The 71716-nt window shown below is 39.2% G+C and overlaps 4 protein-coding genes and 1 long non-coding RNA gene across 13 annotated transcripts; 4 read left to right on the plus strand and 1 right to left on the minus strand.

The window, feature by feature from the left end:
• Positions 1-556: 556 nt before the first annotated feature.
• On the minus strand, positions 557-4939 carry LOC148862121 (potassium channel KAT3-like). Its single transcript, XM_088941176.1, has 11 exons — positions 4764-4939; positions 4446-4661; positions 4148-4303; positions 3993-4050; positions 3579-3896; positions 2795-3034; positions 2408-2506; positions 2249-2281; positions 1977-2162; positions 1050-1800; positions 557-804 (listed from the first exon to the last, which is right to left on the minus strand). Exons 1-11 carry the CDS (start codon positions 4937-4939, stop codon positions 668-670), a joined length of 2370 nt encoding a protein of 789 aa, XP_088797302.1. The 3' UTR covers positions 557-667.
• Positions 4171-6738, plus strand: LOC148862122 (uncharacterized). Its single transcript, XR_016094879.1, has 3 exons — positions 4171-4309; positions 4421-5791; positions 5905-6738. It is a non-coding gene; the product is annotated as an uncharacterized LOC148862122 (long non-coding RNA).
• A 10312-nt stretch (positions 6739-17050) lies between these two features.
• On the plus strand, positions 17051-30373 carry LOC148862123 (pentatricopeptide repeat-containing protein At2g40720-like). Of its 7 annotated transcripts, none has more exons than XM_088984396.1 (5): positions 17051-21336; positions 21498-21564; positions 21713-21766; positions 28964-29667; positions 29889-30373. In XM_088984396.1, the coding sequence occupies exon 1, from the start codon at positions 17665-17667 to the stop codon at positions 20431-20433; it is 2769 nt and encodes a 922-aa protein (XP_088840522.1). In that variant the 5' UTR covers positions 17051-17664; the 3' UTR covers positions 20434-21336; positions 21498-21564; positions 21713-21766; positions 28964-29667; positions 29889-30373. The 7 variants fall into 7 exon arrangements, with proteins under 7 accessions (XP_088840522.1, XP_088840524.1, XP_088840525.1 ...); XM_088984398.1 differs by having other exon boundaries at positions 17077-21336; positions 29377-29667; XM_088984399.1 differs by having other exon boundaries at positions 17077-20535.
• Positions 30374-43786: 13413 nt separating this feature from the next.
• Positions 43787-48359, plus strand: LOC148862124 (BIIDXI-like protein At5g11420). The gene is made up of 3 exons (XM_088983550.1): positions 43787-44278; positions 47049-47540; positions 47638-48359. Exons 1-3 carry the CDS (start codon positions 44194-44196, stop codon positions 48222-48224), a joined length of 1164 nt encoding a protein of 387 aa, XP_088839676.1. The 5' UTR covers positions 43787-44193; the 3' UTR covers positions 48225-48359.
• A 13232-nt stretch (positions 48360-61591) lies between these two features.
• Positions 61592-70971, plus strand: LOC148862125 (putative protein phosphatase 2C 62). 3 transcript variants are annotated; one of them, XM_088985794.1, is made up of 6 exons: positions 61592-61755; positions 61876-62006; positions 63091-63393; positions 63503-63776; positions 69121-69275; positions 70715-70971. In XM_088985794.1, exons 2-6 carry the CDS (start codon positions 61995-61997, stop codon positions 70850-70852), a joined length of 882 nt encoding a protein of 293 aa, XP_088841920.1. In that variant the 5' UTR covers positions 61592-61755; positions 61876-61994; the 3' UTR covers positions 70853-70971. The 3 variants fall into 3 exon arrangements, with proteins under 3 accessions (XP_088841920.1, XP_088841918.1, XP_088841919.1); XM_088985792.1 differs by having other exon boundaries at positions 61615-61755; positions 63473-63776; XM_088985793.1 differs by lacking the exon at positions 61592-61755 and having other exon boundaries at positions 61857-62006; positions 63473-63776.
• The last annotated feature ends 745 nt before the right edge of the window (positions 70972-71716 follow it).

Here is a 71716-nt window from a genome sequence, read left to right on the forward strand (position 1 = left end):
GGGTCTCTGGGGGTTGTATTTTTCTTGATGATGTTACCCTTGAATCCCTCAAAGAAGGGACAAGATGGGAGCTTTCTTCTTGGAAGAGACACTGAAGTATTATACCTGCTAATCGGGGACAGGACAGAATGGTTATTTCTTTTGGTAAACTTGTTTTCAATCCTGGGTGCAAGCAAACTTGGTTCGGTTAATTTAGTCTGATTAAAGTATCTTAACATGTCTTTGCTGTTACACGTGCCAATGAACTAGGGCTGTCAGGGATACTGAGGAATATTTAAAGTGGCTGAGCAGTCACAGCAATCATGCCAAGCATCACAATTTTTCTTTTGTTATTTTCCCCTTTGCAGTGCACCAGGGATTTGATCATCCTTTGTATCACATTCAGAACCCATAGAATGAAAGAGCTCCTTGGATTTTGCTGTGTGCATATAGCTCACCAATTCCTGGGAACTATGATAGATGGATGGGACTTGCATCGGCTATCATGGGTTAACTGTGGGGAAATTTAATTGCAGGATTAAATTTTCCAGTATGATTGTTGGTTTTGAAGGCCAAGTTTGATTGACATCTGTTATCTGTTTCTTTTATTCTCATCATAAATTGCCGATATGTTACAAAATATCTGTATCTCTACATTGTAGGCCTATTCTTCCAATAATGCTTAATGTCACTCCGCAATTTGTGCTTCATGCTCAGGTTGAAGGAGAAACAGATGATCTCCATCTCGTATAACACTGATATCTTCTATTTCTGCATTCTCTGTACTGACAACTTTTGTGGGATGGTAACCTGGGAACTTTTGACCTGCAGTTTGACAAGGTACTTGTATGACACATGGATATAGCATAATTGAGAAAGAAGAATCTTGTTTTACATGGATTAGTTTATCTAACTTCAATGCTTGAAGTTTCTGTTCAGATGGTTTGGGTTATATCCTCACCACTTCTATATTTATCTGAAACAGATTTAAGTGATATAATACTTACTGTTTTTGCTCCAGATTTTCACATTTGTAACCCAATACTCTTTTGAGATTAAACAAAACTTACCAGCGACATTGAGTAGTTCTTCTAGTGAATCAGGTAGGACTATTAACTTCCCAAACTGTTCTTGCATTGTATTTTCCTTTCGAAAGGGCATGTGAATTGTGACTCTTCTGTTGGTCAACTTTGTAGCTTGGCTATCACTGGGACAACAATAGCTGCTTGAACTAGAGTTTGGTGCTATCTTTCCGAAGTGTGAGTTTGTGAAATTGGGATTTTCATTTCTCTTGTCTTTTCTCCAATTGTTCCCAATGTGGTTGACTGTCTCTGTCTTTGTCTCAGTGAAATCTATTCTATGATCTTCTGAATCTCTGTTCCTATTTTTGTAATAAAGTAAGAGGTTATAAATGCTTTTTTGTCCTTGTTGCTCAGCAATATCCTGTGGTGTCCACCCTTTAGCATCTGGTTTATTCCCATTTGCTCCTCCTTCTAATAAAATCTTAACCATTTCAACATGCCCCTTGCAGACGGCAATATGAAGGGCTGTTTGGCCATCTGCATCTGTTGCATTAACATCAGTTCCCCATTTGATGAGATCATAGACTGTGTTCTCTTCACCCCTTCCTGTAGCCCTTGATTCCAGAATCTTCATGTCACTTGTTTCCTGATTTGAATCTACACGTGGACAATCTTCTTCACTTCCAACATGAAAATAAAAGTGTCCTTTTTGTGATTCTTGATGAAGCCACTCATTGAGGTTTAAACCTGGCTCCATATGTCTTTCTCCAAAGCCTAAACTTTCAAGTTCCTTTAGTTTCTGCACAAAGGGGAACATAAAAGAATTAACCTTATCACCTGCCCCAGTCCCGAACAAACACACACCAATTGGGGAAGGTGGGAATATACACACATTTTTCCCCAAAAAGAAAAGTAATAGCTATTAGAAAGATTTCATTTTTAATCATATAAGGGGCTATCCAATTTATCATGTACCTGGAAAAGGTTGTTCATTATAATGTTTCCATCTTCCCTATTTGCTTGAATAATGTTTATCAGTGAATTCTTGTTCAACCGTAGGATTTGAGAAAGTTCTGTGGTCCTAACTGTGAATGGTTGCCGCCTATGACATAAAACTCCTATCTCCCCAAACATTTCCCCTGCATTTTCCTTTTGAAGGACCTGTATATGATACACCAGAAGAACTGAAGTTAGATTTGCTCCATGTGCTTTGCTCCATGGACAATGAACATAGAAAGGATGCCTACTTGGTCATGCCCATCAATATGTGCTATAAAATCCTGCAACCAAATACCAATCGTGCACCAGATTAAATTACTCAGCAGGCATTGTGGAGGGTCAACTACTATTATCTCAGAATCAAAGATTCAGCTTCCAATAAAAGAATGAATATTCAGATCACTGACCACTGCTCCTGAAATCAATATATAAAGATCTGTTGGAGTTTCATTCTGCAGAATTACTTCTTCCTTGGGTGGAAAATATTCGGCCTCCATTTCTGAAACCTTATTATGGAAGGAAAGACATCATTAATGTCGTGAAACTTTGAGGAAGATTTCATATGTGTAAATATTACAAAATGAACTCTGCAATTCATGGCTGGGAAGCTGCCACACAACCCATGCTTTTTGTAACACAACTTAAAATATGTCAGCAATTGGCTGTGCTGGGTGTATTGGTTCTTACTTCCCCTTACCTGAGGATGTGTGTGTGTGTGTGTTTTAACTTATTATGAATAAAAACAATAAACAATAGCCAATTGTGAAAGCTTGATGACATATAGTAACTAATACCAGTTGAAAAAGGAAATCACTTGAAACCCCTTGAAAGAGATAGACTTTATGAATGACATGGAAGAAAAGATAGTGTGCTATGCTTGAACGAATGGCCTTTGGTAGACCATTCAAGGTCTCATTCTGTTTCAACCCTTCAGTTTTGAACTTCAGACATATGTGAGACAACATTTGATCCCGTATATGTGGGGGCAATTGATTTCTTACTGCAAATTCAGAAGCGGCACGGACAGTATCCCTCTACAGCATTGAAAGCAAGTCTGATTAGTATTTATTGATGATGAGAGTAGTAGAGACTTTTTTATGCAATGCAATTTGTAAATAAATCCTCCTATATTTTGGAATTGGTTTCTCATATGTAGTCTTAATAAATTTTGTGAAGGCTAGGAGGGGAGGGGCCATTGCTTAGTATAATGGTAAAACCTTGGGCTGACAAGTATAATAATGTGGGTTTGATTCTCAGAACAGCCACTTTGTGCGCGCACACACACACACACACAAAAGTTAGGTATGTATGTAGTCCACCCCTCCCAAGACACCTGATAGCTGGGATAAACATAGGGTGATGGCCTTTAATTAAGGAGGGATAGAGAAACTGGAGCTCTTATGGAGGTTCACATTTTATTTTACACCCTGAGCAATGGTCCATGTACTAGTAGCTGGTAATCAAATTTATTTTGGTCTTCTTACTAGGACCTCTACAACTATTTCCGCTGGCAAGGGGAAGTTCTTGAAAGTGAAGAACATAGAGATTATTCATAAAAGAAAAAGAAGAAAAACATACAAAATTTCTGGTGCGGCTGGTCCAGTGGACAACAAGGTTTGTCATGTTGCCAATGAGGTAAGCTGTCAATCCCAAGTTGAATAGCATGTAAAAAATGTCAAACAACATTTCTCTTGGATTCTCAGCATGTAGGTCACCATAACCAGTTGTAGTTAGTGTTGTAATAGACCAGTACATTGCAGTCACATATCTGTTCCACAGACTCTCTTCTTTAAAATTTGGCATTGCAGCACCTATCCAGGTTCTCTTTGGATCAGGATATCTATCAGCAATCAGATAGTTAAAGCATGCGGCACAGTGTACTGCAAACAAAGTTACCTGCATTTAAACAGAGAGGAAGTGTAACTTTGATAGAGCTAAAGATGTTAGGTTGGAGCAACCAAAAGGAAAAGGCAAAAATCTTAAGAGGCTTACTGAGACAAGCTTTGTGCACCGAGTCCAAAAATAGTCAAAGCGTATGTCCTTTTCAAGTCTGGATGAAAGCAAACCAGCTTAATCCATATTATTGTTCTTCCATTGAATGTATTTCAAATGTGGATAGTGAAAGAGATCTGAATTTGATGATGCACCTTGCAAACAAGGAGCTGACCCGTCGGAGACGCCACAGACGAAGCATACTGAGTACTTTAAAACTAAGGCTGCTGCTGCTATCTGTGAAAAGGAGACTAAGAGGTTGAATTGGTGCTGTTGAACAGACATCAAAGATGAACCAGGTTGATATGTACCTACATGTAAGTGCAGTTTATTTTAGAAAGACTAGTTTCATTGTCAAAGACAGAATTATAGTAGGGAAGACAGGATTGACTTGAAGAGAATAAATAATATACTTGGATCATTTGCAGGACTGTGAACCTGCTCAAAACTAACCTGACAGCAATTTTCTTGGGGTTATCAACCAGAAGATAGGATCGGCGTTCAAGATAAGCAACGAAGAAGGTTAGAATGATGTCAATGGCAAAGAATCCATTGACAATATTATCAATGATGAACAGTGTGTCTTGCTTGTATGTTAAAAATGCAAACTGAAATGGGCAGATCCAGGCTGAGTATATGACCAGAACAATCAGAAACATCTCCCAAGCCCTGGAGTAATGGAAAAAAAAAAGTGATGCTTTCGTTGTCTTACTATATTTGCCTTGGAAGAGAAAATAGCAATATGAAACTAACACTTGTGTGGTTTGTCACCTATAATGTGGATTGAAAGGAGAAATGATGTATCTTCTAAGCTTGGTTTCTTGGTTAATCCTGGCTCCAAGAGATGGTAAGAGATCACTGGAGAAGAAGCCGTGGTTACTAGTATCCATTTGAAGGTCGTTGCTACAAAACCGTTGCAAGAAAGATTTTGCATAGGAAAATGGCATCTTTGTTGTTCAAGTTTCCTTTGAGGGTACTATTATTATTGAGAAAACTAGTGGAAAACCTTCATGAGGTAAGGCTTGAGGAGTGGTTATAAATAGCTAAACTGGTGAAACGGGCTAAGGTCTGTTTCTTTTACTTTGAGCATGACCAAACTTATTAGGCTGGAAAAGGGTAGATCAGTGGGTCATAAATAAAAAAGACAAAGGAAAGGAAGAGAATGTTCTTCTCTGTACAGAAAAAGTAATCAAAAAGTAAAAAGAAGAAAGGAAGTAGAAGAAAGATCAAGACAATAGAGTTGATTTGGAGGGGGAACACCGAAAGTGGAGGATAAGAGGTTCTCTCTGATGCAATTGTAGAGATATTCTGGTCGAGAGGCCGTGCAGAAGATGATGGTGGTAGTGAGTGCTTCATCAACAAAGGCATGAATCATATATATGAAAGACTTGGATGGGCAAGATAAGAGAAAAATAGTGTGGCTTTTTCATTTCAAATCCAAAACTAAAAGCAAGCAGGAGTCTTGGAATTCAGTATGTTTGGAGCATGGAGAAATGGAGGATGAATTTGAATTATTGATGTCATGTGGGTCAATTGGATATTTCCTGCGGAGTTTCATACCATATAATCCAAATAAGTTTCAACTTAATCCCTTCTTTCTTTGGTAAACCTGAGATGAGAATGGTTTATGAAATGCAATCAGGACCATAAGTGTGGGAACGTTTCACACCATAAAATCCAACCGCGTCTTCTGTTGGACATATCATGCATATGAGATTGGTTTATGCCTCCATCCATCTCTATCTGAAATTGACATATGGGCCCCTCTAATCTGCACTCTTGTCCATGCTTTGCTTCAGGTATGTCTCCTCTAAACCAGAGTTGTAGAGTAGTTTGGATTGTTATGCTGTATTACTGTATATTGATTTCTCTGGGTCAACATGATTGTTAATAGTTATTCAGTTTTATGCAGTGATGTGTATGGCTTGTGAAGCAGAAAGGGTTATGTCAATCAAAAATCAATCCCAGTGACATTAATGTACATCAGAACTGAAGTCACCGCGAAGTTTCTCTTTTGGTAAAAGGAGTGACTGAGAAGTTTGAACAAGAAGATTGAGCCAAATCTAATCATCCCAACACCCCCAACCCTCCCAAGAAGGGAAGAGGATAGAGGAAAAAAGCTAGTAAATCTATACATTGAGTCCAAAAGGGGAAGAAAATTTCTGTGATTTTTAATTTAATTCTTTTGAAAACCAGGGGGACTCGGTATATGTTCTTCATTTGTTCACATGAAATATAAGGTGTTGAAGAGCCCTAACCCCATCACTTTTAAGATTTTCTAGTCACAGGTCGGAAAAGTTTAACAAGAAAAGAAAAGAAAAGGGCCACACGGCAAGCACCACTCATGTTCGTTTAGGTACAGGAAGTAAAAAGTGAAGCCAGCCTAACCTGCAGGAAAGGGCTCCACACGACCTTAAAATGGTGAGCAGTATGCTGTTCAATCTGTGGTACAGGTTTCATTATTTCCAAGAAATGTGGTGAAGGTGAGGCAGGTTAGCGTGATAAGGGCAAGAGAATCACGTGAGTAGTAGTAGCTTATCCCAAGGAACTTAGCTTTAAATTTCGTCTTTTTTATTTGTTTGGTACAAAGTCGAGTCCTCTCTTTTGTTTCACAAGCTTCGGGGCCCTTGAAAGGGACACCACCTTTGTCTACAACTCTGTATTTTGTAGAGTTGTTTTTAGTAGTTTTTTGTTGAAATCAAATGAGTGATTGAGAGACCACCCATTTGTTGGTTTGGTGGGTCAACCCATGAGCCTCGTGACTGATTCCATGTTTTGATACTTGGCCTCTCTCTCTCTCTCTCTCTGAATCAATCAAATAAATTAAACTTTAGGAGGGAGAAAACAATCATTCACATGTGACCATTAATGGTAAAGATCCTCAATCACATCTTTGTACAATTTGACAAGAAAAGATAATAGTATGAATGTTAGGATAATTAAAAAATGAAATAACTCATAGAGGCTTCAGTCAAAATGAAAAATACTTAGATGGTCTCACTAACTTAACCATTTCATGGGGTGTCAATTCATGAAAACTGGGGCCAGTCTTATTCCAAAATATGGGTGTTTGAAATTAATATCACATTAAAGAAACAGAGTAGCTGAACTTGATGGTTGCGTTAGGAGTTGATAACTTGGCACAGTCCGGAAACAAATAACAAATAACGTTAAGAGAAGTTAGCCTTTATATATACTTACACCCTTATGGTTCTTACAAGAAAGTTTCCTAATGTATGAAAATATTTCATAATAGAATTCTATTAAAAATCTTAAAAAAAAGTCTTAATTGAAAAAAAAAATCAAAAATCACAATCTAATTCTAATTTGGTAATTTTGAACTAGAAAAGAAGCCCTGCATTGATACTAACTTGGTAAATTCGACTAAGATAGAAGTTTTGTGCTGGTGCTAATTTTGTAATTTCGAACTAAGATAGGAATTCTACACTAGCACTAACTTGGTAATTTTGAATTAAGATAGAAGTTTTGTACTGGCGTTAACTCAATAATTGATTATTCGGTTGGATACGTGATGCCATCCAAGCTTCTTATACTTTCCAACCCTCTACCAACTTGATCTAACACCATACATATCACCATGAGATTGTGACCCACTATAAAAATGGAAGTCGCCATGTATGTGATGTGCTGTGTAAGATCATGTTAGTAGAGGGTTGGAGCATGGTTTATTGGTAGGTGATCTGGACTCTTGTGTTAGGGGCTGTGTAACAAATAATAATGCTCCACATCAGCCACTCGAGCTAAGTGAGAGGTTGAGTGATTATGGGGCATATAGACTGTGGATGACGTGGGGCGTTTTTATTGGTTACACAGTCATCAAGTGTGTGGACTCCAATTTGCCCGGTCATTCTTTTTTTTTTTTTTTCCTCTAAACAAGATCCCACATGTTACATGTGCAAAACATCAGCAAAGTTGAACATCATTAGGAATTATAGGACGCACTTACAAATTTACCATTTGAACTGAAGGTATATTTGGATGATTTCATGACAATTTCAAAACTAAAGAATGCAAGGTTTGACAATTTAGCTTTGTTAATTGTAACAATTTCGACTTGGGCAGACATGCCTAAATTATTTGAATTTTGTAAATAAGCTTTATCATTGGTGGGCAGTGGTTGAAGATACAGAGAACCCCTTAGGTGGTGGTCCTCTAAGATCATCTGAACTCCTCTAACCTATGATCCTTAACTGCTACATGCCTAACTGTATCAATGCAGAAATATAATGAGCATTACTTGTTTGGTACAATTGCTGCCTTGGGTTGATCAATATAGGAATGCATTGTCGCATCACATGTGAGATCACTTCAATTGATCATTGACATTTATAATTGAAGTGTCAAAATTGATATTTCAAATAGAAACAATAATTTGAATTGATCAATTCAAAAAGTTTCAAGAAAAAAATCTATCTCACATTTAATAGATTAACCTAAAACATGCAAGGTAGAAATAGGAATGGTACCGAATACTGGTTTGTCGCTTTAGGGATAAAAATCCCAATGGTGTATTGATACTTTGAACTTTTATCTTTTATTTTTAAAATTTTCTTTTTCAAAATTTTGTAGATTGGTATTATTTTATATATTTTATTTGTTAAAAGTGTTTTATAAAAAATCCCTTCCAATAGGTTTATCGAGAGTAAAAAATGATTTCTCAAAACTCCCTTATTTCATATCTATAAGGCATATTGTATCGAAATTTCGAACCTTGGGCTAGGGCTGTCAATGGGTCGGGTCTGATCTGACGGATCTGGACCGATTAAATTGGTTCTAGTTCCAATATTTGTACCAATGGGTTGTTTCGGATTCCTAATTTCTTATCTCGATTATTATCAAGTTGGTACCGGGTCCACCCTGTCAAGGCCTGACCCGAGAAAACATTACCGAACTGTCCATTGCATTCTCGATTCCACTTACTCAATTTAGAAAGAATACAAATGCAAATATATATAATATAAATACATATAAAATAATACAAAATATAAGACTTTACATATTTGCATTTGTACTCCTTCTAAACTGAGCCAAATGATGCAAATGGCGGTAAGAAGACAAACTGAGCCCATATTTGCATTGGGGCACATCCATTTTGTAAATTGGCACATACACGGTAAGAAGACAAAGAAACCATTACTTGTACCAAACGGGTGCAAATGGCGGACAGAAAAAAAGAGGTCGGCTTTATGTACTTCTACCTGTGTCCATGCCTCCCACGGAAATGAGATGTCAACATTTTATAAAATAACTAATATAAAGGTATTTCACTATTTGTTTGTGTAGTCAAATCAGCCCCACACAAAACTGTCCCTACAACGTCTTACATTACATCTCTGCCGTGTATTCGAAATATCTCTTGTTGATAAAATCAGGAATGATGATAATGTCATCATCGGAAATGCTTTCAATATTGTAAGGGGCTATAATCTCCTTGTTTGTCTCGTATGTGTCAAATATGGGATGTCCACAAATCAGTTTTTCGTGTAGAAAAGCAATTTTTCTGCACGCCTGTATGTTCAGTGTTGGAAGGGCACCCCCATTCATCACACATGATAAAAGAAATGTTTTTTTTTTTTTTTTTTTTTATGTTGGGTTGTTATTTGTTTTGATTAAGGCCTATTTACAGTGCAATTTTGTTTGCATTGATGCAAAAGTAGAAGAGTGAATGATTTGAGTGTAATTTCTGATTTATTTTAGTTTCAACTTTTACCTTATTTTGCTTACCTATAGCATGGATGAAGTACAATAGGACCTAAGACTGTTTGTTTTGGTGTAAAGTTTTTACGATGTAAAAGTGCATTGATCCAAAAGTGAATGGATTGGTTCAAATATAATGAATCATTAAAGTGAAAAAGGTATAGTCAGGTTGTGTAAAAAAATATATGGACAAAATGGATATAGTCTTTACATCCTCCACTGAGTAAAATTTACACTGAAAACAAACACCAAAAATTCAACTAGAATGTAAAATTTATCTGGATTCTCATTTACACTGAAAAGAAACGAAAAAATAAAAATCAACAAAAAGGTGGACGAGAATTTGTGTGCTTCTAATTTGGTGCCGACTTCACTCCCAGCTGTCGAAATCTCTCTCTCTCTCTCTGAGGTGAAATGAGCAATTAGAAATGACTCCCTACCAACTGCTAGAAAATAATTGTTAGAAAACGTTCAATTCATCCAATTTATTATATATGCTTTATTTGTGTCTACCAAGCAAGGCATTTGGGCGATCCAAGTGATATGAGATCACTTGTACAAATGATATGTGGTTGAGAGTCGAGAATTATGTTCTAATGGATTTGGGTTAGACGTACTAATTTTTTTGCAGCAAAGAAAAAAATTTAAGAAACAACTGAGAATCTAATAATGTCACATTTGATCATCAATAATAATCTCACATTATGTATATGCTTGTTTTAGTTTCAGCGTAAGTCATAAAAATTATATTCAAATATCATATATTATATTTGGCTAATATTTACTTATACCTCTTGATTTTTATATCTAAACCCTAAACTTTTAAATCCTAAAATTTATGTGTAAAATGCACTTGGTTGGACACATTAGAGGATCCAACCCGATTTTTGGTTTTTGTCCACTCCCAAGAGAATTTCTTAACAATAACATGCTTTAAAGTTCAAAGAATGCATTATTCATTGGACTCAGGGGTGTAGATGGAAAAAACTTTGGCTGTTGGGAACGTTCTGGCACATTACGACAGGTTACCGTGGGTGTGAGGGTAAAAGAGTAATTTCCTAGAGTTGGCAGTGAAATTATTTTCCTTACTTCACTATCTATTTTACATACTTAAAAAAAATGCAGTTGTCCATGTCAAATTATTCTCTCTCCTTTGTACTGCTTAGAATTTTTTTTTGAATTAAAAGAAATTAAACATGAGACGATTTAAATTCACCTACAACCAAATGACCAATTCAGTTTCCTCTTTATTACAAATTGACACTGCCCTTAAAACTTAAAACATGGGCCTCTTTTAGTATTAGAAAGATGATGAAGAAATGTATTTTGTTAATAGATATCTTTTTTTTTTTTTTTTAATAGATATGAAAATATACCTGATTTTTTTTTTTATTTCTTTTAAAGGACTACACAACGGGATAGCCAATCCCCCAATCCAGGTGCAAGCGGGATTAAATCCCAAATCTTCGCTAGGATCAACGGGAGACCTTACCAACGGCCGACCCACTGGTTGGCACCTTGCACCTGATGCTTTTCTTTCCCAACTCGGTTTTGGTAGCTACAGCTATGGCTATTTTGCTCAGTTGGTGGCCCCAACATATCCGACTTTACTGCAGTCAAGATCGAGTTGCTGAAAGAGATGCACCCAACTGCTAGTGCCTAGTAGTTTGCCAGATCAGACCCATATAAATGGGAAAGGATTTTGGAACCTGATTCGTCTCCAAGGGATCACGCAACAGTGACACATGGCGACTGTGGTTCCATGTACCAAGGAGGTAGAGCAAAGGTCAGTTTTCTAATGTGAGAAAAAGGTTTTCATGGTCCACAATCTTTAGTGGTTGGGAATTGCACTCGTCCTCTCACTTTGGAGATCAAGATAAGCAAAATGGGGAATGAGAAGAGAGATGGGTTCTCTATTTTTTTTTTTTTCTTTTCGAACTAAAGCACAAGTGCATTTTGTTCACGACGGGGGGCAGTGCAACCCCAAAATTCAGCAAGGCAAAGGCAAAGAAAAAAAGGAAGAAGGAAGAGATAGAGAATTTAAAGCTAAATGAGTCGAAGAGCTTCATGGGCAAGCCAGTCCGCTGTCTGGTTTGCCTCCCGGAAAATATAAAATATGATGGTACGTCAGGCCTCTCTCTAACAAATCTCTCGTCCGAATGCAGCTTGAAGTCACATTCATCAGTTTTCATGGAATCTTCATTTTTTGATTGAGGCATGAGATGGGCCGCTTTGAATCGCCCTCGATAATAATTGGAGGGCCATACTTCTACTTGGTTGATAATATATATGCCAAGCTTATAAGCTTTAGAGTCTAAAACTCAACCAAAATGATGACGAACTATACTTGCAACCGAACACTTCCCGTCACTATTACAAGAAGCATGAAGTTGATTTTAACCTTGCCCACGAATCAAGTAGAAGCTGATGGTTTTCATTTGGGCCCTCTAAACATCTGGTCGACTATCAATGCCACTCTTAAACATCCTCTCTATTGAATGATTTTGTTGTTAACTTTGACAAATAAGAAAAATATCAAGAATATCCTTCAATGTGGATGGTTTTGATCTGCCATAAATCCATTGGTCTCCAAATATGCCACTTGTAAAAGTTGGGCCCAATCAGAGGTTGGCATGGAATCCAAACTTTGATGTCTACGAGGTGATATGCAACTAATAGAGGATTGAATTATGGCCGGATATTTGCTGACTGATCTTCCAATCTAAAAAAATCGGTGATGTTTGTGAAAGATACTCTCACTTTCTTTTAACCTAAGAAAAAATAGACATTTTAGTAAATCTACGTTGGAAACTTGATTTAAATCAAGTTAAATAGGGGCATTATTGGGATTTTAGTAGAGCTTTAACGTCGTGTGTAATTAAATGCTGACAGCAACTCATAGTGGAATAAATGAAGGGTAATTTTTGTTTTGCCATACCAGTCAACCAGTCAATAAGAAAAGTTAGTGCTCTTTTAGAAGGGTGAGATGTTTTAGTATTTACAAGAAACATCAAAGGAGCTTTACCTGCGCCGCTTAGAAAGGATGTAAATGAGTGTGAATGCAAATATAGAGTGTAAGATGATTCATATAAATTGAAAAGTTGAATTAATTTTGCACTGACAAATTTATCTTCTTACTAGACTTTTAACTCTAATGGATGCAAACATGAATTTCAATAAAGCATATACTTTTTTTTTATTTTTTATTTTTTATCAAAAGCCCGTTTGAATGCAAATTTATTTATTTTTATTAATGTACTTTTATATCTTATCCTCAAGGTAAATATACATCAATCTGTCATTTTTCAATACATAAATGTAATATTGTCAAACACATGCAAAAGTGAACCAGAGTACAAACTTACCCTTAACCAGAATTTACACTCCATTTGCATCGTTCCCAAATGCAGCCTTAAGGATTTTGCTCCCTTATATTATAGTTATGGATGGTGATGAACCTATTGCAAGTTAATATAGGCGTTGTAACTAAATTATTATTCTATCCATCTAAGATTTTGGGAGGGGCCTTTCTCAAAATTGAACATGTATTCTCACACTTGCCAGCATGGGGCACCAAACTATTGTCCCTAACCTATAGGAAGTTAAGGTCATTACCCAATGTTGGTCTTGGCTCTTGGGTTCATAAAAGGAATAGATTGGATATAGTCCTAACCTTTAGCATTTTTTTATATGACGTGGCTGTTCTCGTATTAGAACCCACATTCTCACCCTTAAAGTTTAATATGCTTAAATGTTAAAATATGTGTTTAGGAAATTATAATTTATGCTTAGGAGTTGGAAAACCCACAAATGGGGTCAACTTAATATGTAAGGTATTTATTTATTAAAGGTAATAATATATTAATTTTGTACTATGTTTTAATTAATTTTAGCATTTAGTGGGTAAACCAAGCCCCCCGACCTAAGAACTGGTACATATTGGCTTGATGCATTGATAGTTTAAAGTTTAAACCTTGGGTGCCAAGGGTGGGTGAACTGTATTTTTATCCATAAATGAACTAAAATATAATTGGAATCTATACTATTATAAGAGGATATTTGCCTTAGTTTTAGTGTAGGTCATTAAATTTAAATTTAAGTATATATTTCAATTTATATCTTACACTTGTACACGCGCATAACACATGCTTTTATATTTAGTATTTCAAAATGAGAATTTTCTACCTTCCCATTGAAAATAAAATGGATTAGAAATTAGTTATGGTTAACTAGAATAGTTCATGGTTGTTTTAAGACATCAATTGTGGTTAGGGATGCAACTTGGATGATGAACTCAGGTTGATAAATTGTCAAAATTTGAATGGCTTCGACTGAAAGCCCAAGCCCAACCCAGTATAAAATTTTCAAATCGAGTACGCAACTTGGACCCTTAATTATGGTTACAGCACAATGGTTGATATGGGAATTTCCGGGTTCAAAAATCCTTTGCCAGACCATTTACCATAAATTATTAAGGTTGTGTTTAGTATCATTGTTATTTATACATGTAACGTTTTGGGTTGATCAATATAAATGGGTGAAAAATGTGTTGTTATATCACATATGAGAGTTACTTCAACTAAAAAAATGTATGTGTAAGATTGATTATTGACATTAATTTATGAGTTGAATTAGAAATATCAACTTACTTTGATCAACCTAAATTGAGAAATATCTCATTGATTTATTTTGATAAATCCAAAATATTTCAGGTAGAAACAAAAATAGTACCACATACAACCTAAACAAGTTGGACAATTGATGTAATTCCACAACAAGATAAATCAATCAACCAAAATTGTGATTTGTGAATTATCAATGAAAGGGACTTCTTGGAACATTGTAAAAAAAATTTCATATAAAACATTAATTAATAAAAAAATCAATATTATAATACTTTGGCTGAGTTTGGAAAGAGTACAAATGCAAATATAAATTGTGCAAATACATACAAAATAATGCAAAATATAAGGTTTTGCACTCTACATATTTGTATTTGTATTTGTATTTGATGAGGACGGATTTGGCCCTCCAATGATATTGTGACACATGGCACCTCGGAACAATTAGGTGACACCCGAAACTACTTAGGCAACAACTTGCCTTAGCCAAGTTGATGGTGTCCCACCTAGCGGTCTGGCCAAGGTGTGACCTGGCGGCCTGGCACGGGCGCTGACTTGGCGGGTTAGCCACCCCGGGTCCTTTGACATTGATTCCTTGCAGGTTAAAGAACTACGAAGCTCAACAATCAATCCAACTCACCACCAGGCAGCTCGACAATTAATAGGCAACTCGACCCTCTGGTCAGCTTGGCAATTAATAGGCAGTTCGACCCTCTGATCAGCTTGACACTCTGGTCAGCTCGTCACCTAACCTACCTAGCTTGGCCCAATCATCTTCTCACCTAACCTGCCCAGTTCGACCCAGTTAACTTGGCACCTAATCTGCCCCCAGCTCGGCCTGATCAGCTTGACATCAGGTCCTCATCCAGCAAAATTTCACTTCGGCCTCTTGAGTCACCGATTACTTGAAAGCAGACTAAATGACGAGGTACTTAGCACAAAAAATTAATACTTCACCAAAAATTGACTCATCAATACTCCTTCCAAATTGAGCCTTAATAAAAATGTATTAAATACATCCAAATAAAACACGTTTAGAAACTTGCTAGATAAAAATCATTATAATCAAATACAATAACAACATGATGGTTTATCGTTGGTCGCCGGGGATGCGCTTCATCGCTGCCGGTGGGAGAGGGAGAGAACAAAAGGGGGTTGGTGTGACCGTGTGAGGGCTAAACTGCGTTTACTCTCCTCCCTCACGGATTTAGATGTCGCACGCACAGAGGGACGTGTGGCGCATCCTCGGGTGTGCGAACAGTGTGCAAATGGGGCTAAGGGCTTAAAATAACTGATTTGATATCAAAACTAATTTCAGCAAAAAATTGATTTTTCAGCTGAATTAAATTGTATTTGAATTTTCTAGGCTTTCAATCAAACATAGATTCCCATATTTTAAAATCAGAAGCTAATTGTGAGTAGATCTATTCATGGGGTAGGTAGCCCGATCTAAGTTGGGCTTAGACAAGATTTTAGGTTTGTGGGCTTGGGCTAGGGCCTAAAATATTGGAACCAACTTTTTTTTGGGCCGGGTTCGGGCTTTCTCAAAAAAGCCCAGCCTAAGTCCGAATCCGACTTGATAATATATTATATTAATAAAAATATATTTTATATAATAAAAAAGCATATATATGTAATATATTTCTCTTTTTTTCAAATAATAATGAGAATTTTCATTATTTTTTAAGGTTTTGAGGTCTTTTAGTATAAATAAAACAACTTTTAATTGAATTAAAAATGACATTTTTTTTTTCTAAATTTTTAGTCGGGCTCAGGTTTTTAGCTTTATAATCGGGTTAGGCTCGGGCTCGGGCTTTAGGCTTTATAGTCGGGTTGGGCTTGAGCTCAAGGCCTAGGCCCGACGGCTGGGCCAGGCCGGGCTTAGGCTCGGGCCTTAACATTTTCTGTTAATGTAGAGACAAAGCCCTACCCGCCCAGTAAACATGTCTAATTGTGAGAAAGCCATTCCCAATACACACTTAACATACAATTATGGGAGATGTGTTAAATAGCAATGCATGAAGGCCGACCATGATTTCACGGTTTTAGCCCAGAGCTAGAGTAGCTGATTTCTCCAACTCGGGATCTGTTACCCACAAGTTATCTCTAAGTCCAAGTAAAGTAGCTGATTTCTCCAACTCGAGATCTGCTACCCACTGGTTATTCCCACATCCTTACCCAGAAAGGATAGAACACCACCACCGTCCACCGTGTATTGCAAACATCTCCTCAAAGGGCTCGCATCTACTATCCACAAGCTGTTCCCAAATTTTTATCCGCCAGCATCATTGCAAATATATCTCCAAAGGATTGGTATTTGCTACCCACGAGCTGTTCCCACCAAGGTTCAAAATATTAATACAGCTTTTGGTATTTTTTTTTTTTAATTTTTTCGCAATTGATTCAGGAGAGCTGGTTTAGGACTTCTCCACAATCTGAACCGGTCAGACCCTTCATACACCAACTGTAGGGGTGTATTGGAGGGGTTCCAGAACGAACTGGACAATGAATAAACAGTTCGTTTAAGGCGGCCTGGACGCCATCCGATCGAATAAGGGATGATGTCATGTGAATTCGATCCGATAAACAATCGGATCCTTTTTATCCGTTATGAGCCGAAATCCGCTAATTGATTATCCGAATCGGATTGGGAGCGGGTCGGATAAGAATCCGCTCCATTTTTCAATTGAGAACTTAGGTAGTGATCCTTTAAAAACCATTCTGCTAATCTCTATGATGCCGGAACCCCAATCAAAAAGATCAGTTCCTCCAATCCAGAAGGAGAATTCTAAGCTTTTAACAAGATCAAGATAAAAATTACACAACTGCAATTTGATCAAATACAAGCTAAGCAAACCATCTATAATTTAATGATCAGGTCGATGAATAGCAACAGAAAAAAAGTTTCGCCGAAAACGCATACCTTGACCGTTAATTACACGTTAACACCGACTGGTCAATCGATGGGACGGCCGGAGACGATCGGGCGAACAATCGTTACAATGATTGTTGTATATGCTAAGGGTTTCTAGTCGAAGCAGGAACAGATCCTCAGGTCATCTTCTCGAACAGCCCTGGATAACACGCTCGCAGGTCGTCTTCTCCGGTAGAAGCGATTCTCGCTGAACTGGACAAATGCGGTTTCAGAAGGGGATTGGAAACCTTCTCACAATTGATTGTGCACCGTTTGAACCATATACGGCATGGACGATTCCTCAGAAGTTGCACCCTTCGTTTATTTCCCTGAAAATTCAAATACCAGTTTTTTATCGAATGCTAGAAACTGGACCAGGACGTGTTACTCAGAAACCTACGGATGAATCTTTTCGAACATGATCTTTGTGAATCGTTTCTGGCTTTCCTTCCCATTTCAGAGAGAAATCCTCTCTGTAAAACTGAATTGTAGAAATCTTTTCATTCATTTTAACAATTGCATTTCTGGGATTCTGAGAACGGTTCGCACCATCAACAGCTTCTCCGACATTGAGAACCATAGACCTCAGTTTTCCTTACAAGAGTGTGCTTCACTTTTGCAGCGTTTCAGTGATCTGAGAGATGTTAACAATGGAAAGTCACTTCATTCAATCCTCATCAAAAGCGGGCTACATCGAGATGTCTTTGTACAGAACAACATTCTCTGTTTTTATGCTGCTTGTGAGGAGCTGATGAATGCTCGTCTACTGTTTGACGAGATGCCAGAACCAAATTTGATTTCTTGGACAAGCATGATCTCAGCCTATGTACAATATGGTTACAACGACCTTGGTTTGCAGTTGTTTTCTCTTATGTGTCGTTCAGGGTTGTGCCCCAACGAGTTTGGGTACTCAGTGGCACTCAAGGCATGTGGAGTTACAGGCAATTTGCTGATGGGAAAAGTTCTTCATGGTCAAACACTGAAATCTGGCTTTGAACTGTGCTTCTTTTGTAATAGCTCTATTTTCAATATGTATGTAAAATCTTGGGAAGTGGATGATGCCCGTAAGCTCTTCAATGAAATCCCGCTGAACGAAAGATCCGAGGCCTTGTGGAATACATTGCTTGATTGTTGTGTTCAGGTATCAAAGGCTAAGGAAGCCATTAATTTTTTTCATCAGATGCTGCATTCTAATGTATCACCGACATGTTTTACTTATGCTATTCTTATTAAATCATGCACAGACTTGTGGAATTTCCACCTGGTTAAGTCTTTTCATGGCCGTACTGTTAAGGTAGGCTTAGATAACCATAATTTTGTTGGTGGAGCCCTTGTCGACACCTATTCCAAGTTGGGATTCCTGGAGGATGCCTACAAAGTGTTCCAGGAATTAGAAGAGAAGGACAATGTGGTCTGGAGTTCTTTGCTGGCCGGTTTCCATCAGAGTGGGGTTGCTGAACAAGGCCTGCAATTGTTTGGCCAATTTGTCTCGGAAGGTCATAAGTTGGACCCTTTTATCTTTGCTAATGCATTTAGTCTGTGTTCAAGTATAGAGGTTATGGCAGTTGGTTCGCAAGTGCATTGCAGTTTTATCAAGTCTGGCTTTGCAATGGATTCTTTTATTGGGAGTTCCCTCATCAATATGTATGTTGGTACAGGGATGGTTTGTCATGCTTACAAATGTTTTCTTGAGTTCAGGCATAAGAATGAGATATGCTTCAATGCCATGATTGCAGGTCTAACCTTTCATTCAGAAGATGGAAAAGCTCTAGAACTGTTCTGTAAGATGAGAGAGCTAGGACTGATACCAGGTCATTCCACAATTAGTTATGTTCTCAGAGCCTGTGCTAATCTGCATAAGTTGGAAGAAGGCAGAGCTGTCCATTCTCATATTGTTAAAACACTTGTTGATTCCTACTCTAACTTTGGCACTGGGAATGCTCTTATTGAGTTGTATGCTAAATGTGGAGTTGTTGAAGAAGCAATCATGGTGTTTAAAGAGATGGATGTGCCAAATGAGTTCTGCTGGACAACTATTATATCCAGTTACACTGAATCAGAGAGGTGGGAGGAAGCATTATTCTTATTTCTTGATATGATCTGCTCTTCTAAGTCTATAAAACCAAGTCAATTCACCTTGGTAGTTGTTCTTCAGGCTTGCACAAGACTCCCAGCACTGAACCAAGGGAAGCAGATCCATGGTTACATCATAAAAGCAGGATTCGAGTTGCATTCCTTTGTTGGAAGTGCTTTGATCAGCATGTATGGGATGAGTCCAATCAAGAGCGATATCTATGATGCTTCTCGAGTATTCTCTTCCATGACAGAACGAGATATTGTTTCCTGGAGTGCCATTATCACAGCATGGGAGCAACATGGATATGGTGAGGAAGCATTAAAGCTTTTCATAGAATTCCAACACACATCTATCCCTGTTGATGAATCTGTCCTCTCAAGCTGCCTTGCAGCTTGTGCTAGCTTAGTAGCATTGGAGAGCGGCAAGTGGATCCATTCTTGTATAATCAAAACCGGATTTGAATCCAATTTACATGTTGGATCTTCTATCATTGATATGTACTGCAAGTGTGGAAGCATTCTGGATGCAGTCAAGTTCTTTGATGGGATGGAAAGACACAATACTGTTTCTTGGACAGCAATGATAACTGGATATGCCCACCATGGATTTGGGAAGGAGGCTATTGAGCTGTTCAATGGAATGAAAGAAGCTGGGTTGGAACCTGATGGGGTCACTTTCATTGGGGTTCTTACTGCGTGCAGCTATGTTGGCCTTGTCAAAGAAGGTTGGCAATACTTTGAGTCCATGAGAAATAACTATGGGTTGGACATAACCATAAACCATTATGCCTGCATGGTTGACCTCCTTGGCCGAGCTGGTCAGGTGGATGAGGCAGAGGCTTTAATAAAAACAACGCCTTTTCAGTCAAAGACCCCACTGTGGAAGACACTGTTAGGTGCCTGCAATAAGCATGGAAATGTACAAGTAGGAAACAGAATAGCCAAAATTCTGGTAGAGTTGGAACTGGATGAACCTTCAACTTATGTTCTACTCTCAAACATGTATGCATCAGCCTCCATGTGGGATCATTCAATTGAGCTAAGAGACAGAATGAAGGGAGAACACATTAACAAGGATCCTGGATGTAGTTGGGTCCAAGTGGCAACTTAAAGTTTTGGAGGTTTATTTATTAATTTTGTACATTAAATACATCAAAGATCTCTTATTGATGGCTTGGTGCTCTCCTTTTCCCGTGTAAGAGGTACCACTTAGGTAAGCGGTGGTCAAACCTCTGAAGGTCCGAAAGATGGTTGTGGAGGTATGTTGGTTGCAGAGAGAGAGAGAGAGAGAGAATCTGAGACTCTGAGTCTCCTCTAGTCCTCTTGGTTAAGTGGTGTATATGGGTTTTGGGTCCCCATTTGGGCATAGGGCCCTTATTTATAATATTTCCCTTTATTATTTCTTTAACCATTATTTTAGAATGTTCTAGCAAGTTGGTGAAATGGGCTCTAATCAAATGGACCTTAAGTTGCACCAGTCCGGTTTGGTTTGAGATTATACTGGTCCAACTGGGTTTATGTTCTTTTATAAGTTCATGGTCTTACACCTTATTGGCTCAGCTTCAAAAACCATCCCAGCCCTTCTACTACTGAGCCTAATGGACACTTAAGAGACCATTCAGGAGGTACCTTCCAGCTTTGCAAGGTGAAGCCCCACCAATGTTTGTTGAAAATCCAACAATAACAAATGCACTGTTGTCCAGCCAATAAAGAAAAAGACGTTTAAGTGAAGTTTCTTCTTCAAAATAGCTTAATCATAGCTTCAGCCCTCCCAAATGGATCCATTACTGTAGTGGAATAAGAACAGAGGAGAGGTTCATGATATCTAAGGTAACATCCATACCGAACCAACTGGAAATAGGCCATGTTTGGTTCGCTGCCAGTGGCCTCATTCTTTTAATTCTTGCCGATTCTGAAAAAGAATGGGCAAGAATGAATGAGATGTAGGTGTTTGGTTACTCATTTCTTGCCGCAGGACTCATTCTTCCCAGAATGAAATTTGGATCTCAGCAAGGTAAACCCTCATCTCTCTCTCTCTCTCTCTGTAGGTAAACCCTCGTCCCTCTCTCTGTCTCTCGTAAACCCTCGTCCCTCTCTCTCTGCTGAGGTATCTCGATCTGTTGAAGTCTGTACAAGGTAAAACTAATTGACTCTCTCTCTCTCTGTACAAGGTAGCGGTGGGATCGATCTTGATCTGTTAAAGTCCTAAAGCTAAGATCGATCCAAAGAGCTCAAAACCAAGGTAAACTCTCTCTCTCTTCGTCTTCTTTTTCTTTCTCATCTTCTTCTTCTTCTTCTTCATCTCCTTCTCAAGTTGCGCACAGAAGATGGATACCTCCTCCTCCTCCTCCTTTTTCTTCTTCTTCTTACTTTGTTTTTTCCCCTTTTAGGTTGACCACCAATATCATCCCTATAAGCATTAAAAGAAAGCAGCATCCATTAAGGTATTTGATCAATTTTTGTCTCTTCATTATTTTCCTTATTGGTATTTGTGTGTTCAAATTAATATGGAATTTATATATTTTGTAAGTATAAATTGTTGTTATTTTCCTTATTGCTTTGCTGTTATTTTTCTGCCATTGTTTATCTTGATCTTATACTCTGCCCTCAGCATTAGATAGATAGAGTTACAAATTTGATGGGATCCTACATTACTTGGTCTGATAAAATTAAATAGTGAAATCCCTGTTAAGGATATTCTAGATTGGTAATTAATGGAAGCATGTTCGCCACATGAATCCTGTTTCACCATTCAGTTCTGTTCAGTGCCTTATCCTCCTTTTTCTGGGCTTGGGACCAGCTAAGCCATGTCCCATCTAAGTTACCGTTACTCTGTGGACGGGTATTTCTATCCATTCCCATGATATATACAACTATATAAAGGGGGCTGCACACACCCCAAGAAGTTCTCCCATAACTATTTTCTTCTCTTTTCTTTCCCTATTATTTTCTGCACTTTCTTCTACTCAAATTACTGTTTTTTATTGATTATTTGAACTACATACAAGACATCTTGGTACCAGAGCAGGTTTCACCTCCTTTTGCATATAAGACCCATATACTAAGATTAACAGTACTGTGTATGGGGATTTAAGAGACTGATGATTACTAGATCAAATCACCTGGTTTGTGAAGGATTTTGGAGAGTTTCTTATTGAAGATCTGTCTCCCAGAAGGACTTGAACTACAATTTAATTGGAGGTCAAGAACTTGTATTAGGATTGGTGATCAAGGACTTTTAAGTTTATTTTGATGCCCTTTATATTTGCAATAGATTTTGGGCATTTGGGGGCTGCTGGTAGGAGTGGCCCATGTTTCTTCTCTTCCTTTTGTGTAAGGGTTGGTGGAACCCTAGGAGATTACTGTAGCCTTGACTATAAGTCAAGAGAACTGATAATAGGAGACCCCTATTTGTGTAAAGGCATATATGGACTTGAATTTGAATCAATGATCCCCTTGGAACTGATTTGAAGCAGAATTTTGAAATCTGGGGTTGCTCCTTTTGGAATTGTAGAGAACCCTATCACCCACAGTGATTACAAGTAGACTCAATGAAACAAATTATTTAGAGAGGGCATAGAAAATCCATTCAAATGTACATAAGAGGACATGAAATATTGGGATACATTACTGGCAGTGTTGTTCAAATGTTTCACATGCTAAGTGGATAGAAGAGAATTACATGGTTATGTCATGGAGGCTAAACTCCATGTAACCACATATCAACAGGAAATGCTGGACGCTTGTGGATATTTGAATACTTGACAACCTGTGTTACTGAACAAGGTAGAACTACAGAATAGGGAACTCAAAATTCTAATATTTGAAGTTCTAATTTGGTCAACGATAATAGGAAAATTGATGTAATCAGGTTTACTTGGTGAGCTTCTGATAACAAACTAACATGAAACGCATCCCACTGGCAGTCAAAGTCATCTAAAAAGACACCTTAGCCTCTAAAAAGGGACAATATATAAAAAAGGCCATTACCTAATGTTTGTAAGAAATATCTAGGTTCTTGGGAAGGTGGAGTAGATGTGGACCTAACCTTTGTTTTTTTTCTTTTTTCTTTCTGCACAAAGTGGCTACTCTGAGGCTCAAACCTGTGTTCTCATACTTTTCACCCCGTGATTTACCATCACACCAAGAAATTGAGCCTAAAACCAAGACAAGATGTAGTTTACCAGAAAAAAGAAAAATTAGAAAAAAAATTGAAAGATTTTGAAACTTAACATATAGGTTGCATCTTTCATTCATTTTGACAAGTTGGACAACTAAAACACAATATGGAAGCCAGCCTTGGTCAATGCATGCAATTTGAGGAAACTGCACCTCATGAGTTACTGGTTTTATTTGTGTTCTCAGAAAGACCAGTTATGCAATTCCAAAATTTAAATCTCTTGAAAAATGAAAAATGTTCTCTTTCATTTGCATAAGATCATCCTCCATTCCACTCCCCTGAAGGGTCTTATTCACATGCCTTTCAAAACTGAACAATGAAGCAATTAAAATACATACATTCCATGATACAGAATGATACAATGTAACATGTGAAAAAAATATATGATACAATGCAATAGAATCAAAACAAAACTCAGTCTATGATACAAGGAATGGAATGATCATTGCCATGAATGTATCATAGGTAAGTGTTGCTGCTCCAGTATAGTGTGGATCTTTCTCCTTGAACTTTTCAGTCAAACCCTGAAGTTGAAAGAACAAGCGAGAAGTGTAAAGTTATGTCATTGAAAGAAAATTAAGGTATTTTTTTTTTCAGCAACCTCATAGAGAATAAAGAATTACAAAAGGAAGGAAGATCAAGACACACGCCTATCTAAGCAAACAGGATTCTACTGGACAAAAGAGATAATATATGATCAAATCTGCCATACAAGGAATCCCTCAAATACAATTTCCTGGTCATATGACATTCTGTTGATTACTACTTGATTATTAATGATGAAACATAATCCTAGAATATCAGTTAAAGGATAGACATGGAACAGCATTGAGATGTTTATACCCCTAGGAATAGGTAGAACCAAAGTAAACTTTGATTACTACTTGATTGACAATCTTGGCCCTTTGGGTTTAGGCGGAGTTTATAGAGGAGCAGCAGAGCATCCTTGGTCCGGGGTGGTAGTAGAAGAGGCTTCTTTTCTTTTCTTTTCCAAACCATCCTTGGTTTGGGATGGTGTATCTGAACAGAATAGGTACGTGTGATCCTTTGTACACCAAGGAACTGTACAAGGGAGAAGAGACCCATAAAATGCCAATCAGATTAACCAGTCAGTGCATACACCTCCCATTACAAGGTATGTAATATAAACAAACAAATCATAAATTATCAAAATATTTAAAACCTATGGTAGGGCATACCCTTAAACAATCTATGTATAGATAACCATGAACACAATGCAAGGTGCTTTTCAACCTATTTAGCATGACTTCCAACAGAATTTACTCTACCCTCAAAAGTTCATACATTTCCTTCAAACCATATACACTACAGTGCAAAAAAAAAAAAAAAAGGTTTGTAATCTCTTTCTTGAGTCCACAAAGGACACACCAGCACAGTCAATGTTCTCCAGTCCATACTAGGGGTGAGCATTTGGTTCATTGGATTAAAAACCAAGTGTGGGACATGCTAGTTCTAAGTGTGGGAGATGCAGTAATGCACAAGAGAGCTACTTTAATCATCTTTTTCACCGACTTTGGTTTTGAGTCACTATTTCTGATCCTGGTGTTGTTTCATTTAGTTGGAGAGCAGAGGCATGTTTTGAAGAAGGGTAAAGTTTTTATCCAGTTTAATGGCAACACTTGACCGGAAAATGAATTTTGTAAATTTTAGAGATACTTTAAGTAAAGTTTAAAAATTTAGGGATACATTAAGTTATTATTAGATGATTTAAAGGTACTTAAAGTAATTAACCCTTAACTCTAATTATTGAATGCATTGGCAACCTTGAAAACCATTACATATTGTACAAAATGCACCAATACATTACTTTTTTTTGGTAATAGTAGGAACTGAGCTCCACAGTTGACTGTGGCTAGATTTACCCAAATATATTGACTGAAAACCATTACTCCCAGGATTTTTTTTTTTTTTGCTCTTTTAGGCAATTCCCTGGGGAGCACTAAGAAAGAAATAAATATTTGCCATTCTTGCTGTTTATGTAACTTGTTCATACACTAATGACTGATGAATGGGTGATGGGTCCCTCTGTATTCATATAATGCACAGTGCTCTGGTTCTTGTCTGTCCTATTATTATATTTAGAGTAATATTTTGTTTATCTCCTTTTAGTGTCTAAATCATTAAGAGATGAAACACGCCATTATTTCATTCAGACAGCATCATAGAAGCCAGAACCAGTTCCAACAGATTCCAAAAATATACAAGCAGTATCAAACAAGGGATAAGATAGTGGAATCCAACTAGCAGCCTTTTATATGCAGATGCTTCGTTGAATCCATTGCTATGTCTTGAAGATTGGGGCATATGCTAGGGCAATCCTGTATGTGTTTCCATGGTCTCTTTAGTTGGTTTGTCATGGGTTATGTGGCATCTCTTTCTGGAAATGTGATAATTTTGAGAGAAGATCACCGTTTTATGTAAACTCAGAGTCCTTTCTCTATTATCAAGTTAAGTAATGGCAAAGGCGCCACTATGGTGATAGTACCTACTTTTGCCATGAATTTGACCGTCCATGCTGAAGCACGGTGCCATCTCAAGAAATGCATACTTAAACCTAATGCTAAAAGATCCAATGGAAAATGGCTTGTTTTACTCCACTATGTTTATGACACAAAGGCCAAAGGTTCAGGTCCTGAATTGAGAATTAAGAAATGTAAAACCTAAAAATTGAAACCACAAATCCCAAACATGAATTGAAATTAACAAACATCATTGACATTTTTTCCAGAAAGAATAGAGACATAAACAGCTTTCTCTTCCATATATAATTACACACACAGATATATATATATATATATTCTTGAATATAGAATATTACTAATACTGAAAAGCGGAACTGAGATACTAATACTCCTTTGTTATTGACAGCCAAGAAACCATCTAGCCAAACTAACATCTACTCCAATGAAAATAAACTTCTGAAAGAAATATGAAAGGGAAAATAAAATAAATACAGTAAACATGTGATCTCTTAACTTTACAGAAGAACCCTTCAGATCAAACGCTTGCTTTAGGATTGAAGTTTTTGAAACTCCCTCTACAAAACTCAGATTCCTGGTACAGGTAGAACTCTTGAAGGAACTGGCGCAGGCATCAGCCATAGCAACATCCTGATCAGAGCTATTGGGTAGCCCATTCTCTTTCGTAGAAACTCTCTCTGAGCTATGCTCCAAAGCGGTAGCTATATTTTGTAGAATCCAATCATGAACTTGTGCTGCTGGCACAGGGACAGCAGGCATGTCTGGATCAGAATTTGCAAAAAAGGGTGCGGCCTGGCTCAATGGAATTCCTTCAGACCCCTTTTCACCAAACTGAATGAGGAACCCAAGATGTTCAAACCTTTCTGAGGTCAATACCTACATAAAGAGTTCATTATCGATTTAGGAGCAAGCTCATGAAGATATTAAGATGCATCTCTCAATAACAAACAAGACAATACATAAATAGGCTTAAAAGCAAAATAGTTGTTTTCTCCCATTTAAGCACCCATTTGTACCAACTCAAGGTCAGATCCTTGGTCAACAAGATGATCTCACCACCTTGTCTTATGGTTGAAGGCATGAGCTTCAGATTCCAGGGAATGTGGCCTCTTGCTAAAGCTCTTGTCAGCCTAGCATTAGTGAGGAAAGAGACATACTTCAGCCACTGTCCCCCAAAGAATTTGATAATATGCTGTGAGACTTGAATGGAAAAAATTGTCTATCAACAAGCTGGTATCTGATTCTTCAATCTATGATGCCCAGATAGGTGTATAAGGATGCCATATTGTCTCTTATACTCAAATTTTAAGTGTAAATTTTGTAGGTTCATTGTTGATATGAAACATTTGGGGATGATCATGTTCCCCACCCACCCAATCCCCTCTAGGCTGTATACCACCTAATGTGTTGCAGCTTTCTTCCAGGAATAATTTTGTTGTCCATTTGAGCCTCCCAAGTTCTCAAGTCAAAACTAAGTTTGCCCAGAACCAGAAGAAAGAGCTTAGATTGGATGAACTGTAAGTTCTCAGATATTATTATCAGGCCTTATCCAGAATCCACCTGTAATTAATACTGTTCTGAAAGCTTGGGCCAAATTTGGGGGATGATGTGATTAGAAATTGTTAAGGATTTCGGATCTTCACCCAACTCCTTTGAGAAAAATATAAAGGGTGGAGGTATCCCTTCTACAGCACACCAACAATTCTGAAATAAATGAGATTCTTGGGTCCTCCAAATCTTTTTGGTGAACATATCGCGAACTAGTAAACTGCATAGCTTGTCCATGTTATGAAGATTGGGTCCCACCATGGAATCGGTCTCCATCTTATTGGAGGTATCCCTTCTACAGCACACCAACAATTCTGAAATAAATGAGATTCTTGGGTCCTCCAAATCTTTTTGGTGAACATCTTGCGAACTAGTAAACTGCATAGCTTGTCCATGTTATGAAGATTGGGTCCCACCATGGAATCGGTCTCCATCTTATTGGCGTTTAGCTTAAATTTTCCTTGACACTATAATTTTCCTTTTGTCGTAGACATGGGGTGGTGTAAATTCATTTCATGCTGCTGTGGTTTAGTCATCCAAGTTAAATTCATTTCATGCTGGCACGACCCAGCACGACCCATATATATTGTTTATATATCTATGTATATAATATTTATATATTTTATATATTTATGTATGTAATATATTATATAAATTATAATTATATAATAATAATGTATATAATATATTAATAAAAATTATAAAATAAACAATTGTTTTCAATTTTATTATACTAATTTATTTAATTATTGCATATATAAGCAATTGCATACATCAAAATTCATATAAAATTAAAAATTTAAGTTTTTCAATATTTTTTTTAAATAAATAGCTTTGGCCCAGTCCATGGCCCGGCCTGGCCCAAGGCTTGGCCCACGGGCCAACCTGGCCCGTGGCACAGCACGGGCTTGGGCTGTGGGACGTGGGACGTGCCGGGCCGACCCCCCAAGTTATTCTAGGGGAGGGTCACACAACACAACCCGCACTTTACGTGGACCCGACATGGCACATTTTACACCTCTAACCTTTATATTATTATTTTGATTAATAAAAAAATGAATGAGAATGAAATTTATAACCAAACAGGTTACAAATTTTACTCTCATTCTTGCCGTAAAAAAATCATTTTTTGGGAAAAAAGTGTTTGGTTCGTAGCAATATTTTCTCATTCTTCCCATTTTTATTCATTTTTTATCCTTCTTGTAATTTCATCTTGGGTAAAAATGAGAAAGAATGAGAATTGAACCAAACATGGCCTAAAAGACCCAAATCTAGATTGAATAAATAAAGAGATGTAAATGGGTCAGACAGAGACATGTTCTACTTAGCTAAATCCATGTCCACTCTATGTCTTGTATCTGATTACTGATTATTTGGATTTTGTTGTGCTTCTTTAAATTTTGGTCTGTTAGCATGGTGATTGCTCGTCACGGATTCGAGTCGAGTCAAGCCGAGCCGAGTACGAGGCTCGAGTCAAAAACTTGTAAGTTCAAGCTCGACTTGAGAAAAAATGTTTTATAAAAATAAAAAGGGTAAATTACAAAGACCCCCCTGTACTACAAAGAACCCCCTATACTTTATTTTGCAACAAAGACCCCCCCTTACTATGTCCGTGAGACAAAGACCCCCTTCCATTAGCTTTCCATTGAAATTCGCTGTTGCAATATTTTTTAATCCCCATACTACCCTTGTTACCCCAACCTCACGATACACGAACAACGGTGGTACCTCAGATTCCTTCATATTTCTCTCTCCCCCGAATTCTCTTCTTCCCCTTTCCCTTTCTCTTCTCTTTCATTAATGCCCAGGCTGCTTTCAACAACAGCAGCCCAATTCCAGGACCCTGAGCAAGAAGGCGATTCTCCTGTGACTGAAGTTGAGGTAGTGATCTGCTGTCACCAACCGTTTCCCATCAGCAAAGTTGACGCCTGGGGCTGGAAGGCCAATTCCAGGACCGTGATCTGCTGTCACCATCCTGGAACCTGGAAGGCCACCCAAGATGGACAAGGCTGCTATATTGAGTGATGCTGTTCGAATGGTTACTCAGTTGCGAAGTGAAGCCCAGAAGCTGAAGGAATCAAATGAGAGCCTACTGGAGAAGATCAAAGAGCTGAAGGTAAGCCTGGGGTTCAATTTGCTATTTCAATACCTCTTGTCATTACATTAAGGATGTGTTTTGTTTAGCACCCAATACTTTCCAAATTTGCAATTTTCCTGTTGGCTCCTGAACCTTATTTGGTTTGGTGAATTTAAATTTGCTGATATTTCCAATATACTGGGTGACATTATACTAAATTTTTGTTTTTTGTTACACATTGTTGCTTTTTAATTTGGTAGGCTGAGAAGAATGAACTTGGTGAGGAGAAACAAAGGCTGAAGACACAGAAATTAAGAGAAGCTGGAACAGCAAGTAAAAAATCTGAGTGCTCCACCAAGCTTTCTACCTCACCCTACGACTATCCTAGCTGCATTTACTGCCCAAGGCCAAGCTGCTGGTAACAAGCTGATGCCGTTCATTGACTGCCCAGGGGTTGCAATGTGGCAATTCATGCCACCCGCTGCAGTTGATACCTCACAAGATCATGTTCTCCGGCTCCCAGTTGCTTAAGATCTGTCTGCTTTCAATTTCCTGGAGAAATGTTCAATTATTCTTCCGTCTTTATTCCCACTACGTCAGTTTTGGTTAGATCTTGGAAGTCTGAATGACGTAGAATATTAGGCGGGTGATTACACACTGGAATTTGTGAACTTCCATTTTATCGTTGCTTCGTAATTGTAAAATTTCAATAATCAAATCTGGTAATTTATTTGAATTTCTGTCACATTCTAGTCCTCATCGTGTATTTTTTGTTAAACGCCTAATGTTAATTTTGTATAGCCTGTGAATGTGCAGAACCCGCGGAAGGAGTAACTTCAGTTGTGGTATGCATAAGAAATAGTAAAAATAAGAAGATATAAGAACAACTAAGACCTGGGATGCTAGGTAGAGAACTTCATCTCCTAGTCCTTACTCCTTAGGTACACTAAAGAAGATGGTGATAAAACGTCGCAGCTAGAAGAATTTAGCTCTGAAGGAAATATGAAATTGTGGAGAACTTAGATTTGGTGGTCATCGCTGTGGACTGCAATGCTTTTGATCGCTGCAAATCCATACATCCCCACTTCTATTTCCTCACTACCCCAGCCCCAGGCGTCGACTTTGCTGGTGAGAAACGGTTGGTGACAGCAAATCACTACCAGGATCACCTTCTTGCTCAGGGTCCTGGAATTGGGCTGCTGTTGTTGGAAGCAGCTTGGGTGTTAATGAAAGAGAAGAGAAAGGGGAGGAGAGAAAGGGGAAGAGGAAGAGAGAAATCGGGGGAGGAGGGGGAGGAAGGAGAGAGAGAAATGTGAAGGAATCTGAGGTACCAATGCTGTTCATGAATCGTAAGGTAAGGTTGGGGAAGATGAATAGTGTTTTTCTCTCAATTGTCCTTATTACAAGTTATTACAAGTTATTACAAGGATAGAATGTGGATTAAAAAATATTGCAACGGCGGATTTCAACATAAAGCTAACAGAAGGGGGTCTTTATAATTTATCCTAAAAAATTATATATAAAATATTTTTGATTTGATATTTAAAAAATTAAGAATTATAATAATTAATTATTATATATAAAAATAAAAATATTATATATATATAATATTTTTGTTATATATTATTTTTTATAATTTTATATTATTATTATTATTATTATTATTATTATTATATAGCTATTCGAGCTTGGCTCATGAACCTCACGAGCTAAGCTATATTAGGTTTGAGCTTGGCCCGATTATTAAATGAACCTATAAATTGGGTTCAAGCTCGACTCAAAGCTTGGTTGAAACCAAGCCGAACTCGAATAACTTGTGAAGAATTCGGCTTGTGGCCACCCCTACTTGTCACCTCCTTCGTTGTACTCCTTTTTTAATTCTTAATAAAATATTCTTTTTTATTTTTTTATAAAAAAATCATGTCCACTCCAAATAAATATTCGGATTTGATTACTTTTTCTCTCAGTGACAATGATTTAGGAGGCGTCTAAAGTTGTCATTTACATTTGAGAAGAGAGGATAAAGAGTATTGGCAGCTAAAGAACTCTCAACTATAATTGGGTCAGATGGGATTGGGTTAGACCAATAAGACCAGTTCTGGCCAAAGCTGCAAGTCGGGTTGCCTATCTAAGTACCCATTTGGGAGGGCTCTTGGCACGCACCTTCTGGCGTTCTGAGCTGAGTCTCACACGGGAATACCAGAAGCTGTGTTTGATAAAAATCCAGAACACTCGAACCACTGCTCAAATACGAAGCTAGGTGCTCAATTAACACAATACACCCCAAACACAGAAGCCGCCCCAAATGATCTCTAAATTTTTCAACTACATCAAGCACAATTAGGATTTAGACCCATCTAACATTTGATAAAATCCCAACTTAATCCCACCCAATAAGTTGCACCACTAATTCTGAGTTCACTTATACACCCTGGTCTTGGTATTCCTTTTCTGTTCAGGACCAGGTCTATCCTAACCCTAGGCCTGACCTGTCCATTTGACAAGCCTATTTAAGCTTACTTGCTTAATGAGGAGTGGGATCTGCTCAAAAAAAAAAAGAAAGAAGTATCAAGAGGGTGCCAACATGATGTGTGTCCACACATCTCACCATGAGCCTAGGATGCATAGGGACGGAACCAGGGGAACCCTGACCTTCCATGGCTCAAAAATCCCCACGATTCCATATAAATTTCCCCTTCCCCCACTCCCCACCCCAATGGCTTTCTCCCCAATGACCATCTTCCCCCTTCCCCCACTCCCCACCCCAATGGCTTTCTCCCCAATGACCATCTTCCCCCTTCCCCCTAATCCACCTTAGGTTTTGATCCCCTCATAAATTTTTTTTAGTTCCGTCCCTATATCATGTCTGTGATGTATGGACACAAATCATGTTGAAACGTGTTAGAACAATTTTTCTTGTGAGCAGATTCAGCCCCTGCTTAACAATGGCACAAGGAGGGATATCAACCGGGTGAAATTGGTATGGGTTTGGCTCCATCTGAACCCGTCTCGACCTATTACACATAGTACATCACTACATCTATACTAACTTTAACCTGATAGGGTGAGGTCAATGCAGGTTTACCATTTAACCCGATCATCCATTGACATTACTAGGCACAAGTTTGATCATCAATAACATATATTGGGCCCCCTAAAACAATAAAGGCTTTCTCTACCTTTTCTTCCAAACCAAACACAGCCTTAATGTTAGAACTTCATTCTCTCGTGTCAATGGAATCACTTTCTTGTTCTGGCTGAGTTTGTATGCTCTGTTATTCGGACCTACGAATCCTCTAAAGATTGAAACTTGAAAAACTTTTTGCCAATGTCCATGCATGAGAAAATCTTCAGCCATCCACTTTATAGGATATTTTAGGCATTTAAAAAAAACAATTTCAAAATTGAGCTGCTTGTATAAGCAAAATCCCAATTTCATGTGGATTATACAGTTAAATGTGGATCGAGAACTAAATCTGCATTGTATATATCTGATCAATTACGTTAACTAGTTGCAATCAAACATAAATGTCTGAAAGATGGCAATTTGACCCTCCCCTATCAGGATTTTGACCATTTATCGGGATTTGGGGCAGGTTATAGATTCAAAGTGTGTATTTGTGTGTGTATATATATAAATAGGTAAGTTGGTTTAAAAAAAATAAACTTTTAGGTAGGAAAGGCCAAGAATGGGAATGGAGTTGGGATTTCTAGCCCCATTGAGTTATGAGGCAGAGTATTTGAATTTGGTTTCAGGGACAGGGGAGGCAAAACCTGGCCCTGCCCCGCCCGTTGCCATTCCTATTTTCAATTCTCTAACGGTTGAAACACGGAGTTATAGATCCTTGTATCTATTGACATAGAGGGTGATTGATACCATAAGGTTTCACAGGTGTTCCCAATTCACAAGTGTTTCATTCCACCCTTATTTTTTAAAAACTCAAAAAAATTGGTAAAGATGTAGGTTATTATTATAATATATTTATAATGACAGTTGTGTGACATCGGAAGAAAGACATAGCATTTTTCAATTTTCAATTATGCCAAATGTGAGCAGCGAGTCAAATGTGTTTTTAGCGTTTCCATTTTTTTTCCTGATACGGCAAGCTGGTGAAATGGAAAGCTTGTGAAACGTTATGGTGGCAAACACCTACACAAGTAGTTACTTAACGTCATAGAACTCGGATTCAATCCTCACAAGACTGTGCTTATACCGTATTGCAACTGTGTTCGGAATACCTCCGTCTTTATAGTTTTAATTTACGAGGAGATATATCCAATGCAATACGGTGTAAGTAGAGTCTTGTGAGGACTGAATCCGAATCCAATCTCTTGGTCATAACATTCAGAGAGAGGGCACGTATCTAAATTATTTATTTGCTACTTTGTCAATAAATTCAATTATTGAGGGATTTTAATAATTGAGAGATTCTATGTAACGGCATTATGTTGGGATTTCAATTTTTATTCATGAAATAAGAGCAGAGAAGGAAGGATTGGAGAGTCATGTGAACCTTCTTCTTTTGGGAATTGGGACCTAGCAAGGATGTTTTAGTGGCACAATTGAAAAGTTTCTGTTTTTCATAAAATTTATTGAAGAATAAAGAATGTTTATTTTTTATTATTATGAAATGACAAAACAAATTAAAGGTGAAGGAAAATTTTGAGTTTATAAAGACCATGGTTCAACAATTCAAAGCCAAACATAATATGCTAAAAGAAATAAAAATGAAAATTTCTTTGTTGCAAGGAATGTACATTTTGTACATTCAGATAAAAGTTAAAATCCATAAAAAATTGATCATGTCTGTTTTATTGGGACATTTTAACAACTTCCTACATCAAACAAGCTTGTACCAAAGATAAACTTTTATTACATCTTCTACTGAACCCGAATGAAAGCAAGGACTAATGTGAGATATATAACATCTTGCGTTTTGGATTGACATGTTCCCAAGTCTTGCACTCTACATCTCCTCCTATTCACACTTCCCACATTCCTACCCACAATGCACTACAGCCATGTATTCGTGTATTGACAACATTTCCCCATCAGTGACAAGTGAGATATCCCCAATGCATGCCTGTAGTTTTCTGTGAGTAGGGATATAGAAAGAGTTGGTCCAGAGGAGATCCAAGCTCCCAATCTCTCTCTCTCTCTCTCTCTACCTAATAACCTTTGGGAGAATGACGGTTCAACACAGAGTCAGAATTTGTAGGCCTAAAGTACTGTTGGGGTAGATGCTAACTTGGAATTGATGCCAATTTACGAGAGGGCGTTGATGCATAAAGTGTGGGTTATTGACATTTTGAATGTTTATAGCTCTGTAGTGAAAATCAGAAATCTGCATTGGGCTTGTCTGTGCTTTTTTAATAACCTTTGACATTTTTTTACACAAAGTATGCTCCCAGACTCGAATCGATATTATTATGCCTATCAGCCAAGACTTTGCCACCACACCAAGCAATGGTCACCCTGCCAATCCAATGCGTGCAAATAGGAAGTGGAAGAAAGTTAACTCTAGAAGGGTGAAAAGGTCAGCATCCGGTACTGGTCCTGTCTAATAGGGATTTTGGAAGGGGTGAATTGGACAAAAACCTAACATCCCACATTTGTTGTTATAGGAAGGTCCTACTCTCAGACAAGTTCACATCTGCGCCCCACAAAGGGACACCCAACAATGCCCCATAGCACATCCCAACCTTGTATTGGGAACATCTCCCATTGATATCTCATCATCTTCCGTACTGTCATCAGGAGATATTTCCAATACAAGACCGTGATGTACTGCATGGTATCATGGGGCACTGATATGAACTCCTCTCAGACTTAGAAAATGAATTCGTTTTCTAATTCAAACGGTTTCTAGGCCATCTTGGATTCTAATTGGATGGGTGAAAGATTTTGGAGTTTAGATATGGTAGTCATGCTCGATAAAGGCGGTCACTCGGTGTAATAGTAAGATCTTGGCCTGACAAGCATGAGAATGTGGGTTCGAGTTTAAGAGCAGCCACTGTGCAAAAGAAAAGAAAAGAAAGAAAAGAGAACGTCAAAGGCTAGCTAACACCATATCTGTTTACCAAATAAAGAAAAGCCATATCTAACCTACCATTACGAAAACCCCTGTAGTTAGAGAGTAGGGACAACATGGGGTAAAGCCTTTTATATAGTGGACACATTATGTGAACACACTAAGAGGGTGTTCTATAATGTAAATGAGAAATTGAGTGGTGTAGATTCATCTATACTATAATGGTGTGTTGTGGATGAATTCACACCATGTCACAATCTGGAATTGTTCTATACTGTGAACTGTGAACTGAACCATACCATGCCTTAGAGGCATTCTATAGGGTGTGATGTGGTTTGGTCCAAATTTTGCGTTTTGATTCCATATATCTTATTTATAATATGTGAAATGATCTACATTGTTGATCTAGTATAAAAATTATAATGTTTTATAAATAATGAAAAAAATAATACAAATTGACTATTATTAAAATAAATCATGAATATGTATTTACTAATAAAGATAAAAAAGTGTAAAAATATTAGTTATAAAATTAATTAATAAAAATAGTGAAATATGGAACAAATTTATCTAGCAACAACTAATAAGAATTAATGCATACAAATATCTAACATTGATAAAATTTAGGGAAAATTCCCGATAAATACCCTATACTTTAGGTAAGTGCCAATTTAGTACCCGAACTTTAAAGCACAACAATCTAGTACCTGAACTTTCATTTGTGATGATTTAATACCTGACATTAACTCACCGTTAAATGTCATGGAAAAAGATACAAATTCTCTTTAGTGTCATCTAATTTTCTTTATCCATCTTCTGTTATATCCAATTTCAGTCTCTTTGTCTATTCGGACTAACGGTGTAGATGGACATGCAAGTCAGCCGTTAAAGAGATCGGCGAGCACTGGTGTAGCGATTCCACCCGTCTTTGCTCTCTATCTTAGCAGCCCTAGCAGTCGTTCTGGATCCGATGTAAGTGATTCTAGCCTTCCGGTGATGTCATCTTCTCACGTCTATCAACCTGTGGCGAGGACAGGCGGTATCCTACCTCCTCAGCAGCTGCTGCAACCACAGTGAGTGTAGTAGTGTAAGACACCTGTCCTGCACTACACACTGATTGTGTGCTTACTTAAGTTGTGTTTAGTGTCAATACAAAGTTTTGAGACATTTTGTTGTTGCATCACATCAGATAATCACTTTAATGCGATGGATTGGTGTTTACATTTATAATAGAAACATCAAATTTGGTGTTTCATGAAGAAAGTGAAAACCGTACTTCTGTTTAATATTAAAAATGGATATTTTAAGAGGCGTTCTTTTTTGGGATTTTAATAGAAGGGAAGTTGGTCAACAGGATTTTGTTTTCCATTGACCAATAACCCCATGTTCTTTTTTCAGATTTATGTGCAGATTAAGGAAATTTTATTTTTCTAAGTATCACTTACCCTTTTAGTTGGGTAAATAACTTTCCCACCTAGGGGAAAATTGCCAACATGAGACAAAAATGCCCATTTTAATAATGATTTTTTATGATTAAAATGGTTATTGCCTTATTTATATGAAAAATAAAAGAACATGGATAAATGTACTTTACCCGGATAAGTATTTTCTAAGAAATACTTACACTGATAAATAAGTTACCAAAAGCAAACATATATAACTTTAATGTAAACAGTGGTCTATTTTATCAAAAATTTATATTAATAAACCCAAATGTTTCTTATAGAAGCAGCAATAATACCACACAGGCACACACAACCCTAATGTGCTCATCGAATGTGTTTACCGGATCGAGGTTTCAAGGTTTCAATATCTAACATATGTATCTCAAGGGGGACAGGTGTTTCATACCTTCCATCCATCCCATACCCCCAGTCCACTCCCAAAAGAAAAAGAAAACAAAGAAAGGGACCATGGATACCAAAATGGGTTACACATATGAACCATTAAATTGACTCTCCACCTACTTAATCTCTGGTCATTCACATCCAGAATCCCATGTGAGTTCACTAAGACAATTCAGTCAGTTAAATGGAAACAAGCTAAAGAGTTGGTAGAATAATATAATTGCTTTCCAAGGGCCCCCTCACTCGTACGTTTCTTATTTCTTTTGGTGAGATAATTCGATCCTCGCAAATGGTCCAAACAGCACGTTACTTGTCTGTACCACCAATAAATCAGTCAACCGATCCAAGATATTTGTATTATTTAAAGACACTTGTCCGTGAGGCCACAGGAAGAAAGTGTGAGTACATAACCTTAAGGTGGTGTTTTCTGAAATAGACATGCAAGTGTTTTCTAAGAAATGGCCAGATTCCTCGATGATTGTCAACTGGAATTTTGAGGTAAGGAGCTGATTCTTGACAGATTTTGAAATGGAGGGGATCCTTCAGCCAAAAGTGAAAGCCAAAAAGAGTTGAATCTCTTGCCAACAGAACACATTTCAAAACCCTTGCAACATAATCTGACAGCGAGGATGGAACTCACCATAAAACTGGAAGTCTGGAACCCCAATAAGGGTTCAATTTGGGCGGATTAAGATCGGGATTTTGTTAAAACTTGAATGGGTTTGACCCAAAACCCATGCCCAGAGCAATGTAAAATGTTAGCTTGGGCCAGACTTGAATTACACCCTTACCGGTCATATATGAGATGTGTGGTGTCAGATCATGTTGGGAGGGTATTTGAAAGTATTTTATTGGCAGATGATCTGGTCTCAATCAAAACATAGGAAACAGTAATTAAAAAAAGTGGAGTTCATCTCATACATGGTAGATCCCAATTTCATGGTGAGATGTGCAGTATTGTTGGATCAAGTTGGCAAGGGGTTGGAACCTGCTTGGTTGGGAGAAGATCAAAGTCTGTCTAGAAATGGGTTTCCTTATTCAAAACATCACGTCTATTTTATTAAACAGATTTTGACCGGAAAAGATGGCTGCAACATGACCATTCTTGTTGAGGTTGTCATAAATGGTAGGTGTTGTGGTAAAGCTCTCATTAGAAACTGGACCACATAACAGTAAAACACTCTCAATTTTCATTTCAAAATCAAATCAGCTGCACCATGCATGAAACACAACCATACCAAACACTCTCTCGCTTAGTGAAAACCTAATGAACTATCGTGGAATGAGTTTTCTTTTCTTTTTGGGTAAATCAAGAAAAGCCACCTTGTTAGTTAATTAAGGTATGTTTGGTTTGAAGGAAAATGTAGAGAAAGGAAAGGAAGGGGAACTTTTACATATATTGTATAGGCTGTGTTTCGAAGTGATGCAAATAGGTGTGAATACAAATATGTAGACTGTAAAGTGGTTCATATAAATTGTAAAATTGTGTTAGTTTTGCACTGATAAATTTACTTTCTTATCAAATAGACTTTAGCTGTAATGGGTGCAAACATGAATTCCAATAAAGCATATGCTTTTTTTTTTTTTTTTTTTTTTTTTATGACAAGCCCACTTGAATGCAAATTTATTTCTTTTTTATTGATGTATTCTTACATCTTATTATCAATGTAAATATGCATTGGTCTGTCATTTGTCAATGCATAAATGTAATGTTGCCAAACACATGCAAAAATGAACTAGAGTGCAAATTCACTCTGAACTGGGATTTATACTCCATTTGCATCGTTTCCAAATGCAGCCATAGGTTTCCTTGCATATCCCTTCCCTTCCCTACTCTTTCCTTCAAACCAAACATAGTGTTTAAGGAGTGGTGACATTTACCCCTCCCCAAACTTTGTTTTGCAGCAAACCAACAAAACAACCCAACTTTTGGATTCCAATACTTTGCCCTCAATTTTAGCATTTTGTTGGTTAATTTCGGGGGCATTTGGCACATATTTTGTATGTTCTTTCAGGCTTTTCAAAGTTTGGAAGACCAAACCAAAGTCTTTAGCAATAAATAAAGAGGAGAAGTCACTTGTGTCCTAAAAAGTTCATAGAAGCCCAAAATGGCCAAAAATCTAGAAACTTTATTTTGAAACTTCCGGCCTATCTACACCTAATTAAAATCTTTCATTTAATAGTTATGTAGACCATGGTATAATAGTACACTTACCAAACCGTTTAGATCTTTAAAAATAACCCCAAAAGCTCATCATTATATCTTCCTAAAAAGACTTGTCAAACAGCCCTTTCATTTCATTAGATGTTCTTTAAACATTTTCAAACCCCAAAGTACCCTTATTTTATGAGATCACTTTGTCCTTTTGACTAGTTTTCTAAAATTCTAATTAATTCTCACATGTTTCTCTCTATTTTCTTTCAACAAAATTCATTTTCAAAAGGTCTTTAATAAATATTTATGCTTTAGAAATGTTATTTCAACATTATGATAGTTATTATTTTTGGGAAAATGGGGTCACAGAAACTTGGAGGAGAAGCTTTGAGGCTAGGGATGCAAATGGATCGGATCGGATTCGAATTAGGGTAATTCAAAACCGATCTAATACTACTCGTGTTGGATTTGATCTGATCCGAATATCTTATCGAATCTGATAAGACTCGATCTGAATTCGAATCCTATAAAATCTTAGTTGATCCGACTTGTTTTATTTAAAAATTAATAAATTATTGAAAGAAAAAAATAAAATATACTAATTTAAATAAAGATAAACAAAAAATACAAGTATTTTTTAATTATTTTCATCATATATATACATGTTTTTTATAAAAAATAAATAATATAACAAATTTATAAAAATACAATATAAATAATACATTTATAAAATAAATAACATATATATATGTATTATATATATTTATTAATATATAACACATCAGATCAGGTGGGGGTGATCTTAATCCAATCCAATTTGAAGATCCGACAATGGGAGATCCGAATTCGACCAAATAGGATTGGGTCTTGGATCAGATCAGATCATGATCTGATCCATTTGCACCCATATCCGAGGTGTGCCTAAAGACACTGTCTTTAGAACATAATTTGCCTCCACTCAGTTTTACTAAGTTTGCTATTGGATTACATGCAACTCCATTCCTAGCATACAACAGAGCCTTGAGTGAGAATTTGCAACCAACAAAGTTGAAGAGTCTCCAAAGAAACATTTTGTGAGATAATAGGAAATCGAACTGAGAGAGACATGAGTGATTTTCGAAAACTTGTGTTCATTTGCTTGATTTACGCTCTTTAAATAATATTTGAAGTCATGGAGCAGAGGAAGGTGGTTCAAAAAAGGCTCTTTGAACAATTACAATTTCAAACATTGTGACTATTAAAAGGTAATTAACAGTCAAAGTTGTCTTATGCGGACCACGTGCCTCTAAAGTGTCTCATTGCGCTGCACACACACACGCCACATGCATGTGCACACGCATTGCACGGTAGCAAGCCTCCATACTCTCTTATATTTCTAAGGAGTGTAAATAAGCTCTTATTTAAAAACTCAAAACAAATTTAGTAATTTTCCAATATGGGAGAAGTTTAAAATTGGTTTTAATAAAAAAACTATTTTCCAAGATATGTGTGCAGGTGTGTTTTTCATATAATTGATCAAGCCCCATTGAGTATAATCTCTAATTATTAAAATCCAACAATTATCAGCCCATAAAATCTTAAATGGGCAATCTAGTAATTTTAATTTCATTATCAACCCCATTAGCAAGTCAGGGGCCGAAGTACTAGAATTTGAAAGTTCATTAATGGGCTGTCCGTTTTGCAAAACAAAGTTCGGGGGGCTAAGTGTTACCACCTGCTAATAAGTATAGGGTGGATATATATGGTTACTAACTATAGGATTGATCATTTGGGAGCTCCCTGATCCATGCAACCATAGAGAACATGTAGATGGGTCTGATTCTTCTAACTTGTCATCTGAATAGTGCTTTCAGAATCAGGAACAAGGGTGTCAACGATATTCAAAAATTCGATTTTGAATTCGAGGTTCGATATAATTGAATTAAATTCGGATAATTCAAATATCTAATCGGTCAAATTTGGATATGACCTAATTTGATTTGATAAGTATCCGAATTCGATCGATTATTTAATTCTTATGTAAAATATATACATGTTTTATATAATTTATATATATAAAATAATTAAATTATATATAATGTATATATTTATATACTTTATATAAATAAAATATTTATTTTATATACTTATTAATTACATAAAATAATTAACTGGTCGAATTAAAATATTAATTTTTCATCGAATATCGAATCGAATTTGGATATCGAATTTTCTAATTGTTCAAATTTAGATATTGCCTGATTCTATTCGAATTAGATCTGCTTACATCTCTATCAGAACCCGCCATTGAAATTAGAAATGATTGAAGGGTCCAAACAAATCAACTCCTATACCAAAAATAAGCATGGTCAAACAGTACTGCCCAGTGGAATAGGAGAGGCACCAAATGGGTTACCAATCTAAACTATAAAATTGATAAATTAATCTACCTATTTAAATCACTCATTAACACCCACAATCTCATGCCAATTAATCGGAATGATTCGGCCAATATAATAGAAAACAAGTTACAAGGTCGACATCATATGATCATTTGGAAGGTCATTCGCTTCATATCTTTTATTTGTTAATAGTGAGACATTTTCAGATCCTCACTTCATGTACAATTTTTTATGTACACAAAGAAAGCTACGGTTGAAGAGCAAAAGGTTGAGTGCAAAGTCCAAACTGTACGGTTAATCGTTTCATATCATCAGTACCCACTCAGGACATAGTACTGAAAAATCAAACAAAAATCAGTTCGCTGTTTCAACCATTGCACTTATATGAAGTAGCGAGGAGTTCTGTTTTTTTCTTCTATTTTTTATTTTTTAGTGCAAATTTTATAGCCCATGGGATGCACCATGACCAAAAACTGTGAACCACTGATAAAATGTCATAGCTAATATCTTTAAAGTTGTTAAGGTTTTCATAATAATTATTGTTGCTGCCAAAGATGAGGCTGAGAGTAATAAGGGAATTTTGCTGGTATAGGTATATAGTGTTTGTTCAGTCTCTTAGACAACAGAAAATACTAGATTGATGCCATATGGATACTTGCTATCATCCTGTAATTCATCTTTCCTTTGTGGTGAATTTATACTACATCGCAGGTCTACAATGAATCCACAGTTCACCACACGTTGGTGTCTGAGACCAACGGGTCCAACCTATAAGCAAGAGAAGAATACACGTCAGATAGCAAGTGTCTGTGTATGTGTAAGTGTATTTACCTTGAGATAAGGACCCCCTCTTATAGCTGATCTTGCCTTGGAGTGGTTAGAGGCAATTAGAGATGTGTGGTCAAGATGTCATTTGGTTGATGCAACGTGGCACAATCCAAGGCCTACCATGTATGCCTACATTAAGTACATCTAAGTATAAACCAATAAAAAGTAAAATAAGATCATATGATGTCTTTAACGGGATAGGTTGAAATCTTGATTTAATGTATTCTAAATATTCATTATTTAGTTTCAAAACACTAAGTTTGACCTTCTTTTTTTTTTTTTTAGGGTTAGATTCAGGTTTTCTCAAAAAAGTCCAGCCTGAGCCCAAGCTAGAGTCTAACAGACCTAATAATACATTATATAATGAAAAAACATATTTAATAATCAGTTTTCATTGAATAAAAAAGAAAAAAAACACTTTTTTTTTTAATTTTTTGCTAGACTCCGGGCTTTATATGAGGGTCGGGCTTGAGTTTTAGGCCTGAACTCAGCTCGACCCAACTTGTAAATAGGTTTACCAATGACAGGGGAGGATTTAGTCAATTGTCAGAAAATTTAAGATACTTTAAGACAATATGTGAATAATAGGGGAAGAATTAGTCAATTTTCTAAAACTCAAGGGTACTTTAAGAGATTTGCCCATATATAAAAGCAATTATAAGTAATAAGACTTGTCTTGATAAAACCCAAAAATTACAGGTAAATTTTAGTAAAGAGTTGGAATCACCTGCCCACAAAACATGTTCCAACCCTCTATCAACATGATCATACACCACACATCGTATACATGGTGGGTCCCAGTCTCATGGTGAGATGTATTTGTAAATGGCTCCGCTTGGAATAGGTGTTTTTGTAAATGGCTCCTTTTGGAAGAAGTACAAATATAAATATGTACAATGCAAATACATAAAAAATAATACAAAATATAAGATTTTCTGCTCGTAATCCTTCCAAAATAAGACATAAGAAAAAACTCACTACTGGCAAATACTTCCGTCGCTGTCAAGAACAGCGGGAAGGAGGTGAACCGGGCAAGAGGGAACTCCATTTCTTGATTTCTTCTATTATTTTAAGGTAGAAAGAAGGCAAAGCAGATCCCGAGTCCTTTCTCTTAAATTTGGGAAGTTGAAGTATTTGGTTTACTTAATCTAAATTCTAAACTAATAAAGGCAGCAAATAAAGCTGGAATCTCTCGTTCGGTTCCAGATTAAAAGGCCACAGAATTAGAACCACTCTTCCCTGCGTCCCTCTCTTGTTGTCTGCTTTTCTCCCTCGCTTCTATCGGTGACAGTAGAGGCTGTTAGTGGGTTTGGCCTTTGAAAATGGCTTGGTGCTGGAGTTGCAGCAGATGGGTTCCTCTGTTTTTGCTCTTGGTTGCTCGTTTAGCTCTAGCAGCAGTAGAAGATGGTATGCTCTCTCTCTCTCTCTCTCTCCCTCCTACTTCTAACTCTTCTATCTATCTGAAGCTCCTCCTAGGCCTGCAGTTCTGTTTAGATTCATGAAATTACTTTATTAGTCTGTCATTGGGAATTTTCTTTTCTGGGTTTGAGGATCTTTTAGTGATGATTTCCAGTCTCTGTCTTGTCTTCTATGGGACTGCGTTTTCCCCTTTGTTGCCGAACAAACCGTAATTGGTTTTACAGATTTTAGTTAAGAATGTGTTAATTCTGTTGACATTAATAGAAGAAGCTGAAGCTTTGAGAACAGTCCAATGTGGGTTCTCTTTTAATGTGTGTTGATGATGCTCAGTTTTCTTTCCATTTGTTTTTCTTGTTCCAAGAAAGTGAAAAGGAAATCAGAAGCCATAATTGGTTCAGTGTGTTCGAGTCATTTGCTGAAGGTGAAGTTCAAAAATTATTATAATCACCAAAAGAAGATTTCATGCTTGAATCAGCTTTTCCAATAGAGCCCAGTGCTGCTTTTGATAGGAAAGAAATATTAATCTCTCTCTCCCTCTTGTTCCATGGCATTAGTGCTTTTGGTTTGTAGGCTAGCTAGGATTATTGGAGGTCTTGGCCTCTTGGGCTACAAGTTAAAAAGTAAGGCTGTCATGCCTCCCTTCATTTTACAGCAGTAGCAGCTCTGAAGCTGATATATGAGCTTTGTCTGAAACAAATAGACCCAACTGAGCTCCAATGCTTATGATTATTTGTATTAAACTTGTGCTTTCAGGAAGAAATACTGAGGGACTAAACCTTCACAACCATTACCATGCTTCTTTCAAGTTAATTTTAGCTACTACCCTTTTCAAAAGACAGGGCATCTATGGAATTGGGATCTGCTCTTCACACGGGGTGCCTCACAATGACTTCACAAGGCACATCCCACCGTGCACAATTGAATAGTGAAACAATTTTTTCCATTTGGGTGAAAAGTTTACAAAACACAGTGAAACAATTTCGTCCATTGTAACATTAGTTTTAATGAATAAAAAAAATATTATATAATTTATTTAAGAATTAAAAGAGCACGCACAATTGAATTTATCCAGATAAGTATTTTCCAGAAAAAAACATCTAACTGGCCATGGATACTGGCCTCTTTAACAAGTGACAAGGCCTCAATGGCAACTGAGATATTTCCCTATTGCATGGATTTGCAGGTAGAAGATGTAGATTCCAATCCATAGTTTTTTTTTTTTTTTCTTCCGATATTCCATTAATAACTTTCTCCTGGACCCGTTTTCTCCAAATACTAATTGGGGATTTGATTCCACACTAACATTGAAACAAACCAAATAACACGCCAACGAACCAGACCTCGGTTGATAACTCCAATATGTAGTTAAACGCTTGAATGTGAGCTATTATGAGGAATCCAATGCAAAATCAACCTAATGGGTAAGTAGCAGATCTGGAATATTATTGGGTAATGGTCATTTTAATGGGTAAGTAGCAGATCTGGTTATTACTGGGCCTGGGGACCATCTCTGCTCTGTCTCTATTGCAGCTACGGTGTGCATTAGAGATCTGGGGGCACACTTTGGCCGTACCTGATTACGTGCTCCAAATCTCTATCGTTGCATGGCTAATGGCCCCTTCATTGTCGACCTCACATCCACTGATTATATCCCAGAAAACGACAACCCCACCTCACATTCTTTAATATTTTAATTCTCTCGATTTGTCCATCGTATCCTTTGAGATTTTTAAGACCAAAGTCAGTCCAAAGTCCAAACATTTTCTACTTCTGGTCCTCCGTAGGGTCCCACCATTTGTCCAGGCCCCCAAATTTTAATAAGGACCACTTTCTTTTGCTATCACGCGTTTTGGAATTTGGAGCAGGGCTGCCAATGGATCGGGTTTGGACCAAATTTAGATGGGCTGGGCTCAGTCCATTAAAAAAAATCTAGAACCAACCCAGTAGGATAACAAATGATATCTTATTGTATGAATTGCAACCTTTTTAAGCTAAGGTGATCCGTATTTGATTCATTTATAATTGGATCGAATCAGATCCATCTCTATTCTATCCTGTAAAACCTTGTATTTTATTTTATTTTGTGTATATATATATATTTATTTATACTGTACATATTTGCATCTGTACTCTTTTATCTTTTAAAATTGTGATTTTATTAAATTGTCATACGTTTAAGTTTCATATAAATAATTTTCAATTCATTTTATTTATGAATTACAATATCAAAATCACTTTTCGTTCTATTTATTAATAATATATAATAGTTTGATCATTTTTAACTTAATTTAGTTATATTAATTTGAATCTGATATAAATTTGATTAATAAGATCTGATTCGAATTTACATATTATACAAATCAAATTTGGATCTAACTATATTCGATTTGATTCCGTCAACTTGTGGCCCTACAACCGGACCTCTAGCGGGGCACCCTGGCTGGAAATCCGGATCTCCTACCCATTTCGGGAACATCTCTCCATGAATGGTAATATATACAAATACGGGAAATGTTCTCAATGTATGTCTATACTGATGTGTGGACAGGGTTCTTGTGGGCAGGAGATCCCAATACCCCGGTCGGCCGGCCTGGTCCTTCTGTTGAGCGGGTTAAAATGTGAAAGCCAGGTTATCAGACCTTATAGGGTGGCGAAGCACCCAGGCGGCTGGTCGGGCCTGCGGTTAATCAAATTACATCACAATGTGTAGAGAAGGTGTTTGATGATTGATGAGAATGTATGTCGCTATGATTTGCAGGTCCACTTGTCAATGGTGATTTCGAAAAGGCTCCAACAAATGGATTCTCTGGTGTTGGAGATGGCCCGACTTCTATTCCTGATTGGAATTCAAATGGGATAGTGGAATTGGTTGAATCAGGCCAAAAACAAGGTGGGATGATCCTTATAGTACCTCAAGGTGTGCATGCGGTGAGGCTCGGCAATGACGCAGAGATAAGCCAGGACATCAAGCTTGAGAAGGGATCCCTGTACTCTGTCACCTTCAGCGCTGCGAGGACATGTGCCCAGTTGGAATCTCTCAATGTCTCTGTACCCCCAGCTTCCCAGAACATCGATCTCCAGACCCTTTACAGTGTGCAGGGATGGGATTCATATGCGTGGGCCTTCCTGGCCGAGTCCGAAGACGCAACCTTGGTGTTCCGGAACCCTGGCATGGAAGACGATCCAGCATGCGGCCCCATCATTGACGACATTGCCATAAAGAAGCTTTTCATGCCTGATAAACCCGCAGGTCTAATTCTGTTCTATGCGTTTCTCGTATAAGAATTGCAAATGGCCAAATGGGTCCCCTCAGAAAACCGTGTTTGACATGTATCTCAATGTTGCAGGCAATGTTATCGTTAATGGCGACTTCGAAGAAGGTCCATGGATGTTCAAGAATGGGTCGCTAGGCGTCTTGCTACCCACGAACCTTGACGAAGCGACATCCTCATTGCCTGGTTGGATCGTCGACTCCAATAGGGCAGTCAGGTACATCGACGTGAATCATTTTTCTGTTCCCCAGGGCAAACGGGCTATTGAATTGCTCTCTGGGAAGGAGGGTATCATCTCTCAGATGGTAGAAACCACGCCCCAGAAAGAATACAGTCTCTCGTTTTCACTGGGACAAGCTGGGGACTCATGCCAGCAGCCCTTGGCGGTGATGGCCTTCGCAGGAGACCAAGCGCAGAACGTCCATTACCTGCCTATTGCAAACGAGTCCTTTACGACTGCAAACCTTACATTCGCAGCAAAGGCCGAGTGGACACGCGTAGCATTCTATAGCGTGTATTACAACACAAGGAGCGATGACCATAGCTCCCTCTGTGGGCCTGTGATCGACGACATTAGGGTGTGGGGGCTGTCTGGGGCCAGAAGAAATATCTGCCAAGGATTGGGCTTAGTGCTTATGTTGCTGGTTATGGTTTTGATTTAAGAGTTGCCGTGTATTTGAGGGAAGTTTACATTGAATGTAAGTTTCTTTTTTTGTTTTTCCTTTCAGAGTGCTTTGTGTGTATATTACTTACTACCTGTAATAGTGAATTGAATGAATGGTGGAGCTTTAGAATTCCATCTCTTGCCTATGTTGATCTTTAAAAAGTGTCTGGTTTCATTCTCTATAAAAGTGTAACTATGATTCTCAAGTATATTCTGATGGGTGTTGATGGAGGGTGATTTCACCCGACCTGTTAAGAAGGTGACACGTGGACGTGGCTCAACATAAGCAACAACTCAGCATGACAGTCTGGCTACAACTGAGTAATGAGCTCGTTAAAGTCTTCGCAGGTCAGTTCGCTGCATTACAGCTCGCCACGGAACGAGCTCGCTACAACGCGAGCTCAAGGACCTCAGTATGCTGAAAGGGAATACTCCAAGCCAAGCCTATCCCAGCTCGCAGGCTGAGAGAATCAGCTCGCTCCAATACCTAAGCAAGAGAACTGCCCCGAAGGCAACCTCAGGCGGAACTACCTCGGGATACCTCCAAGAGCTCGCTACAATGTAGCTCGCTATGGGATAGCTCGCTACAAGGCAGCTCGTTGTTGAGTGACGCGGCGTTTTCAGGAAGCTTCTTATCTACCGAGACCGTACTCGTAAGACTGCACCATGTCTCCTGAATGACGACGCACTCCCTAGCAGGTTAGCAGACTGCACCCACGTCTTTCGATAGGTGGTGGCGTGTCTGTCCTTTTCGGGTTGTGTCTCTCATCTGGTTGGGCAGTACTCTGTAGTGGTTACCTGGCAGCCCTGGCAAATAATGGCTGCGGTAGAGGGCCAGTGGCGGTTACGCCCGATTTCACAAGAACATCTGTATTTAAAGTCCCCGGTTTCCAATGGGCAGGGGTAATTGGAATTGAACTGATCTAGCGCTATCTGCACTCTTAGCCCTCTTTGCATTTCTTACAGCTCTTTCAGAGTTCTAACTTAAGCATCGGAGTATTCCCACCGGGTGAGCTCCCCGGGAATCCTTCACCTTTCTCCTCTCAGGTACCGTCCACCGCCAACTAGGAGCCAGACGTCTGCCAGCTAGGAATGCTCGGATTGCGCTGCATCATTTGGCGTCGTCTGTGGGAATCGCTTCAAAAAGCCTTCTTCTAGTCTCTGCAACTTTCTCTAAGAACTTAGCATTCATGGCTTCCTCTAGCAATGCCGGACATGGTGCCAACCAGAACGCTTATGGGGAGTGACCTCAGCTCCCCACTGTCTGCATTGGACAGTTACCATCCCCCTCTCTGTGGACGGAGTTCCCAACCTGAATGTGCCTCCAACAGTAGCACATGTGAACGCTCCGCTCCTTTCCACAGTTGGAACAACCTTGAGTGAACCTTCTGTTGTTCCCCCAGTGATCAACCAAAACCATCTTGAAGACCTGGAGCAATGCATGCGATCTATGCAAGCTCAAATGCAATAGTTCCAGCAGTTTCAACTCTATCAGTAGCAAGTGTTGCATCAAGTTTCTCAGTACCAGTATCAATAGCATTTCCCTTCACTGTCTCAGGCCTAGCAGCCACTTCCCCCTCGGCATCCGGCCACGAAGCAAGCCAAGCCCTCCCATCGGAGCAAACGTCCTCATCGGGGAGAGGCCTCTCAAAACTAGAATCCTTCCAAGAGCCAAGCCTCGTCCCACTGCAGGAAGGGGAGACTAGTCACCCTCGCCTCGTAGCCTGCAAGCAAGTCGGGGGCCTCCTAGCCGGCCAGGCCCACATCGCCTCAGCACTCTCAGTTCGAGCTCCCGCTCACCAAAAACTAGTTTGAGGTCCAAGCCGCAAATTACAGGCAGAGCCCTTCGGTTCATAGCTATCATTAGCAGTCCGAGCCCGTCAAGCTCAATAGTATTGAAGCAGACAGCACCAATGTCGAGCCGGCGAAGCAGCAGCGGAGGTGTCGACGAGCTCACTGAACTGGCACTCGCGTCCTGCCCGAGCTCAAGGGTAAGGAGGAGGTAAGTTCGAGTGAAGTAAAAGCTACTCCTCTCCTTTTAGTTCCTTCCACTCCGTCACCAAAACTTTTTGGTGTTCCTATGCCAAAGGACTTCAAGCTTCCTCCCCTGGATAAGTATGATGGATCCTTCGATCCGAATGATCATGTTGATGCCTTCCAGTCCCAGATGCACCTGGCAAGGGCCAGTGAATCCTGTATGTGAGTGGCTTTCTCCACCACCTTCAAAGGGGTATCCCACACATGGTACCGAAACCTTGCGCCCGAATCGATAAGAAGCTGGGTGCAGTTTGTGCAAGTCTTCGTTTCCCATTTTGTCACCAGCAAGAGGTACCCAAGAACTCAAGAGAGCCTCCTTGGCATAGTCCAAGAGGAAGGGGTCAAGCGGTTCAATGATGCTTGTTTGCAAATACCCGACCTGGATCCCACGGTTTGGCCCACCGCGACTAAGTGAGGCATTACCCATAAAGAGTTCAAGTGGCATGTGATTGTTAATCAGCCCAAGACTGTGACCGAGTTCCTCAAGCTTGCGGATCAGTTTATAGGGACGGAGGAGGAGATCAACCAAAAAGGTGAACAAGCCCTCGAGAAAAGAAAAAGGGAAACAGAGCCCTCAACTCAGGGTGATAGCAAGAAGAAGAAGGTCTAAGCTCAGGGGGTAAGGCCGAGTCAGCCTTTCTAAGCTCCAGCAGCAGAGAGGATAGACTACACACCCCTGAATGCGAAGCTAGCCAAGATCCTCATGGCGATCAAGGATGCCCCATATGTGAAGTGGCCACCTCGGCTGAAGGCAGATCCTAGTGTAAGAAATAAAAATTTATATTGTAATTTCCATAAAGACCACGATCATAGCACCGAAATTTGTAAAAACCTCTGCTACGAGATAGAGGAGCTCATCCGTCGCGAAAACTTGAGAAATTTTGTACAAAATAATAATAATAATAAAGCAGATCGACAGGGGGAGCAAAGTAGAGATGCTCCCGAATCCAGCAGGCAGGCAGAGCAACCGCAGAAGCAGCCCCCTAAAGAGAGACCAGTTCAGGGGACTATCCACGTGATCGTCGGAGGTTCGAGTGTCGCAGGCTGCACTTTGACTATAGCTCGGACATCAGCTCGCGAGGCTGCTAGGGAAGAGCAGAATCCCCCGAAGTGGCCAAGGACGGAAGACCCAATCTTCTTCACAGAGGACGATGCGCACGGGGTCCACTACCCCCATGATGATGTGCTCGTTATAAAGGTAATGATTAATGACTTTGAAATTAGGCATGCCCTCATCGACTCTAGCAGCTCGGCAGATATCCTTTTCAAAATAGCATTTGACAAACTTCAGCTCCAAGAAAGTGACCTAAAGCCTGCAAATACTCCCCTAATAGGCTTCAATGGAGAGGAAGTCAGGCCCCTGGGAAGGATTACAGTACCTGTGGAAGTCGGCACCTTGGCCTAGCATAGTGAGGCTCAACCACGACTTCTTAGTGGTTGCAACCAACTATTCGGCCGATCACCCATGCCCTACGTGTTGTGGTCTTCACTTACTATTTGGCAATGAAGTTCCCCACAGACTCCAGAATTGGAGTAGCGCGAGGTGACTGGCTTGAGTCTCGCAAGTGCTACGTCGCCGCCCTCAAAGGGAAAGCCAAGGTGGTCGACAACCTCGAGCTGGAGCGACCTACGGAGCAATGCAAGGAGCGAGCTGCACCCACAGAAGAGACTATCTCCATCCCGACATCGACGGAGGACCCAGCTCGGACAATTCATATCGACGCTTCCATTGAGGAGCCTTTGCGATCTCAACTGGCCTGTTAGACAGAAGAAATGCAACTAAGCCCCAGAGCGATGGAGGATAGTCGACGATGAGGTTGGAAAGCTCCTCGCAGCCGAATTTATCAGGGAAGTTCATTACCCGAGCTGGGTGGCCAACCCCGTTCTGGTAAAAAAGGCTAATGGTAAATGGCATATGTGCGTCGACCACACCGACCTAAACTGAGCTTGCCCAAAGAACTGCTTCCCACTCCCCAGGATCGACCGTCTGTTGGCTGCAACCTCAGGGCATGAGTTGCTGAGTTTTCTAGATGCCTATTCGGGCTATAACCAGATTAGGATGGACCTAGCTGATGAAGAAAAGACTGCCTTCATAACCGAGCTCGGCCTGTACTATTACAAGGTCATGCCCTTTGGGCTAAAAAATGTCGGGGCAACCTTCCAGAGACTTGTAAATAAACTGTTTGAGCCATTGATTGGCAGAAAAATAGAATGTTATGTAGATGACATGGTCGTCAAAACCCAATTTTCGCATGATTTAATACAAGACTTGCATTCAGTCTTTGAAATTTTGCGTAAGTTTAATATGAAGTTAAATCCGAATAAGTGTGTCTTCGGTGTCACCTTGGGTAAATTCCTAGGGTACATCGTAAACCGGCGTGGCATTGAGGCTAACCCGAATAAAATTAAGGTCATCCTAGACATGAGACCACCCCGGAAGCTGAAGGAGGTTTAGAGGCCGAATGGCCGAATAGCTGCTCTGAGCCGCTTCATGTCTAAGTCAGCAGATCACTGCCTGCCTTTCTTCAAGGCAATTAAAAGCAAAGGTTTTGAATAGACCGAAGAGTGCCAGCTCGCGTTCGACGAGCTCAAAAAGTACCTCGCTAGCATACCAGTCTTAACCCGGCCCGAGGAGGGTGATGTTTTAGAGTTGTACCTCTCGGCAAGTGACGAGGTGGTCAGCTCAGAACTGATAAAAGAGGTAGATCGGGTCCAATGACCTATCTACTATGTTAGTAAAGTATTGCAGGGAACAGAGACAAGATATCCAGAGATAGAAAAGTTGGCCTATGCACTAGTTATTGCAGCCCAGAAGCTTCATCCGTACTTCCAAGCTCACACCGTCATCGTCCTTACCAACAAACCTCTGAGGCAAGTTCTTTTCAAGCCCAAGGTCTCCAGTAGACTGACAAAGTGGGTCGTTGAGCTTAGCGAGTACGACCTCCAATACAAGTCACAAACTACTATCAAGGCCCAAGCCTTAGCAGACTTCATCGCGGAATGCACTTTCAGCTTCGAAGTCCTTAGGCTGGTCGAGCACGAGGCCCCCAGCTCGGGCGAGCCTGGAGTTCCCAGGCCGGTTGAGCTCGAGCATCGTGGAGTAGCAACCAATGCAGCATCTCTTCTAGTTAGGCCGAGCGCAAACTGGGATGAGGAGCCCTAGATCCTTCACGTACATGCCTCGTTAAACCAACAGGGCAGCGGAGCCAGAATCATTCTGTACGGCCCAAGCGGCACAAAACTAGAGTACGCACTATGCTTTGAGTTCGCGGCATCCAACAATGAAGCGGAGTATGAGGCGTAAATAGCTGGGCTGGCTCTATCCAAGGAAGTGAAAGCCAAGCATATCGTCATCTGTAGTAATTCACAGCTCGTGGTTAATCAAGTCACAAGCGAATACGAAGCTCGTGAACCAACCATTATCGCCTATATAGCCAAAGTAAGAGAGGCTCTGCTCAACTTTCAGTCACACTTCATCAAGCAAATCCCGAGACCGGAGAATGCTAAGGTCAATGCCCTGTCCTGGTTAGCCAGCACTAGTGACAATACCATGAGAATCGTGTACATAGAGAACCTGTCGTTCAAGCAGAGCCGAGCTGGGTCTATCCGCTCACGAGCTTCCTGCTGCATGGGACCCTCCCTGCATATCATAATGCCGCCAGAAGGGTAGAGCGTCAAGCGGCTAAATACGTCATAATAGATGAACAGCTGTACCTGAAGTCTTACACGCTCCCCTTTCTGCGTTGCTTGCGACCTTCCGAGGCCGAGCTTGTGCTCCACAACACTCATGAGGGCCTTTGCGGCGGACACTTGGGGGGCAGGGCCCTCGCCCAAAAAGCTCTATGACAGGGGTACTACTGACCAACAATGAAAGCAGATGCGATCGATCTCGTCAAAAGATGTGACAAGTGCCAGACGCACGCTAACATCCACCATCAACCCACTATCGACATCAAGTATCTCACCAACCCATGGCCTTATGCACAGTGGGGGGTCGATATACTCGGACCGTTTCCACCAGCGACAGGCCAGAGGAGGTTCTTAGTGGTAGTAGTTGATAATTTCACTAAGTGGGTAGAAGCTGAACCTCTCGTAACAATCACAGCTCGGAACGTGCAGAACTTCTTCTAGAAAAATATAATGTGCCGCTTTGGGTTACCTCAAGTGCTGATCTTTGACAATGGTAAGCAATTTGAGGACATTAAATTCCAGAACTAGTGCCAAGACATGGGAATTCAACAGAATTTCACCTCAGTGGCACACCCTCAAGCAAACGGCCAAGCGGAAGTCACGAACAGTGCTATCCTCTACGGACTAAAGGCACACCTGGACCGAGCTAAAGGACTATAAGCAGACGAGATACCCAGTGTTCTATGGGCTTATTGGACCACAATAAAGACCGCTACAGGCGGGACCCCCTTCAACCTCACCTACGGCACTGAAGCAGTCATCCCAGCCGAGATCGAGGTTCCCTTGCTACGTCTACAAGCGTAAGATGACAAGGCAAATGAAGATGAGCTACACACCAACCTCAACCTACTTGACGAAGTACGGGACCTCGCATATATTAGGACCACAGCCTACCAGCAGAGAGTAGCTCGGTACTATAACGCCAAGGTCAAGAAGCAAAACCTCCGCGTCAGCGACTTGGTCCTCCGTAAAGTTATGGTGCCTGAGCCCAGTGTTGGTAAGCTCGGGCCAAATTGGGAAGGACCTTACCGAGTAAAGTGGGTGCTCGGGGTAGGAACATACGAGCTCGAAACCCTAGAAGGGAAACAAGTATCTCGGGCATGGAATATTGTTAACTTAAGGCAATATTACCTATAAATTACTAAGTAGACCACGAGTCACTCCCAGAGCCTAAGGGCCAAAATACTGAGCTAACAAAGACCTCTGCGTGATAAGACCCAGTCGCCTCTATGGCATGGGCGAACTCTAAGAGTAGACTATAAGTCACTCTCCCAGCCTAAGGGCTAAAATGCCGAGCTAACGAAGACCTCAGCACCGCATAAGACCTAACTGTTTCATCGGCATAGGCTAAGTATTAACATCAAAGGCATAGACAACTCGAGTGTGAATCCTATGATGTGTGGTTTGCCTCGGCATACTAGTTGAACCCAATAAGGGACAACCTACGTCAACTTAACCCAGGTGCATACAGGTCGGGCATATGCTCACTATGATAACCACCTCGGGGTATACCATAAAACTACCCAAAGTATTGAGGAATAGTTTGGGTTAACAACTACCGAAAGACCCTACTTCGGGTATGTAGCTCAAACAGCTCGAGTGATAAAGTCACTTCGGTAGAAAGTAAAGAGCACACGACACTTAGCAGAAAAAACAAAACATCTCATAAACAAAAAAAAAAGCAAAAAACCGGTCCTAACAGCTCGAGAGAAGTTCATCAAAAACAAAGAAAAAATCGGGCCCAACTGCCCGAGAGAGTTCATCAAAAAAGAAATATTTAAAACTGGGTCCAGACACCCAGGAACAACCATTCCAGAATCAGAAGAAAGAAAAAAGAGCAGCAACCGGCCTTAAGGTTCCAATGCCTCCACGTCCTCGTCATCCTCCGGAGAGTCAAGCTCCTCTTCCTTCGCCATGTCCGCCGTCTCTGGATCCAGACCCTTCATCATTATGCCCTCAAGGTTGAGCCTGGAGAACTTCTTCCAGACCAACCATTGGCAGACTTTGAATCCCGAACGGTAGGAGCTCGAGTCGTACTCCACCTGGAGATCGTGGTACTCCTGGGAGTCCTTGAAGTCCCACACCGCCTTAGCTCGTTCCGAGTCTGATCCTGGAGCATGGACTCCAGGTCCTAGACCTGCTGGCGAAGGAGCTCCCTCTCCGCTATCACCCTCGATGACTCCTCCCGGTAGCGAGCGCTCTCCTTAGACAGTCGGGTGATCCGTGCTTCCTAGTCCCGGATGAGCAGCTCCTGAGCCTCGCTCCCCTTCCGAGCCTGAAGGATTTAACCTCGGGCCTGGTCGAGCTTGTCCTGGAGCTTCTTTACGTTCGACCTCTATGTGAGGGCATCCTTGGAGTGAATGTTAGTCTAGAGGGCCATGACGTGGATGGCGGAGTTCACCTGCCAGAAAAAGGTCGAGGTCAAAAAAGAAAAAAGAAAGAGAAGAAGGGAAAGGAAGAAAAAAAGCAGCCACTTACCACCATACAGTTTGTTGAGGCCAGCCTGGCGAGCTGCCTAGGGTCCATCCCTCCCCAGTTGGTGACCTCCTCGTGGGTGACTGCATGCCGACTCCTTCGCGAAGGCACGGTGAAGTCAGTGACTCTTTCCCCCTTCCCCCCGGTAGGGAACTGCGGGAAGGCAAAGGGGTGGGACTGCACAGGCGGAGGGTACTGCCCTTGCGCCGGGACCTCGCCTTCTTCTGCATCACCTTCCGTGGCTACTCCCTCGAACGGAACCGGCGGGACTTCTTGTGGTGGTGGAGCGAAGGCTGGGTCTGTAGCCTCGAACTCGACGCTCCCGAAAGTGGATGCTCAGTCATGGCGCGACCTCTTCACCCTACGCTTCTGGTTCCTTGACAGAAGGCGGCGTGCATCTACACCAGACACGTTGGCTGCCAAAAATCACAAGGCATTAGTCCAGCAAAAAAAAATCAATCACAAGGCATTGCGTGACCTAAAAGCAACCTACCGGGGCTCAGGCTGGCCTGCGCGAGCTTGTTCTCGGCCAAATCGTTCGAGCAATGGAAGTCAATCGCTGCCCAGGATTGCAGTGTCTCCCGAACTTTCGGATCCAAGTCACTACCTGAATTCTGGATGGCGGCCCTCTAGTGGGTCGGGAAGGGCCACCCTTCGGGGTTGCAAACTACAAAATAATCCCGCTTCCAAGTCAAGATCCTGTTCGATAGCTCATGAAGGAGCTTGAAACCGAGACGGGGAGAAAAGTAATAGGAACGCCTTTCTGGAGGCGCTCCGGGGGAGGCATTCTTAATGGAAAGAATAGTGGAGAAGATGTCGAGGTCGAGAGGAAGACAATACTCATAAAATAAAGAAATTGTCCCAACTACATTTTGGATTGAGTTAGGGTGAAGTTGGTCTATAGTAACATTAAAACGGTTCAAAACCTCCACTATCAAGGGATGCAGAGGATGAGGAAGACGAAGACCAGCAATGAGTTATTCCCGGAAGATCACGATTTCATCGTGACCATGTTCCCAAGGATAGTAGTCGGATGGGAGACTGTAGATGAGATTTCTGGGAAGGTCAAATTGAAGGACCAAGGTCCTGAGTCTCTCCATCGACATGGAGGAAGGACTGAAGCTATCCGGCTCCCTACCCTGGGAAGTGGAAGCCGTTTCGCCGGAGGCCTCCCGAGAATTTAGAACCTATCCCCAAGCTCCCCCCGAGCTCGAAGGGACGTCATCCTGGTTACCGCCCTGGGAAAAGACATTGTACAGGCACCCAAACATTACTGACAAAGCAAGAGGACTCACCAGGAAAAAAGCTAAACCGAAAGGACGGTGTGAACAGGAGAAGAGCTCGAGCAACTAGGTAAAGGCGCGACCTCAAATACGAAGGCAAGGCAAGTTGGCGTAAAGAAAATGAGGTCTGGGGCCCTCCTATTTATAGCCACTGTACCCACAAACCGACGACTCTGATTAAGGCGAATCCGATGGTTCGTAATCATGCTAACCGCATGTCTTTTGAAACTGAAATATGACTGACTACACGTCTTCCATGATTAAGGTAATGCCGGTTGCATGTCTTCCAAAATTAAGAGCCATTTAGGCATGCTTTTTGGCGCCCGAAAAATCCAGAAATCGCCTAACATCCGTGTGTGTATTTAATGCGATCGGTCAATCAAGTTTGAATTTCAGGTCAAATCCACCCGTCACACTGCATGAACTCCTTGCGCTAGGGTAGAATCCCTATCCCAAGGAGTGGGAGGCAATTGATGGAGGGTGATTTGACCCGACCTCCTAAGAAGGCGACATGTGGACGTGGCTCAACATAAGCAACAACTCAACATGACAGTCTGGCTACAACTGAGTAACAAGCTTGTTAAAGTCCTCGCATGTCAGCTCGCTACATTACAGCTCGCCACAGAACGAGCTCAAGGACCCCAGTATGCTAAAAGGGAATACTCCAAGCCAAGTCTATCCCAGCTCGCGGGCTGAGAGAATTAGCTCTTTCCATTACCTAGGCAAGAGAACTGCCCTGAAGGCAACTTCAGGCGGAACCACCTCAAGATACCTCCAGGAGCTCGCTACAAGGCAGCTCGCTGTTAAGCGACGCGGCGTTTTCAGGAAGCTTCTTATTTGACGAGACCGTACCCGTCAGACTGCACCACATCTCCTGACTGATGACACAGTCCTTACCAGCCCAGCAGACTGCACCCATGTCTTTCGACAGGTGGTGGCATGTCTATCCTTTCCGGGTCGTGTCTCTCATCTGGTTGGGCAATACTCTGCAACAGTTACCTGCGCAGCCATGGCAAATAACGATTGCGATAGAGGGCCAGTGGCGGTTACGCCCGATTTCACAAGAACATTTGTATTTAAAGGCCCCGGTTTCCAAGGGGCAGGGGTAATTGGAATTGAACTGATCTAGCGCTATCTGCACTCTTAGCTCTCTTTGCTTTTTTTACAGCTCTTTCAGAGTTCTAACTTAAGCATCGGAGTATTCTCACCGGGCGAGCTTCCCGGGAATCCTTCACCTTCTTCCTCTCATGTACCGTCCGCTGCCAGCTAAGAGCCAGACGTCCGCCAATTTGGAGTGCCCGGATCGCGTTGCATTAGGTGTGAACTGAAGTCATAGTTCTTTAAAAAGGTAGATGGTTCAATGGAGAATGAGAGTATTTGTGTCTTTATTGGCAGGTCGAATTAATCGTGGGTGGAAGCTAAAAGGGTAATACACTCCCGAGATTCCCAAACCAGATACAATCAACTTTGATATGATTGTTATGGTGGTGGTAGCTGGAAGTTTCTGAACTAGATGGGCTGCAGAGTTCAATTCTTTAATAGTCCTTTTGCATGGTAGTACAAGAGAGATTGACTACGTGATGCAGGTATCCTGGAAACCTTCAGTGAGTGAGGTTGTGAATCAGACCCAACAACTTTCTTCATCAAATTGCAAAAACTATTTATTCCCAACATTTCTTGGCAATGATATATTGAATTCCTTCCGTTGACTATATTGGTGAATGGTGTGACTAGCTCTAACAAAAGTATTGGCAATGATACACATCTTCGTTAATGGGGGATATTCTTTAAAGATTGGCTACATTCTTTAAATGTATTAATGATCTCTGCAGATCTTCCTCAGAAACATCTCAACCACCACTTCTTTCGGCATCAAAGATCACTGATATCACAGGTTCCATGCACCCATCTCAACCAGCACTTCTTTCGTTAATGGGGGACTTTCATTGCATGTTGAAGTGAACTTGAAAGTCTAGTTTCTTTTTCCATCACGCTGTTTGTTAGCTGCATTTGTCTTTCCCCTTTTCGTGGATACATGTTCTTGTGGAGTACAAGACAATAGAGGCAGCTGAGAAAGCTGTCAGTGTCAAACTCTACCCTCATTTGCTTGTGCATTTGGCTTGTAACTTGTAGATGATCGACTGTAATAGCTAACCACTGACTCTATTTTTTTGGTTATTTGCTCAAACGGAAGCCTTAAGGCTGCATTTCGTTTGATAGAAAATAAGAAAGAAACAGAAAATTGAGGCTAAGTTCTTAAGGAATTTCACAAAATTTGTTAAAGAACTTTTTCCTCAACTTTCTGTTTTATCACTTATTTTCTATCAAACCAAACATAGAATAAATAATGAGAAAGTAGAATATGGGTTGAACTTCTTCTCAAGATAATGCTAAAATAAATCTTGTTTTCTCCCTCTCCCGTATAATTAAAGATTTCTACTTTCTACCTAGCTTCCTAAAGAAAGGTGGGAAAACAGTTCAGGGTAGATGGAAGTTCAGATCGTTGGGAAGTTGGGAAAATAAATCATACCTATGTAAATGATAGTTGTCGGTAAGCAGACGTCGAAGAGTTGTTGTAACATTCACCTTGAAATAATACTGGTAGAGAGGAAAATCCAATGAGAGGCAAAACAGAGTATTCAGTAACAAGGGAAAAACGATGATAAGAAAAACAAGCAAAGCAACGTTTACCGTCGACAATAAGCAAAAATGGTGCAAAACAAGAGTGTTCACCTTTGTTGTTCACTGTCGACAATGAGCAAAACTGAGTGCTCACCAAAGTCTCTGATGGTTCGCCAAAAATCCAATGTCCACTGCTCCTTAGTTGTGTGATGGTAGAGAGAAGTCAAATGAAGAGGAAAGCCACAAGGGTGGAGTTTATTAGGTGGGAGAAAATGTCTAAAATGCCCTTGCTCTCACATGGGAAGCAAGGTATACATGTTCATGAATTTAAAGGACGATGTGAGAACCGCATATTCTTTGAGAGTGTTGATTTTTCACTCCCAAATCTGAGTATTGCTCTCATATGGAAACGGCTCATTTCTCTCATTTTTATTTTGCCAAACGCATTTTTTGTTTCACGATAATGCCGAGAACAAGAGAAACACTCTCATGGAATATTGCCTAACGGGGCCTATAATTTATATTTGTTTCACGATAATGCCGAGAACAAAAGAAACACTCTCATGGAATATTGCCTAACGGGGCCTATAATTTATAATCAAAATATTCGAAGAATAATTCGAATTAATGTAAAAATCAATTACTCTAAGTCATATAAAAATTAGTCAATAATTAGCTTAATCTTGACATTGGCCAAAAATTGCCAAAAAAATAGTTTAAAATAACTCAAAATTATTCTCAAGTGTAGTCCAAAATAGTCCTAAAATAATTCAATTTTAACTAAGAAGTATTTTAAAATTGAGCACCAAGATAAGCAAAAATGGTTAAAAACTATCCCAAAGTGGCCCACAATAGAACCAAAATTCCCTAAACTAGGCCTTCATTGGGCAAACAATTATGCTAGATAAGAGGTTTAAAATGTCCCTAATATGGCCCAAATACCCAAAAATCACTGAAAAATGGATGTTCATTAGGCCTGAAATAGCAGTCAAAATAAGTCTACTTGTCTGGTTCCTTGGCTTGGGCTTAGTCTGAACCAGGTTGATTAGATTGGGCCAGGCTAGATCTTAGTCTGTCCCTTGCCTATGCCAGCATTAATGGGCCTAGAACGCTGAACAGGATATGTATGAGCCTGTTCAGAATGTGGCTGGACCGGTTTTGGGTTGAAGCAGTTGGTCTAGACTGGATCTACCTTGGATCCACTTGCATTGGGATTGGACCATTAATTCTTGGTGAGGGCCGAGGGGGGTAAGCAGTTGGACCATTGTTGGTAATGGCGGAAATGGTTGTTGCTGTTGGCTATACAGAACAACAGGCAAACCCAGAACGTAAGAACAGAGTATACAATAAAACGAAGAGAACCAACGAAGATCATCCATTGGAGGAGCCATTAATCGATTCTCTCTGCTCCCATTGAAACCTGTAAGTTTTTAAAAACATGTGCTTTCATATTGCAACAGGTGGTGAGCTACGAGTTCTTCCTTTCGACACGTTTTAATGACTGACGGTGCCACCGACTTGAATATGAATACGAATACACAGCACTTGTCTTACAGCACAGAGCGCAAATAAGTAGAGCAACCATACCAACTGAAGAAGGAGAAGAAGAGTTTGCTTCGGTTTTCTTTTGGGTCGTCATCAAACAGGTTTCTCCGACTAGAATGAGTATGACGGTGCGTCATCTTCCTTGAGAGAAGTCGACTTACTGTTTATTGCAGTTTTATTTTTTTTCTTTTGCTAATAATCACCATGATCGCTTGTTTTTATTAATGCTTGATTTTGCATGCAATTGATATTCAATTCCATGCTCTTCTTTCATGGAGAGCTGAAACTTTAAACAAGAAATGATTATAATCGTCTGATCGAATGAAACCCCAAAAAAATAATGAAGTTGTTAATTTACAGTGATTAAGAATCATTTTAAATACATAACCTAATATCATACAGAAGTAGTAAAAAGCCAATAGAAGTAATAAATGTGGTAATTTTGGAATTTTTATAACAACTAAGGAGGGGCAATAATGTAACTGGAAAATCAGGTCTCTTGATGATTACCATTTTCTATTCTCATTTTTATATAAAGTAGGTAAGATTAGGATATCATCATCTCAGTGGGTTTTTTTTTATGTTTTCAATAATGTGAGGGTAAAAGACTTAATCCTCCCGTTTTCTCATAAATACTTGTACTTTTCTTGTGCTTTCTAATTGGACTTAAAACATCATGTCCATCAAAAATGCCAGAATCCATTAAAAAGACACTTTTGCCCTTTAATGTGTTTCAAATTTTCAAAGTGAACCATCGAATTGCTCAATCAGCGTTTTTCAAATTTTCAAATTTTCAAACTTTCAAACCAGTTCTTTCCTTAGAAACCCAACTGTGATGAAACTCAATGCAGCACTCTCAGGACATTGGGAAACTTTGTTTTTTTCAGGTTTTTTTATTTAATTATTTTTATAATATTTAAAGGGTAAAAGTGGAATTTTGAAAAAAAAATAAAGAGGGGTTTTATTTGTCTAGTAACATCATCTTAAATGGGAGGTTTTAACTTTTAAGTCCTTTGAGAAATTATTGGGGAGGTATAACCATTTAGGAGAAACACTAGGGGAGGTTTAATTCTTTTTATCCATAATGTAATTAAGAAATTGTCCAAATTAAACATGCACTTCCTTTCATGGCCTTTTCTATATTTAGTTTAACAGAAACATTCAAAACTTTGTGCATCTTTCTAAGGTTTGAGTGTTTTTCTTAATTTGCAGGAAAAAGTCATAAATGATTTTAGTGTAATAAGAACTGATGAAAAGGAAACATACAATGGAACAAGGAAAGATAAGAACAATGAAAGGAAAAAAGCTAAGAGAAATCCATCAGGAAGGTGCTTTACTCATGGATTCCATTTGGTCAAAGGAAAAATGGATCATGCAATGGAAGATTATGTTGTAGCAGAAACTAGAAGAATGAAAGGTGCTGAATTGGGGTTATATGCAATCTTTGATGGACATTCAGGACGTGCTGTTCCAAAATACTTACAGAGCCACTTATTTGACAACATATTGGATGAGGTACATGCAGTTTCATTTTTAAATTTGTTGGTGCTTTCTCTTGTCTATTAGATTTGTTAATTGGGTGATTGATCTTAAGCTCTCTCATTCTGGTGTGCTCCATTGGAAGCCCGGTTTCTCGATGGATATGGAAAGTGCAATCCGAAGAGCATATAGGATAACTGACGGTGAGGTTTTAGAGAGAGTAGGTGGTCGGCGGGGTGGTTCAACTGCAGTAACGGCAATTTTGATCAATGGGGAGAAATTGGTTGTAGCCAATGTGGGAGACTCTCGTGCAGTTCTATGCAAGAAAGGTGTGGCCAAACAGCTATCTGTGGATCATGAGCCACAAAAAGAGAAACATGCCATTGAGAGCAAGGGTGGTTTTGTATCCAAAAAACCAGGTATAACAATCTAACTAATTGTCTCGTTCCTTTTCTTTTAGGACCTTCTAAACTCTAAAGGAGTAGGAGACAATTGCCTCTATCTATATATTTTATAATATGAAGTTTTTTGTTTGTTTTTCAGTAAGCTATTTACTCAGGTAAATGCCCATGTTCTTTTATTTCCTAGGTAAATAAGACAATGGTCATTTTATCCATAAAAATCTATTACTAAAAGGGGCATTTTTGTCCCATCCAAGCCTCTCAGGTGGGAATGTTATTTACCTAAACACCTGGAAGATGGGTATCACTTACCTGGGTAGAAAATAAATTTTCCTTGGTCCCCACATAAATATGAAAAAAGAATATGCTTGATCAATTGGTATCATAAAGCTCTTTTAAGCACTCGAACCCAACTCCATTACTTACAGTCATGAGTAGAGTGGAGCGCCTACTCAACGCATTAGTTACACGGTTTGAAGCACAAGATTTATGCTTGATAACATAATGAAACTGCTCTAAAAAGTTGCCCACCTGGCATGCATCTTGTTGAAGTGTCGTTGATTTCAGAAATACTTCAATGATTGGTGGTCTGAATAGATCACGAACTCCCACTAAATCAGATAATGCTTTCAATTCTTAAGAGCTCGAATAATTGTGTACAACTCCTGTTCATATGTTGACCACTTCTATCGTACCTCATTTAATTTCTCACTGAAATAGGCTATTGGTTTACCTTCCTGAGATAAAACACATGTTAAGGGCCCGCGAATATGATCTCGTCACAGGTCGGTTAACGGGGAAAACTTCTTGTTTTCCCTTGTTTCTCCTTTTTCTCGATGAACCTATCTTTAGCACCTTTGTGGTGATTTGTTAAAGAGATCACCAACTCTCCCCTACTCTTTCTCGACTGAAATTATCGATAGTTTTATTGAATAACATCTGCTCTTTTAAATAGGAATTACAAGAGTCCATCTTAAGGAAACTTTCTAAAAAAGAACTTTCTAAAAAACATTAAGAAACTTTCTAAAAAGACACTTTCTAAAAAACATTAGGAAACTCTCTAAAAGGAAACTTTCTAAAAAAACATTAAGAAACTTTCTAAAAGACATAGGAAATAATAATGCTATTGCCTAATTAATAGGAACACTGAATCTAGCTAAGAGATAAGATAAGATAAGATAGGAACATTGAATCCAACAAAAGCATCCACAATAACACCAATGATTCCAACCCCATTGGCATCATACTCTAGCTCAAAGTCTAGTAAAGCTAGTACTGATGCAGAAGATAACCTCTCCTTGATTTCATAAAGCTTCTTTCAGCCTATTCTGTTCACTCGAATTTCCCTTTCTTCAAACAGTTGGTGATGGGGACCACAATGCTACTGAAATTTTGGATGAATCTACTGTAAAAAGTGGCCAAACCATGAAAGCTGCGTACCTTCATCATAGTCTTTGGAGATGGCCAATCCCGAATAGCTTGGATCTTTTGATCATCTACATGTATCCCCTCAGCACCAACTATATAACCAAGGAACATCACTCTATCAGTCATGAAGTGGCACTTTTTCAGATTGACATAGAGTTCGTTCTCTTATAGTACCGTCAGTACTTCCTGTAAATGTATATGCTCTCCCTCAAATTTGCAGTGGATTAGAATATCATTAGAATAGACCACTAAAATCCCGATGATAAAGGATTTGAGTACCTAATTCATTAGCCACATGAATGTGCTAAGAGCAGTAGGCAATCTGAAGGGCATCACCAACCACTCTTAGAAGCCCTCCTTAGTTTTGAACATCATTTTCCATTCAACGCCAAGCTTGATATGAATCTGATAATATCCACTCTTCAAGTCAATTTTGTAGAACACCTTGGATCCTCCCAATTGGTCCAATATATCATCCAACCGAGGGATGGGAAATCTGTATCGGATGGTGATCTTGTTGATGGCTTGACTATCAACACACATCTTCCAGCTTCCATCCTTCTTTGGTGTCAACAATGCAAGTATTGCACATGGGTTGATGCTCTCTCGAATATGCCCTTTCATAGCAAGCTCCACTTCCTCTCTTAGGATCTTGCTTTCCTTTAGGCTCATCTGGTAATGCAAAAATTTTGGTAAGGCGGTATTAGGAATCAAATCAATCTAATGTTGGATGCCACGCATAAGGGGTAGATGGTCTGGTTCCATAGTTAGGGCCTTAAACTTGTCCAACAAGGGCTGCACCTGCTCTAGAACTTCACGATCGGGCTCTGCTTCATCCTTGATCACCAAAGCAAACATCTCTTTGGCCTCCTTGGTATCTACAAAAAAACTCAAGTTCCAATGAAGATATTAAAAGAAAAGATTGTCCCTCCACTTTAGTAGCTTTGGGTGAGCCTCCCTTGGGTCATGTGTGATGTAGTAGATATGGATGCATGTCATGTGTTGTTGGGGAGTTCATGGCAATATGATGTTGATTCTACACATAGGGGTAGACAGAACATGTATGTATTTATATGGGAGAACAAGAGGAACCTTAAAGATTTTTGTCACCTTAATGGCAAGGCCCTTCTTGATCCATCCGATTTGATAAAGGGCCAGATGTGGTTCTATTGTCAACTGCAAGTGATCAACAGCACCTTGGACACATAATTCTCGCAGTTGCAGTAGTCTATAATCAGGTCACAAACCTTTTGGTTGATCGAGCACTTAGATTGGAAGATCTTCCATCGCTATGAGATCTCCTCCTCCTTTGGTGTGTAGAGGATTCGCTGCACCACACAAGTAATTGGTTTACCATCCTCTCCCCACCGACCATATCATCGAATTCACCTTTGTCCATGTCTATATCATGATCACGGTTGTCTTCCTCCCGATCCTACTCACCCTTCCATAGAGGGCAATCACTAGATCTATGGCCGTACTCACTGCACTTATAGCAAGGACCATTAGGCACTGGCTTGGCATAAGGGTTATTGCTAGTCCTGCTAGTAGAAGCTCTAATATGGTGTTTCAAGCCATCCCCTACTTGAGTCTTTTTAAGTTCTACTTCAGATGGTCAGATCTGATTAGCAACCTAAGGCTATTTATCCTTGGCGATAGAAGACTTCTAGGGCTCTGCTTGTGTGCGCTTATAATTCTATGTTCTGCTTATTGATTGAAGCACTAGCAACCTCTCCGTTCTAATTTCCAAATCGTGGGCTTCATCAATAGACCATATAGCGTGCATCCCCAATTTATCTTGTATGGCATACCTCAAGCCGTTAATGTATTTGACAATCTATTGATCTTTTGTCTTTCTAAGATTGCAGTGGGTCTACATCCTCAAAAACTCCTCTGTATATTCTTCCGCCATTTGCTTGCCCTACACGTAGTTTTGAAATTGTTGGAACATAATCTATTCATGATTTGCAAGCATAAATCTTCCTCTCAATAGTTGCTTCATCACGTGCCACTCTCGTATGGGATGCTTCCCATGCAGTGCCCTATTCTCTTGATGGCGTTGCCACCAAGCTCCTGCCCCTCATCTTAATACGTAAGCAATAAGAGGAACTTTCCGATCATCTGCAATGGCCATGACGTCAAAGAATTTCTCTACCTCAGACAACCAATTAAGGAAACCTTCAATGTTTAGACTCCTGTTGAAAGTAAATAATCTCGAGTTTGATCTTGTATTCCCCAATTCTACATGGCTTGACCACTTCGTAGGGCTCTTCAAACTCTCATTCATTGTCAGAATCATCTTCCCAAACTCGTTGTTGCCTACAAACAGGAGCATGTCTCTCTGCAGGTTGATTTCTCTCATGAACATTACCTCTGTCTTCGTGTCCTTTGTTGCTAAGGCTGAGACTTATAAGTGTGGTACGTATCTCCTCTGGCAATTCAGTTGTGCGATCCAACCTTTCATTCATTTGACATTCTTGAGCCTCCAATGTATCCCATAGAGCTTCTACTCCACGTTCATCATTAGAGTGAGCATCTTCTCTGCAACCAACCATCAGGATACTAAAGAGTTCTGATGAAACTGGCAAGATAACATGCTCTAATACCAACTGACGCAGGACAAAAGTCGTGGTTGAGCTTGATATTGTGCAAGCTACACGTTGATAAGAAAAGACCTAGAATCCACTATGTTGAAACTCTGGTAATGTACCAAAAAATAAGAGAAACTCTTTGAAAAAATTCACTGCCTATAAGGCTCAAGGTCCCTTTTATAGGCATTGAATTACAAATTTATTCAAACTAGGAAACCAATTCCTAAGGAAACAAATAGTAAAGGAAACAACTCCTACACCTTTCTTAACTAATCTAAAAGAAAACAAACAAATAAGAACTCTACTAAGACTAGGAAAGTAAAAAAAAAAGAAACAAATAAGAAAGTTGAATGTTTCCGTAGGATTGTGTGTTTTCATCCTTTCGTTCCTTTTTGGGAAGTTCCGTCCTAACCAATTGTTCCATGTATTTATTTGCAAGTTGCTCCACATCAAGGTTCAAAGTATAGGCCCATATTGATCGATATGTATCGTGTCGGTGGCTTCCCAATACATCCCTATAGGGATTGCATCAAGTCAGACCATAGTTCAAACCAACCCCTCTGAAATGGTTTTGAAAAAAAAAATGCATCAATATAGGCTAATACACCCTACCGGCATATCAGCCTATATTGATACTTTGAACCTTGCTCCACATAAACCCCTATTCCCGCGAACCAAACGAACCCTTATTTCTCTCAAGTCCAACTACTAGGATCTCATAGAAGGATTCTTTGGAGGATTCAGCTTTGTAGATTCTAGTTATTTACCAAAGGATTTATTGTACTCTAAGAACAAATTTGCCTACAACCTAACATCAACTAAGTCTATTGATAAGATTCTGCCACTAGAAAATTGGATATTGCATATGCCTTCTTAATTAGGTTAAAAATTAGCTAATTATAGTATATAAACATGTTTATAGAGTCGTTGGAATATCATTGCATATGCCCTCTTAATTAGGCTTCTATATATCTGATATACAAATGTCTGCATTTTCTTTTCTTTTGATTTTTTTTACTTTCATTACTGTTTCCATTTCCATTCAAATTTAGAAGAGGTAAATCATATGACCAATGGTTAGCAGTAATTTTCGGAAGAGGTGAAGATTCAGATTCAACGTTAGACATCATTCCCATTCAAAAGGTCTTTCTTGATTATTGGATTATCTTTAGTCATTCAGTGTTCCCTTATATAATCAAGAATTTTAAAAAATTATCAGAAAATAAGGTTTACAATAAAGTATAGTTCTCAGTTCTCTGTATTTGTTTCAGATGTGTCTCTCAGCCAAAAGTAACTGAATAGATTGCCATTCAGACGAAACTAATAGTTTGTAATGAGATCAGGGAATGTGCCACGAGTTGATGGACAACTTGCAATGTCAAGGGCATTTGGAGATGGAAGTTTAAAGGAACATATAACTTCAGAACCAGATATCATTATTGAGACTATAGGTATGGATGTGGAGTTCATCATCCTAGCTAGTGATGGTTTATGGAAGGTGAGTTGATGATTTATGATTGTTCGCTTCAATTTGAATTTTCCTTTTTAATCTCTTTGTTTATGAAAGAGGAATAATAATAATAAAATGCTAAGGGTATATTAAATTACTCTTATGCCATGTTCATTTTTCAGGAAGTTATTTGTAAGTAAGTGTTTCTTGGGAAATAATTATCTAAATAAATGCATTTGTCCAAGTAAGTGTTTCCTGGGAAATAATTATCTAAATAAATGCATTTATCCATGGGATGCCCCCCTGGTGGGAAACTTACTTATCCACCTAGGAGATGGGTGTCACTTGGGTAAGTGATACTCGTGGAAAATAAACTTTTCCCGACCCCACATTAGGGGTGAGCATTCGGTTTACTCGGTTAAAAACGAAACCGAATAAATCAAAATTTTAAAAACTGAAATAAAAAATAAAAACTGAGCCGAAATCAAATTACAAGAAAACCGAAATAACCAAAATAGAAAATTTCGATTAAAACTAAATTTCATTAGCATACATAAAATATTATATATTATAACGTATAATATATAATATATATTATGAGACTAAATTTTATTAAAACGAACAAGCCCTTAATTTTTGAATTCAACCTCTAACATAAAGATTGTTTCCTTTTTGTGTTATTCATTGGGTTCTTATAGCTACAAGATTCCATTCCCTCCATTTATCATCTTATAGTTGAAACTGTCCAATAAAAACGGCCATTAATATCAATGACCATCATTTCCTTGTGATTAAGGTAATTTGTTTGAGGTGTGATGTATTTGAATCCACTGGGCTCCATTGTGGAGTGATTGAGACCACATGATTAAAACCACAAGCTTTATAAGGTGTTCTATACTATTGTGTGTATTGTTGTCAGAAAATTCTCAAATAATTTTTTTCGGTCATGTATTAATCATTCAATTTACTTGGTGTGGATAGAACCATGAGGTTTTGGCATATGGGAGAAATCATGTCATATTGTGTTTCAAAACCCTTTCAAGATGGTTTCAAAACAATAATGCTTAAATAAGAGAAATAGAAAGTTGAGGGAAAGCTCTTATTTCTATCAAACAAAACATAGCTTAATGTTTTGTTTGGTTTGAAGGAAAAAAAAAAAAAGTAGGGAAAGCTAGGGAAACCGCTACAAGCCTTGTATACATTTCCCTAGCATTCTCTGTAACAGGGGGAGTGGTTTTCCTTTCTGCCTTCTTGGTTTCTGACCTCTTATATAAATAAGGTTGTTCTGGATACGTCAGTTTTCTTTTAGTGGTGTGTCGTTGTTCTTTCTTTGGTTGTCTAGTGGTGGTCTTTATAGTCTTATTATTTGGTAGATGTCACAACGAGTTTAGACTTGGTTGCGTGGAAACCAGGTTTTATGAACATTTCTCAAATTACTTGCTAACAAAGTGAATGGAGGATTAAAAATTGTGGACATGTTTGAGCAGGTGATCTCCAACCAAGAGGCAGTGGACTGCATAAGAGACATGAATGACTCTCAAGAAGCAGCTGAGCAATTGATTGAAGAGGCTTTATCAAGGAACAGCCGTGATGACATCTCATGCATTGTTGTATCATTCCTTTGATTTTTTTCTTTTCCTTCTTGGTCATTAGCTTAAAACAGTTTGCCAAAGAAATTTTGCTTTAAAAGATGAAAACCAACTGGTTTTTTTTTTTTTAAATCTAATATTACCTTTTCGACTGATGCTTTGCTTTCTTTAAGGTTTTTATTTCCAGCACTAAACACCTTAAGCAGGGGTCTGGCAGTGCTCGGTCTTCGTTTCAAATGGTAGTGTGATTTTTCTGAGTCGTAGTGAACAACATGGAGCTTTTATGAATCCCTTATTATGATAGCATTGAATCCCTTCTTATAATATCATGGAGAGATTGTACCTGCATATATATATATATATATATATATATATATATATATATATATATATATATATATATATATATATATATATATATATATATATATATACGTCTGCCTTCCATCCATTTTCAAATAGTTATAATGCCACTAACTATTATAAAATTAATTCTCTCAGGATATTTTGTTTACAAAAAGTCAAAATTCTAAGAGGCGGGTTTTTTTTTTTTTTTTTGGGGGGGGGGGGGATTTTGAGAGGGGAAGGTTGGTGAATCTATATTATATTTATGTTCTTTTGTGGAGATTAGGAAAATTTATTTAAGTGATATCTATTTTCCACTTAGGGAAAAGTTGTTAACACTCGAATGGGATAAAAATTTTCCTTTTAATAATAGATTTTTATGATTAAAATGGTCATTTTTTTATTTAATTGGGAAATAAAAGAACATGGATTGGGTACCTAAGAGGCTAGAAAGGGAAATCAATCAATGGGAGAGATGGATTCTCTATTTAATCATTGTGAGAAGTTACTAGCAGAGGTATGGTTGTAACTCCTCTATTTAACCGATGTGCCATA

This window comes from Nelumbo lutea, chromosome 4 (assembly GCF_056320005.1).
Source record: "Nelumbo lutea isolate HS-2025 chromosome 4, American lotus-T2T, whole genome shotgun sequence".
In the NCBI taxonomy this organism is placed as follows: domain Eukaryota; kingdom Viridiplantae; phylum Streptophyta; class Magnoliopsida; order Proteales; family Nelumbonaceae; genus Nelumbo; species Nelumbo lutea.

Bases quoted from the DNA above. Each gene is read 5' to 3' on its own strand.
- LOC148862121 (XM_088941176.1), bottom strand. From the start codon at position 4,939: ATGCCATTTTCCTATGCAAAATCTTTCTTGCAACGGTTTTGTAGCAAC. The intron at 4,662-4,763 runs GTGACAAACCAC...CCATTACTCCAG, and splicing joins CCTTTCAATCCACATTATAG to GGCTTGGGAGATGTTTCTGA. The intron at 1,801-1,976 runs GTACATGATAAA...CCCTTTGTGCAG, and splicing joins TAATGAACAACCTTTTCCAG to AAACTAAAGGAACTTGAAAG.
- LOC148862123 (XM_088984396.1), top strand. From the start codon at position 17,665: ATGATCTTTGTGAATCGTTTCTGGCTTTCCTTCCCATTTCAGAGAGAA.
- LOC148862124 (XM_088983550.1), top strand. From the start codon at position 44,194: ATGGCTTGGTGCTGGAGTTGCAGCAGATGGGTTCCTCTGTTTTTGCTC. The intron at 44,279-47,048 runs GTATGCTCTCTC...TATGATTTGCAG, and splicing joins TCTAGCAGCAGTAGAAGATG to GTCCACTTGTCAATGGTGAT. The intron at 47,541-47,637 runs GTCTAATTCTGT...TCAATGTTGCAG, and splicing joins CATGCCTGATAAACCCGCAG to GCAATGTTATCGTTAATGGC.
- LOC148862125 (XM_088985792.1), top strand. The intron at 63,394-63,472 runs GTACATGCAGTT...ATTGATCTTAAG, and splicing joins TTGACAACATATTGGATGAG to CTCTCTCATTCTGGTGTGCT. The intron at 63,777-69,120 runs GTATAACAATCT...TAATGAGATCAG, and splicing joins TTTTGTATCCAAAAAACCAG to GGAATGTGCCACGAGTTGAT.